This window comes from Arachis stenosperma, chromosome 2 (assembly GCF_014773155.1).
Source record: "Arachis stenosperma cultivar V10309 chromosome 2, arast.V10309.gnm1.PFL2, whole genome shotgun sequence".
NCBI classification, from domain to species: domain Eukaryota; kingdom Viridiplantae; phylum Streptophyta; class Magnoliopsida; order Fabales; family Fabaceae; genus Arachis; species Arachis stenosperma.
Genome location: NC_080378.1, coordinates 51406661 through 51478749, shown reverse-complemented (window position 1 = coordinate 51478749; position 72089 = coordinate 51406661). Strand labels below are relative to the sequence as shown.

At 32.0% G+C, this 72089-nt stretch overlaps 2 protein-coding genes across 20 annotated transcripts; one reads left to right on the top strand and one right to left on the bottom strand.

Moving 5' to 3' along the window:
• The first annotated feature begins 23564 nt into the window (after positions 1 to 23564).
• Positions 23565 to 34445, top strand: LOC130962276 (zinc finger BED domain-containing protein RICESLEEPER 2-like). Of its 19 annotated transcripts, XM_057888455.1 has the most exons (21): positions 23565 to 23983; positions 24197 to 24223; positions 24385 to 24480; positions 24569 to 24715; positions 24793 to 24873; positions 24949 to 25094; positions 25196 to 25264; positions 25352 to 25446; positions 25618 to 25691; positions 25960 to 26051; positions 26136 to 26356; positions 26467 to 26525; positions 26750 to 26912; positions 27039 to 27225; positions 27620 to 27676; positions 27761 to 27806; positions 28101 to 28180; positions 28900 to 29138; positions 29288 to 29334; positions 31323 to 33265; positions 33385 to 33792. In XM_057888455.1, the coding sequence occupies exon 20, from the start codon at positions 32063 to 32065 to the stop codon at positions 32969 to 32971; it is 909 nt and encodes a 302-aa protein (XP_057744438.1). In that variant the 5' UTR covers positions 23565 to 23983; positions 24197 to 24223; positions 24385 to 24480; positions 24569 to 24715; positions 24793 to 24873; positions 24949 to 25094; positions 25196 to 25264; positions 25352 to 25446; positions 25618 to 25691; positions 25960 to 26051; positions 26136 to 26356; positions 26467 to 26525; positions 26750 to 26912; positions 27039 to 27225; positions 27620 to 27676; positions 27761 to 27806; positions 28101 to 28180; positions 28900 to 29138; positions 29288 to 29334; positions 31323 to 32062; the 3' UTR covers positions 32972 to 33265; positions 33385 to 33792. The 19 variants fall into 19 exon arrangements, 18 of the variants coding, with proteins under 18 accessions (XP_057744438.1, XP_057744445.1, XP_057744450.1 ...); XM_057888462.1 differs by having other exon boundaries at positions 24797 to 24873; positions 26136 to 26525; XM_057888467.1 differs by having other exon boundaries at positions 25201 to 25264; positions 26136 to 26525.
• Positions 34446 to 42690: 8245 nt separating this feature from the next.
• On the bottom strand, positions 42691 to 43389 carry LOC130962875 (GLABROUS1 enhancer-binding protein-like). Its single transcript, XM_057889034.1, has one exon. The coding sequence runs from the start codon at positions 43387 to 43389 to the stop codon at positions 42691 to 42693; it is 699 nt and encodes a 232-aa protein (XP_057745017.1).
• Between the last annotated feature and the right edge of the window lie 28700 nt (positions 43390 to 72089).

Genomic DNA, 72089 nt, shown 5'->3' with positions numbered 1-72089 from the left:
GATTGGGACTTTGCCATGGTTGTAGAGGAGTTGGACATGTGTCCTAGAAACGTCCTAAGAAGGTCAACCGGAATACTACCAAGAGCCAACAACAAGGTCATGTGTTCACTACAACAACGGGGGATACCGTTAGATCCGACAGTTTGGGAATTGGTAAGCGAAAGATTAGTAACAACGTACTAAAAGTACGATTAAGTTGGTATGTGGTTTTGGCTATCATAGATAGAAATTTAGTGAATGCCAGTCAAGCTAAGTTGTGGTTGAGCACTTGAGGAAGTAAGTGATAGAGCTCATACTAGACGAGAGATCAGAATAAAGTAACGGAAACTTGTGGAAGCAGTAACACAGGATAGCTACGAATGAGAGCTGTAAAAGTTTACTATAGTATCTTATGTTTGAATACTAGAAGGGTTAAGCGGGTTACTGCAAGTAATGATCCCCAAATAATTGTAAATGATTGCGGCTGCGAGCTTTGATGGTTCTAAAGCGGATGAGGAAATTATCATTAATGCACAATTGGATTTAGGTGATGAGAGAGTGCAAGTTGTGGTGTTGAGAGATGAGTACTGTGATGTTTGGTCATAGTGACCTTGGTTTTAGTTTGAGATTTATAATGATTGATTTTGAAAGATGAATGTGAAAACCATTAAATCGAAATGCCGATGCGGTATTGGGATTGGTTTGAGGGAACCCGTGACGGGTGGTAAACTCCAATTTTTGGAGAGGTGCTGTTGAAAATTTTCCCAAGAATTTGAAGGAGTATTTGGTTATGTTTATGAAAATGATTTTTGATCTGAGTAACTTCAACAAAAGAGATGTGTCTCGAAAGCTTTTATAGATTTGTAAAGGAAAGCAGATTCTTAAGAGTTTGTCAGCTTGTTAGCACAAACTCGTTGAATTCTAAAAACAAAGAAAGCTTTGATTGATTATAGTGATGTGGGATGATGGCTATGATTAACGAATATGGCAATATTATTGATGACATGGTTTGAGATTTAATAAGGTGTGAGTTGATAAGACGGTAAAAGTAAGGAACGAGGCTGTTGGTCGGCGTTGAACAAATGACCGAGACCCTTGGAGATAGAGAAATCAGAGCGCGGCAACGGAAGCGCGTAGAGTAAAGGGATCTTGGAACTGTTATGTGTTTGATAGAAAGGCATACTATGCTCGCGTACTCGTAGGGATGGATGGAATTTTCGAGGGCGAAAATTTCTGTTAGGGGGGTAGAATGTAATACCCGGTCTAACCGAAATTAATTAATAATGAGTTAAGTAGGAGCGAATATGGTTGGAAGATTTGGCAATTGGAATTTGATGATTTCAATATGATATTGGATTCAGTGAATTTTTCCGAGTCGGAAGACATAGTTTTCTGCGTAAAAGCGCGCAGTGGAATTTTGACCGGCAGTACCGGCTGAGACCTGTCTGGTGCTGCAGCTGAGAAAGTTGATTATGAGTAAATAAGATTAAGAAATGAGGAATTATGATTGGGGGAGGTAGAAATATTTGAAGTGTGATTTAAAGCGCTAATGTTAAAGGTTTTGGTTCAAAATTGGGCCAACGGACAAAAATAAGTGAACTGGGCCTAAGTGAGTCCAAGACCCAACATATATAAACATTAGTTATGAGCATTTCAGCTCATTTTTACCCTAAAAGAGGGTTGGGGCGCTGAAATTGAGAGGAGGGAAGAGAAGAGAGGAAACCTAACTCTCTTTGATCTTCAAACCACCATAACTTGAGCTACGGAGCTCCGATTGACGAGCCGTTTGCGGCCACGCGTCGCTCTTCTCATCCTCTACATTTCTATCTAAGTTTTGTGGTGAGTATTCCATTCATCTCTGCCCAGTTTTCGAATTTCCCCACTGTTACACGTTTTTGGGAAGTTAGTGTTGAAATCTTGTGATTTTGGATGTTTAGGGATACTCCAACATGGATTCTAAGTGGGTTATATCCCTACTTCATATGGGCTGAGGTAAGAAGTGCTTAAACCCTTGTGATTTGTCATTTTTATGAGCCCTAGGTTGATGTATGTATGTAATATTGGTTATGTTAGTGCATTTGATGGTTTTGGTGCACAATTGGGAGATTGGTGTTGCTTGTGGAGCTTTGGTGAGGCTTGGAGCTAAGGGTTGGTGGAGACTTCCATAGAAGAGGCTCAATTGATTTGGCTACAAGAGGTACGGTTTAAGTTTCATTTAAATACCGTGTGGTGTGATGAGAATTCCTAGGCTAGATGCCCCTAGGATTAAGTTTGGATTGTGTAAATGGTTGATGCTAATATGCATAGTTGGTATGTAATGTGAATTGATGATTGGGTTGAGAATTGTGTGGCCTTGTGTGCTTGGTGTATTGAAAATTTGATGTATTGGGTAACGAGTATTAAATTGTGGTTTATGCATTTAAATTGTGAAATTGGGCCGGAGGCCGTATATTTTGGGCCGGAGGCCGTATATTTTGGGCCGGAGGCCGGAAAGAGGTAAGAAAGGTAAGTTGATGTGTGCATTGTATGATGACACAAGTGATTGGATGAATTTCATATAATGAATATATGGATGATTGGGTTGGTTATTGAATAATGAGGTTTGAGGAGTTGAAGTGTGGAAATTGGTAAATTTTGGGTGAAATAGTATAGATGAGGTATGTTGATTTTGGTTGAGATATATTATGTGGTCATATATGTGAGTATGATTATTGATGCCTTGATGGTATGATAATGCGTGAGAGATATGTATGTTGTGATATATGCTTGAGAAATGATTAAGGTTGATTTGGGGTGAACCCACGTGATAGTGAGTATGATATTGGTTATGTATAATGATGGTTGATTGGAAATAGTATTGTTGAGAATTGGCATGTGAAAGAGTATATGATATGTCAATATGTTTGAGTTTGAGCCACTTGGGTGAAGTGGGTTAAAATGATGGGATAGTGATTTTGTATATTGTGGTAAAGTGTCAATGTGTGAGTTGAGGAGGCTTGATGTTGAAATTGATGTATTTTGATTGATTTCAAAGAAAAGGGATGAAAATGGCATGTTTTGATTGATTTTGAAAAGAGTTGAAAATGGTTTGTTTTGAAAATGGCACTTTGTGGTTTATATGAAAAACATGGTTTTTGGGCATACTTTGACGGGACATAACTTGGACTACGGATCTTTGTTTTGTGCCAAATCTGTTTAGAAATGAAATTGGATCCGGGATGTCCATGCCGTTCGAAGAACGGGTGAAAACGATTTAAAATGAGGAAGTTATGTCCGTCGGAAGATTGGGGGTTGAAGCTGTGAATTCTGCAGTTTTTAACTTAGTAAAATTTTAGCAGAATAACCCCTTGCGCGTGGGCGCACTTGGCGCGTACGCGCCGATCTTTCAGAAAACGCCATCCACGCGTGCGCGTGATGTGCGCGGGCGCGCCGATAGTGCTGCACCCAATGCCCAGCCATTTTCCAGAGAGTTGTGCCAGAACTGTGCCAGCTTTGTGCCTGGGGCACGAGAGTATCCACGCGTACGCGTGGTTGATGCGTGCGCGTCGATTTGGCAAATTTTAATCCACGCGTTAGCGTGCATGACGCTTGCGCGTCGATGAGTTTTTAAGGACATCCACGCGTGCGCGTGGAGTACGCGTACGCGTGGCATTGTTTTCATGCCAAAGTTGATATTTGTGTTTTAAAAGCCAAATCTCATACTTCTAAGCCTCCGATCTCACCACTTATATCTTAAATCTTTATGATATGCCTAGCTATTAGAAAAGGGCTAGTGAATGAGGTAACTTGCGAGTGAAGCAAGGGGAAAATGAATAATCAATGAGGACCATTGAGGATTATGTGAGATGTGGAGGATGGTGGTGGAAGTGCTTGTTATGCCATTGGCCGAAGGGCCGTAATTGTTTATGAATTGGCTAGTTCTGGATTGAACCGTGAGCCGGAATAGCTGTGTATGCTATGATTATTGGCTGGTTCTGGATTGAACCGTGAGCCGGAATAGCTGTGTATGCTATGAATATTGGCTGGTTATGGATTTAACCGTGAGCCGGATGGCTGATATGGATGTTGATCCATGGATGAGAATTCATGCATGTTTATGCTGAATTATTGGTAACTGTGATTTGCACTTCCACTATCTGAGTTACGAGTTTCCCTGTGTAGTAGCAGTGGCTAGTCCACTTGCTCCGGGTGTGAGACGAAAAATGATGTTTATGATAAATGAGTTAATTATGGAGTTTTGAATGAATGTAACTCAGATACCTGGGTAGTAGCAAGGGTTGTGGTTCGTCCCGCTTGCTCCGGGTCAATGCTTGTGTTTTCTCTCTGGTTGTAAGGGTGACAGGGCACCGATACCCTCTAATGGCGACAGGGCGCAGATACCCTCTAATGGCGACAGGGCGCAGATACCCTCTAATGGCGACAGGGCGCAGATACCCTCTAATGGTGACAGGGCACATATTCCCTCTAATGATATTAATACGCAACCGAGAGACTGTACCCGGGTTAGCTACCGGACACGTCGGGTTGGCTTGATAACCGACAGATGATATCATCAGCCATAGGGCAGGCATTCATCATTTGCATATGTTTGAATTGTTTGGGTTTGCCTATTTGTTTTGGATTTCTATATCATATATGCTATGTTACCTGATTACATGCTACTTGTTCTACTTGTACCTTATTTGTGTATTACTTGTCTGTATTGCTTGTGTTTGTACAACTGAGAAATCCCTCATGATGGTGTTGGTGGATGATGGGGGCTGTTCTTGATGAGATGAATTGATAATGCGATTGCATAATGATGATGATTTTCGAATGAGATCATTTGAGCTCCCTGGGTAGACGCAGTGATGTGATTCCACTAGCTCCAGGCGAGGGTATGATGTATTGATATAGAGTTGCTGAGGCAGAACAACTGATGATGGTTTTGCTTATGATTCTGAGTCTGATTCGTGAAAGAATCAGCGAATTAGGAAACATGTGTAACATGAACTAGATTTAGTATCCCCTTACGACAGATGCCTATTTATGGATTAGTGAGAATCTAGGCTGGATACTTGGTGAAAAGGAGTTTAGGATGCTTAGTGAGTTTTTATTGCAGTGCATTGTATTTATTTGGCACTTTTACCGTACTGGGAACCCATGGGCCCGGGGTTCTCATTCCGTATATATCTCTTGTTTTTCAGATACAGGTTCAGGTGCTCAGAAGTGAGCTGCGGTTCGTCTGAGAGACGGCGAAGATATTTATTTTCTCTACTTTGTGTTTTGCTTAGAATCTCTCCACCTTTGTTTTGAAAGGATTATATTATGTGTTGAACTCTTTTGGAACTTGCCTATAGAGGCTCTTATGTTTCCTTTGGGAGAGATTAGGATGTACTGTTGTCAACTACTTTCATTCTGTACCCTAGCCGGCCTAAACTTCGCGGGTCGCGACTAGTGGCTATTACTTATGTTATATATCTATCCGTTATCTATCTCTTAATCTCCTTTATGCCTTGTCCGTTTATCGCTTTCGGCTTCACAATTTAACTTTTCGTTGTCGAAACGTGAGTGATACGTCTTCGCGATTTTATTTCTACTCTTTTCAGGCTTCTCGATTAATACTCCTTTCGAAATTAACTACATTTATATATTAAAAATCCACCTGAGAGTCGTACCACCGTAATATCATTGACTTATGACTCGAGCATAAGGATTTGAATATTATGGTGTTACATTATGGTATCAGAGCAGTTCGTCCTCGTGAGCCTGAGGGATGGAACTGCTTATGCTTCAATGCATACTCTGAGTCTGTGCCTGTGCTAGTTAGGGTATCTAACTGATACATCTAGCATGAAGTTCATGAGTGTACCTTTGGTACTTTGAAGCACTATACTTCCGATATTGAGACTGATCAACTTGATATCGATTGTTTGGTGTGTATAGGAACCAGATGGCGCCTCGTGGACCCAGTCGGGGATGTGAGAGAGATCGTACTAGCACGCAGGAACCGGAAGTCAACCCGAATAACCCGGTAAACTTTATGGCGGCATTGGAGAATATGGCTGCTGCTATGCAAGCCACTGCGGAGGCTCTTGGGCAACAGATAAACAATAATGGCAATGGTGGAAGAGGAACTCAAGGCCCGATGACACTGGCAACTTTCTTAAAAGTTAATCCACCTAAGTTCAAGGGAACCACTAATCCGACTGAAGCTGACACTTGGTTTCAGGCCATGGAGCGAGCACTGCAAGCGCAGTTGGTGCCTGAAGAGCAGTGTGTTGAATTTGCTACCTATCTGCTCACGGAGGAAGCATCGCATTGGTGGCAAGGGGCTCGACGTCTCCTGCAGCAGGGGAATGATCCTATCACCTGGGGTGCCTTCCAAGTGGAATTTTATAAGAAGTACTTCCCGAATTCTGCTAGGACGGCCAAGGAACTTGAATTACTGCAACTGAAGCAGGGTACAATGTCCGTATCTGAGTATACGGATAAATTTGAGGAGTTATTCAGGTTTTCTCGCATGTGTCAAGGAACCCGGGTAGACTTCGAGGAATGGAAGTGTATTAAGTATGAGGGAGGACTTCGAAGTGAAATCTTGAGCTCCGTTGGACCGATGGAGATTAGGGTCTTCTCCGAACTTGTGAATAAGAGCCGTATTGCTGAAGAATGTGTGAGGAAGGCTGTTGAGGCGAAGAATGACCATCGGGAGTTCCACCGCAAGGAGCACAATCAAGAGTGCCCAACAAGGGGTCAAGAGTTTAAGAGAAGAGGATACCCACAACGTTTTCCCCAAAGGCGAAATGACCTTGCGACGAATAAAAATTCCCAAGGAAAAGGAAGGGAAAAACAAATAGTGGCTGCTTCGGATGTTTTGAGCTGTCAGAGATGTGGAGGTCATCATCCAAATAGACCGTGTCGTTATGGTTCGGGTTTGTGTTACAATTGCGGAAAGCTAGGACATTTGGTCAGAGATTGCCCACACAGGAAGGATCGGGAGACTGCCAGGTCCGATTCTCGTACCTGAGGTAATAAGAAAACTGATAACTTAATTCTTTACCACTTTAGATAATGCTGAAGGCTGGTATTCACTCATAATACATGGTCGAATGAACAATTATGATCTGTTCTAGATAACCCTAAGTTATCTTAATAGAAGGTTTGGTGAGCATAAATGATTAGGTAGGCCTTTAACGGAAAGCAACCTCAGAATGGAATGACTGGTGGGCGATGTTAAAGCCATCATTCGAGAACTCCGTGTCGAGGTAGATTGGGACTTTGCCATGGTTGTAGAGGAGTTGGACATGTGTCCTAGAAACGTCTTAAGAAGGTCAACCGGAATACTACCAAGAGCCAACAACAAGGTCGTGTGTTCACTACAACAACGGGGGATACCGTTAGATCCGACAGTTTGGGAATTGGTAAGCGAAAGATTAGTAACAACGTACTAAAAGTACGATTAAGTTGGTATGTGGTTTTGGCTATCATAGATAGAAATTTAGTGAATGCCAGTCAAGCTAAGTTGTGGTTGAGCACTTGAGGAAGTAAGTGATAGAGCTCATACTAGACGAGAGATCAGAATAAAGTAACGGAAACTTGTGGAAGCAGTAACACATGATAGCTACGAATGAGAGCTGTAAAAGTTTACTATAGTATCTTATGTTTGAATACTAGAAGGGTTAAGCGGGTTACTGCAAGTAATGATCCCCAAATAATTGTAAATGATTGCGGCTGCGAGCTTTGATGGTTCTAAAGCGGATGAGGAAATTATCATTAATGCACAATTGGATTTAGGTGATGAGAGAGTGCAAGTTGTGGTGTTGAGAGATGAGTACTGTGATGTTTGGTCATAGTGACCTTGGTTTTAGTTTGAGATTTATAATGATTGATTTTGAAAGATGAATGTGAAAACCATTAAATCGAAATGCCGATGCGGTATTGGGATTGGTTTGAGGGAACCCGTGACGGGTGGTAAACTCCAATTTTTGGAGAGGTGCTGTTGAAAATTTTCCCAAGAATTTGAAGGAGTATTTGGTTATGTTTATGAAAATGATTTTTGATCTGAGTAACTTCAACAAAAGAGATGTGTCTCGAAAGCTTTTATAGATTTGTAAAGGAAAGCAGATTCTTAAGAGTTTGTCAGCTTGTTAGCACAAACTCGTTGAATTCTAAAAACGAAGAAAGCTTTGATTGATTATAGTGATGTGGGATGATGGCTATGATTAACGAATATGGCAATATTATTGATGACATGGTTTGAGATTTAATAAGGTGTGAGTTGATAAGACGGTAAAAGTAAGGAACGAGGCTGTTGGTCGGCGTTGAACAAATGACCGAGACCCTTGGAGATAGAGAAATCAGAGCGCGGCAACGGAAGCGCGTAGAGTAAAGGGATCTTGGAACTGTTATGTGTTTGATAGAAAGGCATACTATGCTCGCGTACTCGTAGGGATGGATGGAATTTTCGAGGGCGAAAATTTCTGTTAGGGGGGTAGAATGTAATACCCGGTCTAACCGAAATTAATTAAATAATGAGTTAAGTAGGAGCGAATATGGTTGGAAGATTTGGCAATTGGAATTTGATGATTTCAATATGATATTTGGATTCAGTGAATTTTCCGAGTCGGAAGACATAGTTTTCTGCGTAAAAGCGCGCAGTGGAATTTTGACCGGCAGTACCGGCTGAGACCTGTCTGGTGCTGCAGCTGAGAAAGTTGATTATGAGTAAATAAGATTAAGAAATGAGGAATTATGATTGGGGGAGGTAGAAATATTTGAAGTGTGATTTAAAGCGCTAATGTTAAAGGTTTTGGTTCAAAATTGGGCCAACGGACAAAATTAAGTGAACTGGGCCTAAGTGGGTCCAAGACCCAACATATATAAACATTAGTTATGAGCATTTCAGCTCATTTTTACCCTAAAAGAGGGTTGGGGCGCTGAAATTGAGAGGAGGGAAGAGAAGAGAGGAAACCTAACTCTCTTTGATCTTCAAACCACCATAACTTGAGCTACGGAGCTCCGATTGACGAGCCGTTTGCGGCCACGCGTCGCTCTTCTCATCCTCTACATTTCTATCTAAGTTTTGTGGTGAGTATTCCATTCATCTCTGCCCAGTTTTCGAATTTCCCCACTGTTACACGTTTTTGGGAAGTTAGTGTTGAAATCTTGTGATTTTGGATGTTTAGGGATACTCCAACATGGATTCTAAGTGGGTTATATCCCTACTTCATATGGGCTGAGGTAAGAAGTGCTTAAACCCTTGTGATTTGTCATTTTTATGAGCCCTAGGTTGATGTATGTATGTAATATTGGTTATGTTAGTGCATTTGATGGTTTTGGTGCACAATTGGGAGATTGGTGTTGCTTGTGGAGCTTTGGTGAGGCTTGGAGCTAAGGGTTGGTGGAGACTTCCATAGAAGAGGCTCAATTGATTTGGCTACAAGAGGTACGGTTTAAGTTTCATTTAAATACCGTGTGGTGTGATGAGAATTCCTAGGCTAGATGCCCCTAGGATTAAGTTTGGATTGTGTAAATGGTTGATGCTAATATGCATAGTTGGTATGTAATGTGAATTGATGATTGGGTTGAGAATTGTGTGGCCTTGTGTGCTTGGTGTATTGAAAATTTGATGTATTGGGTAACGAGTATTAAATTGTGGTTTATGCATTTAAATTGTGAAATTGGGCCGGAGGCCGTATATTTTGGGCCGGAGGCCGTATATTTTGGGCCGGAGGCCGGAAAGAGGTAAGAAAGGTAAGTTGATGTGTGCATTGTATGATGACACAAGTGATTGGATGAATTTCATATAATGAATATATGGATGATTGGGTTGGTTATTGAATAATGAGGTTTGAGGAGTTGAAGTGTGGAAATTGGTAAATTTTGGGTGAAATAGTATAGATGAGGTATGTTTGATTTTGGTTGAGATATATTATGTGGTCATATATGTGAGTATGATTATTGATGCCTTGATGGTATGATAATGCGTGAGAGATATGTATGTTGTGATATATGCTTGAGAAATGATTAAGGTTGATTTGGGGGTGAACCCACGTGATAGTGAGTATGATATTGGTTATGTATAATGATGGTTGATTGGAAATAGTATTGTTGAGAATTGGCATGTGAAAGAGTATATGATATGTCAATATGTTTGAGTTTGAGCCACTTGGGTGAAGTGGGTTAAAATGATGGGATAGTGATTTTGTATATTGTGGTAAAGTGTCAATGTGTGAGTTGAGGAGGCTTGATGTTGAAATTGATGTATTTTGATTGATTTCAAAGAAAAGGGATGAAAATGGCATGTTTTGATTGATTTTGAAAAGAGTTGAAAATGGTTTGTTTTGAAAATGGCACTTTGTGGTTTATATGAAAAACATGGTTTTTGGGCATACTTTGACGGGACATAACTTGGACTACGGATCTTTGTTTTGTGCCAAATCTGTTTAGAAATGAAATTGGATCCGGGATGTCCATGCCGTTCGAAGAACGGGTGAAAACGATTTAAAATGAGGAAGTTATGTCCGTCGGAAGATTGGGGGTTGAAGCTGTGAATTCTGCAGTTTTTAACTTAGTAAAATTTTAGCAGAATAACCCCTTGCGCGTGGGCGCACTTGGCGCGTACGCGCCGATCTTTCAGAAAACGCCATCCACGCGTGCGCGTGATGTGCGCGGGCGCGCCGATAGTGCTGCACCCAATGCCCAGCCATTTTCCAGAGAGTTGTGCCAGAACTGTGCCAGCTTTGTGCCTGGGGCACGAGAGTATCCACGCGTACGCGTGGTTGATGCGTGCGCGTCGATTTGGCAAATTTTAATCCACGCGTTAGCGTGCATGACGCTTGCGCGTCGATGAGTTTTTAAGGACATCCACGCGTGCGCGTGGAGTACGCGTACGCGTGGCATTGTTTTCATGCCAAAGTTGATATTTGTGTTTTAAAAGCCAAATCTCATACTTCTAAGCCTCCGATCTCACCACTTATATCTTAAATCTTTATGATATGCCTAGCTATTAGAAAAGGGCTAGTGAATGAGGTAACTTGCGAGTGAAGCAAGGGGAAAATGAATAATCAATGAGGACCATTGAGGATTATGTGAGATGTGGAGGATGGTGGTGGAAGTGCTTGTTATGCCATTGGCCGAAGGGCCGTAATTGTTTATGAATTGGCTAGTTCTGTATTGAACCGTGAGCCGGAATAGCTGTGTATGCTATGATTATTGGCTGGTTCTGGATTGAACCGTGAGCCGGAATAGCTGTGTATGCTATGAATATTGGCTGGTTATGGATTTAACCGTGAGCCGGATGGCTGATATGGATGTTGATCCATGGATGAGAATTCATGCATGTTTATGCTGAATTATTGGTAACTGTGATTTGCACTTCCACTATCTGAGTTACGAGTTTCCCTGGGTAGTAGCAGTGGCTAGTCCACTTGCTCCGGGTGTGAGACGAAAAATGATGTTTATGATAAATGAGTTAATTATGGAGTTTTGAATGAATGTAACTCAGATACCTGGGTAGTAGCAAGGGTTGTGGTTCGTCCCGCTTGCTCCGGGTCAATGCTTGTGTTTTCTCTCTGGTTGTAAGGGTGACAGGGCACCGATACCCTCTAATGGCGACAGGGCGCAGATACCCTCTAATGGCGACAGGGCGCAGATACCCTCTAATGGCGACAGGGCGCAGATACCCTCTAATGGTGACAGGGCACATATTCCCTCTAATGATATTAATACGCAACCGAGAGACTGTGCCCGGGTTAGCTACCGGACACGTCGGGTTGGCTTGATAACCGACAGATGATATCATCAGCCATAGGGCAGGCATTCATCATTTGCATATGTTTGAATTGTTTGGGTTTGCCTATTTGTTTTGGATTTCTATATCATATATGCTATGTTACCTGATTACATGCTACTTGTTCTACTTGTACCTTATTTGTGTATTACTTGTCTGTATTGCTTGTGTTTGTACAACTGAGAGATCCCTCATGATGGTGTTGGTGGATGATGGGGGCTGTTCTTGATGAGATGAATTGATAATGCGATTGCATAATGATGATGATTTTCGAATGAGATCATTTGAGCTCCCTGGGTAGACGCAGTGATGTGATTCCACTAGCTCCAGGCGAGGGTATGATGTATTGATATAGAGTTGCTGAGGCAGAACAACTGATGATGGTTTTGCTTATGATTCTGAGTCTGATTCGTGAAAGAATCAGCGAATTGGGAAACATGTGTAACATGAACTAGATTTAGTATCCCCTTACGACAGATGCCTATTTATGGATTAGTGAGAATCTAGGCTGGATACTTGGTGAAAAGGAGTTTAGGATGCTTAGTGAGTTTTTATTGCAGTGCATTGTATTTATTTGGCACTTTTACCGTACTGGGAACCCATGGGCCCGGGGTTCTCATTCCGTATATATCTCTTGTTTTTCAGATACAGGTTCAGGTGCTCAGAAGTGAGCTGCGGTTCGTCTGAGAGACGGCGAAGATATTTATTTTCTCTACTTTGTGTTTTGCTTAGAATCTCTCCACCTTTGTTTTGAAAGGATTATATTATGTGTTGAACTCTTTTGGAACTTGCCTATAGAGGCTCTTATGTTTCCTTTGGGAGAGATTAGGATGTACTGTTGTCAACTACTTTCATTCTGTACCCTAGCCGGCCTAAACTTCGCGGGTCGCGACTAGTGGCTATTACTTATGTTATATATATCTATCCGTTATCTATCTCTTAATCTCCTTTATGCCTTGTCCGTTTATCGCTTTCGGCTTCACAGTTTAACTTTTCGTTGTCGAAACGTGAGTGATACGTCTTCGCGATTTTATTTCTACTCTTTTCAGGCTTCTCGATTAATACTCCTTTCGAAATTAACTACATTTATATATTAAAAATCCACCTGAGAGTCGTACCACCGTAATATCATTGACTTATGACTCGAGCATAAGGATTTGAATATTAGGGTGTTACACCAGACATTTGTTACGGTGCCACGCTGAAATGGGAATAAAGTTCGAAGGACAAATAAGTCATTGACGTCATTTTGCAAATAAAGTTCGAAGGATAAATAAGTCCTTGAGAATTTAGTTTATTATGCTTCTATATGTATCATATATTACTATCAAATTGAAATATACCTATATTATGTATCATATATTACTATCTAATTTAATAATCAAATGTGGTACATGTCACTTTTATTAAAATTGAGAGAAAATATTTTTTTTCAAAATTAATAAACTCATTTCCTAAATTATCTCATCTACCTCTCTCTATTTTTCTATTTCTCTCTATTATTTTTACTCTATATATAATTATATTTTATATTAGTAATTTGACAAATCAAAATATATCATCCGATATTTTTTTTTACAATTAAAATATTTTAAATGTAAAATTATACACATTAAATTATTTTAAATTTTAGATAACGAATGCTAAAATTAATTATTAATAAAAAATTAGACTTTTTCATATAAAAATAATAACTAAAAATCTTATTATTTAATTTTTTATCTACAGATATCTTGGTCTTCTTAGTCAGAGACTTTTGTCAACTTACGGCTTTTTTGTAAAGGTAGTTTGATTTTATAAATCCTTTGTGCCATGCATAATTTATACCGTTAGAACAAAGTGAACTATAATTTAAAAAAAAATTATTCTCGTAATGATATTATGGATAAAAATATTAGTTCTAATATAATATACAAATGCACTAAAACTGAACTAATGCAATTTAAGAAAAAAAGTAAAAACAGAACAAGCCCAATTTCTACAATTTTAATACAAATAATTTAAATTGCAGAATACAACAAGTTAACTAGATTTCAAAATACAAGCATAATTTTATAAACTAAATTTTCATAATAGAAGCATAATAGATGTATAATGAACTAAATTCTCAAGGACCTATTTGTCCTTCGAACTTTATTTCCCTTCCAGTGTGGCACCGTAACGGACACCTGGACACCGTTTCAGCCACGTCAGCCAGTTTCGTTTGGTGTATGAGAGACAAATAGACGGAAGGACTAAATTGTCCTCCGTTTGTTAAAGTCAGGAACTTTTTTATATTTAAATTTTGTTAGGGATGTATTTGTCAAAAATTAAAAAAGTTAGGAACCTATCTGTCTTTTTCCCTATATATTTTGTAAGGTAATTTACCTAAATTCGTTCTCAAATATTTTAAAGTCGATATTTTAATTTAAAAAAATTAATACATAAAAATATTTTTAAAATTTTTTTTGATAAATAAATTAGTTTTCAGTTTATATTTTAGTGAAATAATTACCTAAATCAATCTTAAAATATTTTTAAAATAAACATTTTAATATATAAATTAATTTCTAATTTTTTTATCATATATAATAATATTTTGTCTATTTTTTAGCATAACTCATTAAATTCTTCAAGTATTTAAAAAAATATGAATAAATAAAAATATTAAAAAAAGTATTATATTGTTATTATATAAAAAATTAAGATAAAAATTTATTAATATTATTTATAGATAGTTAATTATAAATGTGACTAAATTTATTTAATTTTTTAATTTTATTATTTTAAATTTGTATAATTTAAAATTTTATATTTAAAACACTATTTATTTTTATACATAATTTTAATAGATAAAAATTATATTTCTGTAATTATATATTAAATATTTTTAATTATTTTTAATTTTATTATTATTTTAAAATTACTTTATTTTAATTATATATTATCTTATCATATTATATACTATCAAAACAATTCTAAAAAATTTTAACAATAAGAGAAAAGTATATATAATATAAAATAAAATAAGAAAAATAGAATAGTGAGATCAAATTTAACAACATAATGGAGACAGGTATACATAATTCTTATGTACTACTTAGAGCTTTTTTAAATTTTAGTGGGAACACTTGTCTCAAAAATTATACAAGTGTATGAGTTTTAATATTCCTAAATTCTAAGTGTGTGATTCGAATCTTAACAAGTTACTAGCATTACCATCAGGCTATCTTGCTCTTTAATACTTTATATGCTAATTATTATATATATTAATACCTTATAACATTTTCATTACCAATTTAATTTCATTTTATCAGTCATTCTTAAATGTTAAATCAATTATATTTTTAATTATATACAATAAAAAATATTTTAGTTATAAATTCACTTATTTATATTAATTTATTTTAAATTTAATTATAAACTCACTTTTTTATAATTATATGATATTTATTAATATTATTTTTTAAATGTTATTTTTTTAATAAATACTTATAGTATATAATAGTATAATAGGTATAAACTAATTAATAAATTATTTAAATTTAAAAATAATAGTTATTTTAATATAAAAACAAAATAAAAATACTTATGATAGAGTAAAAATAATAAAATAGTTATTGTTCTTGTTCTATATTATTTTAGAATGGCTGGATTATTCTTAATATGTTAATAAAAATATGTATTTTAAATTTTAATTTTAAGTTTTGACTATTTTAGATTTTTTATTTATGTGAGACCGAGTCAATCGGTTCAACCAGTGACCCACCGGTTTAATCAATAATCTAGTGACCTAATAGCTTGGTCGGTTCAATCACCAATTTGGTTCTGACAACTATACTATACACTATAGGTTTCCCTTATCATTCTTTATACATGTATAACTATTATTGTCTCACCTTACTATTATGTTGTCTTATTTTATTCTCTTTGTTTTCTTCTCCTTTTCACCCCAACTCCAATTAATTACCACTATGTATCATTATCGCATCTCGTTTTGTTTATCATTTTAACCCATAACTATCCATTGTGTTAAATTTTGAATTAAAGATTTGCTAAAAGAATTTTTTTCTTATTTGATTTGAATATCTAGATATATAACTATTATAGAGATATTTATTTTTCATATTTGCTTATTAAGTCATATTTTATTATTTTAAAAAGAAATTTAAGATATTAATTATTTAAAAATTTTGTTCAAATGATCAAAATTTGTCGATATTTATAAAAAATAATATCAAATATATTATATCTTCTTAAAAGAGTAATATTATATAGACAATTAACTTATAAAAAAGTTGATATTGTTGAGTAACTTTTCTACTCTCAATACTGCTTGTAATAATTCTTAATTTATTTTGCATCTAATATATTAACTTCTATTTCTCTAAATAATAAAATTTTTATTCAATTTTAAAAAAAGAATAGCAACTACTATATTGTTAGTTTTTTCTAATATTTTAAGAAATTATATTTTTAAATTATAAATTTGAGATAAAAATAAAAAATAATAAATTGTTAATAAGTAAAAAAAATTATAAGTTATTTAATTTTTTAATATACAGAATAATTAAATTTAAACTAATTAGGTATAATACTAAAATTATTACATTGTTATTAAATTTAACAATCAAGATAAAAATGTATAAATATTTAAAATTTTATTTATTTTCTCAATCTTATTTAATTTGAAGTTGATATAAAAATTTATGTTTAAATCATACTTTTCTGGCATAAATTTAATGGCTAAAGAAACTTTTATTTTTTTAGTTTTATATTCTACATGTTAAATTATCTTTAGTTTTATTATTCTTTCTGAATTTTTAATTTTTTTTTTCATAATTTTTTCCTTACCATTCTCTATACATATATCTATCGTTATTGGCTTGTTCTCTCTTCATTCTTCTTTTTCTTCTTCTTCTCCTTCTACCTTCTCTTCCTCGATCATAATTAATATAACTCTTATATGATTCATCTACACTCCTATAAATATAATTAAGAAACAAATTTAAATAAATAAATTAAATATTTTATTTACCAATCTATAACAATATATCTCTATAATGTAACAACACACACACACATACTGAATTTTGATTTTGAGAAAAGGATAAATAAGTTCCTGACTTTTTGTCCCTCTAACCATTTAAAAATACTTTTAAATTCCTGACCTCTTTAAAAGTTGGACATATGCATCTTTCTATTCATATGGATCTGTCAGACCCAACGAAAAAACTTAACGTAGACGCTACTATGTAGATATGGTTGTTACGGTGTCCTACGTGGAGGGAGAGTTTTTAAAACGAGATAAATTAGTCCCCCTTCTTCAAAATGATGTTGTTTGATTAGTAGCCTTTGGCACAAACTTTCTTCCCTCAACTTATGTAAAACACGGTAAATTAATTATGAGCTAAGGGAATTAGCAAATTAAAAATTATAATTTAGAGAAGTAAAAATATTAAAAATATGACTTAAAATACTAATTTTAAATGTTTTGGCCCAAAATTGAGCCAACGGACTAAACCAATTTGATCGGACCTATATTGGGTCCAAGGCCCAAATATAAAAGCCAAATCAGCCTCCTTCTTCCCTTACATTCAGCCAAACATACTGAGAAGAGAGTTGAAGGCACAAACCCTAACCTCCATTTTCACCCAAACTTTAATCTTCCATATCTTTCAATCCGTAACTCCGATGACAAGCCATCTGCAGCCACGTGTTTCTCTAGGAATTCTATTCAAACCCTTCTAAACAAAGTGGTAAGGGATTCTGAATTTTGTGCCCAATTCTCACCTCCCTTTAATTCTGCAATTTTGATTTTGAATATTGAGACATTTTATAATTTTGATGATTTAGGAGTGCTCTAATACCCATCAGTATCCAACAGGTTTTACATCTTCTGGTGTACGGACTATAGGTCCAAAGACTTCATGTTTTGCAAGTGAGTCTAATTCAGTCTTCTTGGCTTCTTCCCATTTTGGCCAATCATTTCTTTGTCGACATTCTTCGACTGATCTTGGCTCAAGATCCTTACTTTCATGCATGATATTTAATAGCACATTATATGCAAATATTTCATTGACAATTGTCTTATTTCGGTCCCAGTTCTCTCCTGTAAAGACATAATTTATCGAGATCTCGTCATTTTCACAATTTTCAGGTACCTGAACGTCTTCTGGCATTATATCATAATTTTGGACAACTGCAGGTGTCTTTACTATGTCTTTTTCAACAGGAATAGTATTTACCTCTTTTCTTTTTCGAGAATTTTTGTCTTTGAAACCGACAAGCCTGCCACGCTTCTGACGTGTATTTTCTTCGGTGGTAATTTGTCCAACTGGGACATCAATTCGAATTGGGGTATTTTCCGCTGGTATATACAACTTAGTTATCCTCTTTGTATCGGAAAATGCATCGGAAAATTCATTTTCTATTCTTTGCAAATGTATAATCTTTTAACTTCTAGTTCACATTGCCCTGATCGAGGATCTAAATGCATCAAAGATGATGCATTTCAATTAAGTTCCTTTTCAGGAAGCCTATTTTCTGCTCCTAATATTGGAAATTTTGATTTATCAAAATGACAATTCGTAAACCGGGCTTTAAATACATCTCCAGTTTGTATCTCAAGATACCTCACGATAGAGGGAGAATCATATCCAACATATATCCCCAATTTTCTTTGGGGTCCCATTTTGGTGCGATTAGGTGGTGCAATGGGAACATATATCGCACACCCGAATATTCTTAAATGGAAATATTTGGCTGCTGGCCAAAAGCTAATTGCATAGGAGAGAACTGATGGTAACTCGTTGGCCTCAAATGAATAAGTGTTGCGTCATGTAAAATAGCATGCCCCCAAACCGAGGTTGGGAGATTTGTTCTCATAAGTAAGAGTCTAGCAATCAATTGGAGGCGCTTAATAAGTGATTCTGCTAACCCATTTCACGTGTGAACATAAGCTACTGGATGTTCAACACTTATTCCATAGCCATACAATAAGCATCAAAAGCTTGGGAAGTAAATTCACCAGCATTATCAAGACGAATTGCTTTGATTGGATTTTCTGGAAATTGTGCTTTTAATCAAATAATTTGAGCCAGTAATCTCATAAACGCCAGGTTACGAGAAGATAATAAGCACACATGTGACCATCTCGAAGATGCGTCTATTAGGACCATAAAATATCTAAAAGATCCACATGGTGGATGAATAGGTCCACATATATCACCTTGAATCCTTTGTAAGAATTCAGGGGATTCAAATCCAATCTTTACTGGTGATGGCCTTAAAATTAACTTCCCTTGAGAACATGCAGCACAACAAAATTTACTAGATTTAAGAATCTTCTGGTTTTTTAGTGAAGGTCCATGGGAGTTTTCAATAATTTTTCGCATCATGGTTGTTCCCGGATGACCCAATTGGTTGTGCCAAGTTATGAATTCATTTGGGCTAGTAAACTTCTGGTTCATAGTGGCATGTGATTCAATTGCACTAATCTTGGTATAATACAACACAGATGAAAGTGAGGGTAATTTTTCTAATATAACTTTCTTATTTGAATCATGAGTTGTGATACATAAATACCCATGATTTTTCTCATTCATTGTTTCAATATGATATCCATTTTGGCGAATATCTTTGAAACTCAACAAGTTTCTCAGGGACTTGGTAGATAATAGTGCATTATTTATTATAAATTTTGTTCCTCCAGGAAACAAAATTATAGCTCTTCCAGAGCCTTCCATCACATTGCCTGAGCCAATAATACTATTAATACATTTTTCTTTGGGCACAAGATGGGTAAAATATATATATATATATATATATATATCACTTTTGAGAATAGTGTGCAAACTTGCACTATCCGCAAGGCAAATATCTTCACTATAAGTCTTTGCCATTTTCTTCAAAGACAAATAATAATAAAATGAGTAGTATGCACAGTTAAATTGAATACTTGATCAAAATTATTTTAAAAAAAAAAACACTGTACATAAAAATAATGTCATATACTAAAATTTTATTTTAAAACATGACACATTTAATGATTTCAAAAGTCGTAAACATTAATATTTTCTTATTTATATACATCATATTTGAAACTCAAATACATAAAAAATAAAACTTAATAATAAGTTCTTTACATTATTTATTTAACATGGATACTTAACAATCTCGGATATTAAATTATTCCATCATTAATCAAATGGCCAATATTTCCTTCAAGATCCTCAAAGAAATCAGATACATCATAATGAGAGGTGAAATTTTCAGCATCATTTGAAACAAAATTTGTTTTCTTTCCTTTGTCATCCGTTTTCAAAGATGCCTACTAAAGATCGACTAGGTGCCTTGGGGTACGACAGGTACGTGACCAATGGCCTTTTCCACCACAACGGAAATACTTATCCTCTGTTGATTTATTCGGCCCAATATTTCTTTCTTTATCCCACTTCTGGTGAGATCTTCTCTTTTGAATAATTCTTTTTCCTTCCATAATTTTTTTTGTTATTAAAAACTTGCCACTTACCTCTTCTGGGGTAATGATTTGCCGCATTTACTTCAAGAAATGGGGCAGTGCCAATTGGGCGCGCTTCGTGATTCTTTAAAAGCAACTCATTTTTGCGTTCCGCAACAAGAAGGTAAGAAATTAACTCAGAATATTTTTTAAATCCTTTTTCTCAATATTGCTACTGTAGGAGCACATTCGAGGCATGAAAGGTTGAGAAAGTTTTCTCCAACATATCATGATCAGTTATCTTTTTCCCACATAATTTCATTTGTGAGGTGATTCGAAACATTGCAGAATTATATTTATTTATGGATTTAAAATCCTGTAGACGCAAGTGCATCCATTCGTATCGGGTTTGAGGAAGTATCACCATTTTTAATGATTGTACCTTTCTTCAAGGTCTTTCCAAATATCTGCAGGATCTTTTAATGTGAGATATTCATTTTTCAATCCTTCGTCAAGATGACGATGAAGAAAAATAATGGCTTTGGCTTTATCCTTCTGGGATGCAATATTTTCAGCCTTAATGGTATCTCCAAGATCCATTGAATCGAGATGAATTTTACCATCTAGTATCCATGATAAATAATTGTTTCCAGATATATCAAGATTATTGAATTCAAGATGAGAGAGTTTTGACATAATGAAAATTTGTTACCTGAGTCTTCCTAAAAATTTGATCAGAGTCTCGTGCTGATAACATGTTGTAAAATAAATAAAGATATACTAAATATAAAATAAAGATGTATAAATAGAAGACTCTAATATTAATATAATTAGCTCAATAACAATAATTCATATACATATTTACTAATATTATATGTTGTAATGTATATATATATAAAGAGAGAGAATTATTTAGTAAAATTGGAACGTAAAGAGAGAGAGAGAGAATTGATTTGTTTATTATTGTTGTTGTGTCTTTTGCTTCATATCATATTCCTATTTATAGGCACATAAAAGTTATGCTTTCAAATATAATTAAATATGGTCTTCCTTTGATAAAAACAAATTCTATATCGAAAAAGTTGGCCGCCCAAAATTGTGAAGGAAGTCATAATTCATTAAATGGGCATCCACCCATGCTTATCATAACAGCCACAACTAGTTATTACTATTAATACTTTTATATTATAATTACTACTGTCAGTTAAAAAGACTAACTTATTCTTATGATGACTTTTTTAAAAATGTAAATAATTTATTTATCCATAGTTTAAATAAAAGTAACACTATTATAGCTTATAATAATCAAATTTTATAATCTATTATGTAATAGTCAAAATGAAATATCTTTAGATAAAGATAATTATAAAATTTTCGTAGAAGTATCAAAAAAATAAAAAGGACATAGTCCCCAAACAACAGTTTTATTATTACTTAGCAGTTTCATCAATACTTAGTAGGTGTTGTCTTTGGTGGCTCCATTAATTTGGTGACTATGGCGGCTAAAGTCCAGCAACAAATCCAAACTTGGCATGTGGAATGTTTGAAATTACGAGAAAAGAATTTGACTAGATGTAATGACCCTATTTACAATGTTATCTACGTAGTAACAAAGAAAAATATTACCGTGCTTAATATCTAAACTGTAAATTAATAAAGACAAGATAGAGTGCACTTGTCGTCTTTTTATAGGAGGTGCATTTCATAGCAACCACTAGTCACTATAGGCGCGAAGACTTAGACTACTTAGTATCATGTATGTACGGATGAGTATTATTACATTTTTATAAAGAAAATGAAAATAATATTTATTTAATTAAATAGTATTAGTCATAATAAATTTGAGTAATATTAAATCTTTACTTAATAAATTATAATTTGTGTAAAATTAAAATAAAGAATAAATTACCATCTATACCATCAAAGATACAGACGCTAACAAATGTACCTATATAAGAATAAAACGACAATAGTAACCACGGAAGATGGCTTCCGTGTGCTAAGAGTACCCTAACGGACCAATTACGTAATCAACGTCTGGGTACGCTTGGCATACGGAGACCATCTTCCGTAGTTACAATTATCGTTTTATTTTTATATAGATACATTTGTCAACATCTGTATCTTTTATGGGTACAAATAATAATTTATTCTAAAATAAAAATACACTGAAAATACATGACAATTTTATTAATTGATGAATGACAATAACTAACTTCTTCAAATAATAATGGATAAATATTCACATAAAAACTACAATTATAAGTATAAAAAAATACACTTGTAAAAAAAGATGACATTTACTATTCTTATTTTAAATGTGTTTAAACAACACAATTGGTCTTTGTTATTAAATATTTACATGACAATATAATTGCGTAATGAGTGAGTGAAAATAATCTATTAACCAAACCAATATATACAAATAAAAAGGACCAAACCAATCTATTTTTTTCTGGTTTATGCAATCAATCTCTTCACTAAATTCAAAGCCTATGGAATATAATTTGTTATGTTAGTCTAAAACGGCATTTTTGGCCTTTTTATAAAATAAAAACCCACTAAGACTCAATAATTTATTAACCACATTCATTCAACATCCTAAACCAATAATAAATTTTCTAGTTGGAAAAATTACTAAAAATACTCATGAAGTTTATGAATGATGACAAAAATATCTATAAATTAAGAAAATTAACGATGTACTCATAAAAAATGGGTTTTGTACGACAAAAATATATATTCAAATCCTAATTTTTTGTTGATTTTTAATAAAAATTTCAAACTATCCCCACCTTCAACCTCAACTCCACCGCTACAAATCCCTCATTTTTTACTCAGCTCCATCGGTCTTTCTCTGGCCTTCTCCATCGCACTCAAATCCCTCCTTCTCATAGCCTTCCCCATCGCACTCACAGCCTTCATTTTCTACTCCCGGTCCATCATTTCCCTACTCTTCTTCGGCTACTTCGGAGACCTCTAGCTCATCGTAGAGTATCTCCCACCCTCTCACGCAAACTTCCCTCGCTGGCACCCTCTTCTGCATCGGCGTTGTCGGTGTTGCCGCTACCTCCGCCGACTCCAACCTCTTCAACCTCCTCTTTGATCTCGGTGACAAAATGAAAGCAATCGGAAGTCTTCTCGATGGCAGCATCAGCATCGGACTGAACATGAGCTCTCATTATAAAAAAAGGAGTTTAAAATGGCATTGATATTACGGCAGTTATCCAAATATTATAGCATTTTTTATTGCTGCCATAATTACTTTTGTATTTGGTGGCGGTTCAGCGATTAGGGCGGTTTTGAAGCGCCATTCTCCTACATATATAAAATGAACATTTTCAATAACCCTACCTTATTGAAATAGATATTCGATGACGGCTCGCTCCCTTCTATCTCTGATCTCCCTCGTCTCCTCCTCCTCCTCCGATCCTCTCTCCGTAGCTACCATCATTTTTACCCTCCACCGTCGCTTCCGCTTCGATCTGAAGACTTGTCGGCCTTTGTCGGAGCTCTGATTTCTACGTTTCTTTAATTAGTAGATTCTCTCTCTCTGACGTTTAGCTTCTTCTCCTCGGAGCTCCGAAAAAACCACCACAGTCACCACCAGCACTGAGCGCCACCATGGAAGGCGGCGGAGCAACGCTATCGGATGTTTATCAAAGCGCGAAGAAGCTCCTCCTGAATACGTGCGACTACGTGGAACGCCTCGAGCGCCTCGACTACTCCGCCTCCTCTGATCTCTCCCTCTCCCTCTCCATCGCCGCCAAATCTCAACGCGATCTCTGGAAAAGGTACGTTCCGAATCATCCTCCTCCTTTGCCGTTTTTTAACCTATTCTGAATAAGTTCTAATCAAAATTTCTGTTTCTGCAACACATTGGTTATTAGGCCATGATGCTTCTGAAATAAACGAAGTATCTGCAATCGATGAAATAAATGCATGCCTTGAATTTTCTGCCTTGCCTCTTCCAGACAATTCATTTTTCTTCATCTATCTTATTTCAGGGTTAGGAAGACTTCTTTGATGAACCAGTATCCATTTGGTACTTGAATTTTCAGTATTGTTCATAATCATTATTATTATTAATTTTTTGAATTTTCAGTATTGTTCATAATCATTACTAAACGTGCAAAAAGGAAATGCATATATAGCATAGTATAGTATTACCGTGGAACCTTAATTTTGAATTTAGGTACGTTTATAGAAAATTCAGCCAGCATTATAAAGCCACAATTGGTGCTGATTTCGTCACAAAGGAGCTACAAGTAGATGACTCGTCACTTTACAAGTCAGTAATTTTAAGTTATCTGATAACTTTACTTTTAACTAACACATTCTTATTTTGGTCAAAACATTAAATGAGACTCTTTTGGCAGATTTGGGATACAACAGGATAAGAAAGGTTCAGTAGTTTAGGTGCTGCATTTTATAGAGGTGCAGATTGTTGTCTTTTGGTGTATGATGTGAATGCACACAAGATATTTGACACACTAAACAATTGGCATGATGAGTTAATTAAGCAGGTGTGTACTATTTAGCACCTTTCTAAATGAGCAATACATGAAGATTATATCTTATATGTTTTGGTGTTTGGCCTCAGGCAGATTTGAATGATCATGAAGCATTTCCCTTTGTGTTACTTGGGAACAAGGTTGATGTAGATGGAGGGAACAGTAGAAAGGTATTAAAAAGAGTTTGGGCCTTTGAGATTAATATGCATAGTTTTGAAGTTGAAATCTCATTCAACTTGTTGCAGGTGACTGAGAAGAAAGCTAGGGAATGGTGTGCTTCTAGAGGGAACCTACCATACTTTGAAACCTCTGCAAAAGAAGGATACAATGTTGAAGAGGCATTTTTAAACGTAGCAAAAATTGCATCAGAAAACGAGCACACACAAGCCATGTGAGAATCATTTAATACATAACTTCATTTAAGAAAAGCTAGAGTGATTCTGCTATTTTGCTTCTGTTGGGGGCTAACCGCCAATGTTTTTTATTCACTAGAGAAGGTGAATTCAGCAATCAATGACATGGCATCCTATGCTGAAGCAAATGCATCATAGTCCCGAAAAAGTAGGTTAACAATCGAATTCTTTTCAGATGTAAATTGTAAAGTACATTCTTTAAATTCTTGATAATTTGTTCTATTTGTTCCTGAAGTTGGCAGAAAATTTATGGGAGAAAGCCCTAGTGAGTGAAGCATTAATTTTCATCTTAATTTGTTATTCTTTGGTTCATTTATGGCAACACTAACTGTGAGTATTCTTGTCTATCCATATCAAATTTGCTTTAATTCTTCCAAAAAAAGAAATGTTGCTTGTAATTTCAATTTTTCATTGATTCTTAATATGAAAGCTCATGCTTTATATCTTACTATGTGGTGGATTGTTTTGTTGAAAGCTTTAAATTTTGGTGACGTGGGACAGGGGCAACCGTGGTCGAGATTGCTTTAGGAATCTACTGCGCTGGAGACCCCTTTCTTCATTCTATCCCATTTCAGGTGTGACCCTTATAATCTCCTGTTCCTTCATGTTGAACTTTAGAAGGAGAAGGAGTATTAATATATTTGGAAGTTTAGTTAGCAGCAGCAGTAATTTAGATTTAATGGAAACTTTAGACACCCTTTCTACTGATAAAAAGTTTAGAGTTTGATTTGACTCCTAAAAGAAAATTTCATTAGACAAATGAAAAGAGAAATAAACTCTATGTGAATTTCTCCGTGTATAACTAATATATTTTTCTACGTGAATTCATTTTTATTTTACTAGCACACAACCTGCTCGATGAAATGCTTCAACTAAATTCTGCCCTTATCAATGCTTTTATGACAGAACTGGAACCTGATTCTCCGGTTATCCAGGTGATAACTATGATCTTCTTAAGAGGTTATTTTGGTTATTTAAAAGTTTACTTTATGTTATCAACTAATGTTTTTCCATTGCAGTGTGATTATGATCGTCTTCAATTGTCAACTAGTTCATTAATGGAGTATAAATTTTGATTCCACTTACATATTATGGAGTTTAGCCTTTACTCATGAAAGTATTTTATCAGTTTAGCTTTAACTGATGACCAATGTTAATTTTGAAAAGTAGGATACAATATTATTTGATTTGGAAGAACCAGTATTTCTCATTTGATCTCAAATTTGTGGAGCATTGAAATGTACGTTTTAGATAGTATTTCTTGAGAGTTTAGAGAGTGAGGAGTAACCTTTATTTTTTCTTCAATCCTTCTGATTTGGTGATTTAATTGGTATGTGATACATGCTGCAGTTGACTTGCCGCCATGGTTATCTGTGCTGTCTATAGCATTGAACTCAAATGTGGACCTTGTAAGTATATTCACTTCATACTTCTTTGTTGGTAGGAATGATGATTGTTAATTGAATTCATTTCATGTTATTTTATTTTGGTACCTGTCTTGTATGTTCTTTGCAGTTTATTATTATTAACCCTGTCTATTGAGAATATTTTGGTATTTAATGATGAAAGTTTTATGATGTTTTGCACAATTCTCGTGCACAGATTTAGTTAACAGGAGTTTTTCTTGTGTCAGGATCAAATCAAGGTTGCAACAGTTTGTTAACAGGATTTCTACTTCTGCTAATATCTCTGCTATTCATCGATGCCTTCCTCCTCCAAACACAGCAAAAGCGGTGCCGTTTCGTGTTGTTAACTCAACTCAACACAATGGAGAACACGATACCTCACAGTCACAGGTAATTGAAATTCTCTATTACTCAATTTTCTCTGTTTTTTTATTGCTACTGATAATTGAATGCAGGAAGAAGCAGCAGTGAAGGTTTCAAGGTGCGTGTGTCTAATGTGCATGTGTTCGAGTGCAGCTCTGTCTCTAATTGCAGCTGCACCAAATTCAACTGCTGCGGCGGGAATGGAGAAAGCAGTGTGCAGAAACTGCGGCGGAAGTGGTGCCATCATCTGTGACGTGCGGTGGTACCGGAAAATGGAAAGCCCTCCATACGAAGCGCGCCAAAGATGTTTATGAATTCACCGAGTGTCCTAATTGTTACGGTAACCCTGCTACTACCCTTATATATTGTTGGAGGAAATTAAATACAATTGTCATATTTTGATGAATGATGATTAATTTTCTATATATGTATATTTTTACTATTTGTGACATGGCACTTGCTGGCACTTGCGGACACTTGTTAACTATCGTTTTGTATATTATTGTATGATGAATAGAGACTAATATATATTATTACTCTCTTGTTTTATTTAATGTACACTTTTCTGCCCCTTAATAATTTGAGAGTTAAAAGACAGAAAAGCAAGACTATGTGAGTGGTTTTAGCAACTATGGTTATAGGAGAGGTTCAACATCATCATCCTCATCCTCATTGATTAAAAGAAGAATAATATTGAAAGAAACTCTGATGTCATTTTTTGGTTTCTTTCTCAGATATCCAAGTGATGCAGATAAGCATCTCTTAGCGAGGCTGGCCTTTCCAGAAATCAGGTTTCCTTCCCTTCTCCCTTCCTCTTTATTAACTTTCATTTATTGCTTTTAGAGGATGCTTACAGAGTAATTGATTTATTCTAGGAAGGATGTGCAACTCAAGGTCAAAGACGAATACAACAGTTACATAGTATACTTCTTATGCTCTATCTATTCTTATACTGTGTGTTAATCGCATTTCAATTATGAAAAATCGGACTTAATCAATAGGTAACCACAAAAGGTTTCAAATTTTGATGAACTGATAAATATGCATGTCCTTGCACAGCTTATGCATGTTGAAAAAGAAAGGTAAAATATTGCCTTCAAATAAACATAGTTCATAGTTTATATACTCAACAAAAAATTGAGAAGCTTCTGAACCTTTACACATAAAAACACAAAGTAAAGAAAATTTTTTGAAACTATATATATCATTTTTCAGGCCTGGCTGCTATTCCTGTACACTGGCTTGGCATTACGAGAAAACATTTTGAGGGTTAATGGAAGTGATATTCGTCCATGGTACAGACATTAATTATTTGCTAGTTTTGTAACTGGAATTTTATTTTATTTGTTTGTAATGATCCTCATCAAATAAGAAAAGAGGTTCTTTGTTATGTGCTTTTGTTGTTCTTTAATTGCACTATATATTCATTTTCCCCCTTTATTCTTGAAGGGAAGGAAGAGAGTTAGGAAGGGGGGTAGTGCTAGAAAAGATCCTTTAGTGTAGTTTGAAAATTTATTGTTGTTAGTTCACATTTTCACAATTTTCATCATAAAATCTTGGTTACTACATTTATTATTATTATTATTATTATTATTATTATTATTAGCTTAGGTTACGGCTTTTACCTGTGAACATGGTTTTGATGTCTCTAGTCTCAAGTAATGATAATAATGATATAATAATAAATAGAGCGTTTAGTAAGAGTTAAATCAGAGGTTAAAAAATGAAATAGCATGTCTGTAGGAATTTGGTATGTGGTAACCATGTTAGAGTTAGTGTGTGGAGGTAGGGGTGTTCAAAAAATAACCAAAATGTGGTTAACCGGTTAAAAAACCATAACCACATTTTGGTTAACCAGTTTAATAAAACAATTTTAAAAACCATATCCATATATTTTAAAATTGGTTAACCAAAACCAAATTTAAAAAAACCGGTTTTTAACCGGTTAACCAAAACCAAAACCAAATTAAAATTAAAACCTAAATCGAACCTAATTTCAAATTCACACTTCCAGAGTTCGACAAAACCCAATTCACTCTTCTCTAGTTCACCGCCGTCAACAGTTCTTCTCCTCCGCCTCTCGCCGGAGCTCGCCGGTGGTTCGTCGGACCTCTTCCTCTACTTGGATTCGCGACTCTGTCTCTCTGCCTCGACCTCCCATTCGCGACTCTGTCTTCACTTTGATTCGCCTGAATATCTCTCTTTTTCAGTTCTCTTCTTTCGTCGGTGGCTCACCAGAGCTCATCAGTTGAGGTAAGCCTCCTCCTTGCCCTTGGTTCTGAGTTCTGAGTTGGATTTGTTATCTGGGTTTTTTCTATTTTGTTGATTTGTTCTGTTATGTTTCTTCGTTAGTATACTTCTGAGTTCTGACTTCTTCATTTTAATGGATTGAAAATGTGCAGATTTTAAATCTCTCAGTATTGAACTCTTCATTTCAATGGATCCTGCTGTAAGTTTCTTCTTCACTGTGGTTCACTTTTTGTTTGGTCAAGACTTAATTAATTTGTATGAATTGAATGGAGAATTGTTCATATTTAGTTTTTGAATTCAGGTTATGTAAATGGCTTTGGCAATTCAAGTGCATATGTTCCTATTTTTCTGTGATCAAGCTTTTATTTTGTTTTATTTAATTTTCCAATCATATGAAAAATCATTATTTAGTTGAAGAAAACTAACTTATCTTATACATGTTTCCGGCTTCTTTGTTCTGATTTTTGTTGAAGAAATAATATGGATTTTTGTTCTGATTTTGGTCCTGCATTCTTGTTTTACATTGTTATATGCAATGCTTATAGCTATGAGTTTGCAGCGTGTAAGTTGGACTGAGAATCATTGTTATATGCTAGTTTTGTTGAGAAATATTTTGGTATATGGTTGTAGGATGAGTGACGTAGGAATGGAAACAGAGTGAACTGATAGAAATTTGTTTAGTACCAAATTCTGCTTAGAGATTTCTAACTTGAAGTACAGGTTCCTGCCAGATTCAAATATTGTAGGAAAACTATTCGACAAAATGTGAGGATTTAGCTCTTTTATGAAATTCCAGTGCTTCAGGAGTATAGAGGCAGGATATTAATTGAGTCCTTGATCTAACATTAGATGAATTAATTAAAACAGTAATTGGTGGGTAGGTATATATGGTAGATAGAGAGTGGACAGGCACATAACAAAAGGTCTTTAACTTTAATTGTTAATTTTGTTAGACATTGACCATTTGAGTCAAATTACAGGCACATAACAAATAGTAGCTTTATTCCATATACATATTAATTCTTGGCGCAGATCTTCTATTATTTATATTCTTGGCGTTTCTTAGAAACAAAACATACATGAATTTTAAGTCAACAACATGGTTCCACATGAAGCGTGTGTATGTGCATTCATTGTTCTAGGTATTTGCTATGATGTTTAAAAAATATTATAAAAAATAAAATGGGCAAAAATTCAGCACCAAATTACAGATACCACAAAATTGGCCTTGAATGTATATGCTATGCACTAATCAAGTTGTGTTCGCATATCTCTAAGCTAGACTAGTAGTATGAATATATTATTGGTTATTATTGCTTTCCCTTTAAACTTTTAAGATGCCTTAAATCTATTTCACTATTTTTATTACTTGGATCACTTCTATTATGAAGTATGAACGTTGTTTTCATTATTTAAAAAAAATATTATTTACGTACTAAAATTAGTTATTATATATTTAATAATTTAATTTTATTTTAAATTTAACTAATCCAGTTTCAACTACAATCCAAGAGTTATTAATTTATATTCTGCCTTTTCCATCTAGTTCAGTAAACTACACACTCTAGCTAATTTATATTAGGTCCCATCTTCTATTTGGTGATGAACATTATTTGCTACTGACACGTATAATTTAAATGTGCTAATATGGCACTCTTAGCTGTTATATATAATTGCACTTAGTTACCAATTACATATGCATCCCTGGGCCCTGGCTAGCTTCACATGCTTTCTTAATTTCTTATTATTATTATTGTTAGTATTCACAATTTGTTGCGTTGTATATTGGTTATAAACAATAGTATTCACAATTTCTTATTGATTCAATGATACTGTACTTTCTGTGCGCTCCCTCATGGATATATTAAAAATTACTATGTACCTGGATTCAGTTGTCCTTTGTAGCTTGTTGTTTGAAGTATTTGATTTGATGTTATGAATGCTGTGATAATCAGTAATCCTGTTGTAGCTTTAAATTGTTATAAGTTTTTGAATTGGTATATATGTGTAGTTTCAAATTGATATAACTTATTCAGAAACTTTAATTGATATATATGTGTAGCTTCAATCACCTTTTGCACTTTGAATTGAGCTTGTTTGTACTTGTTTGTGAACAACAACATTTTGAACACTCCTGGAATCAGTTTCAAAGTATTTAATAATTAGATTTTATGGCTACTTATTCAGAATGAGGTAGCCGATTGTGATGTTCCCATATCAGAGTCTGCAGAGCATTCGGCTTCTACATTACCTCCTCTCCCAACCACATCATCTGAGCGCAAAAATCGAACAGTTTGGGACCACTTCAAGAGAACATCTGATGATGAAAATAAGGCTCAATGTCAACACTGTTTGAAAGTGATCAAGTGCGGGAATGAAACAAGTGCAATGAGATCACATTTGAAGATTTGCATAAGCAATCCCGGTTTAGATAGAGGCAAACGACAGAAAACAGGCACATCGCCTAGCCCAGAAGCACAAGTGGGTAGGTTTGATGCAGAATATGCCCGGGAAAAATTGATATCAATGTTTATTCGCGAGGAGCTTCCTTTTCGATTTGTAGAAAGTCAAGGTTTCAAAGAATATTCGGCGGCTCTGCAACTAGGATTCAACACTCTTTCACGTATTACATTGGCACGTGACATCTTGATGTTCTATGAAACAAAGAAGGTTCAACTTCAAAAATACTTTTCCAAATATGGAGGAAGAGTTTGTCTTACAACTGATAACTGGAGTTCGTGTCAGAATATGGCATATATGTGTTTGACGGTTCATTTCATTGATGTGGACTGGAAGTTGCAAAAGAAAATACTAAATTTTTGCCAAGTCACCGGCCACACGGGAGAGATTATTGCTTGAATAGCTGGAAGTTGAACAAGATCTTGAGTTTGACAGTTGATAATGTATCGTCCAACGATGTAGGAGTTATGTATTTAAAAAAAAGGCTGATTTCTTGGAAGAGTTCAGTTTTGAATGGGGAGTATCTCCATATGCGGTGTTGTGCGCATATTTTAAACCTGATTGTGAAGGATGGATCGAAGGAGATCGATGATTCGGTTGCCAAAATTTGGGATGCTGTGAAATATGTTAGATCCTTAAATTCAAGATTAACTAGGTTCAAGGCATGTATTGCACAAGAGAATATTCCACATAAGAGTCTTGTTTGTATAGATGTTGAAACGCGATGGAACTCTACATACTTAATGTTAGTAGCAGCTTTAAAGCATCAGAAGACATTTGAGCTATTAGAGATGCAAGACAAAAAATTTGTTGAAGAATTAAACAAGGGAAGAGGGGTACCTTCAATTCAAGATTGGGATTATGCTAAGTCCGTCTTACCGTTTTTAGAGATGTTTTACGATGCTACACTTCGCATCTCTGGATCCTCTTATGTCACTAGTAACTTATACATGAAAGAAGTGTTTGCTCTTGGAAGGAGGATTCAACAATATCGTGATGATGATGATTTGAGCTTAAGTCTTATGGCAAGTAAGATGAAAGCAAAATACAACAAGTATTGGGGAAATGCAAAAACTATTAACATGTTAATTGCCGTAGTTCTAGATCCTTGCCATAAGTTGGATTATGTTGAGTGGTGTCTAGTTAATTCTTTTGGTGCGGAAGTGGGCGGTGAATTGAAGACAAAGTTGTCTTCTTGTCTTCTTGTCTTCATTCACTTTATAATTTATATCAAGGTGCAGATGAAGGAAACCAAGATGATACCCTCTTCCAACCGAGTCCAAGTGATAAAGCCAAAGACATTTATGATATGGGGTTATATCGCCGATCAACCGGTCGCAAATCCAATCTTAAATCTGAGCTTGATCGTTATTTGAATGAAGATTGTGAGTCAGATGATAAGCCTTTGGATATTCTAGGATGGTGGAATGTTAACTCGAATCGGTTTTCTGTCCTAGCAAATATGGCACGGGACATATTGGCTATACCAGTTTCAACAGTAGCTTCCGAGTCTGCTTTTAGTATGGGAGGAAGAATCATCGATCAATATCGTAGCTCATTGACTCCTAAGATAGTAGAAGCCCTTGTATGTACCGAAGATTGGCTTAAAGGAGACTTTTTCTCTTCTCTTGCACCTGAGAATTTCGAAGAGCTTGAAAAGGTCGAGCAAGGTAAATTGAATATTAAATGTTTCTTAAATATATCATATGATTTATTTAGAAAATGTTTTAGTTTAACTTATAATTATAATTTTTTAAAAGTTATAATTATAGTTTTTTTTTGTGTGCAGATTTGATTTTATCAGAGGACATTACTTGTTCAGTGAGTCCAGGTTCAATTGCGCTTGAGGATGACTAGAAAGTCTTGATTGTTTGTTTTCTTTAGTTATTCTAAATAATTAGGTGGTAAAGAGATTAGATTTGCTTTTCCATATATGATTAGACTTGTTTATGTTTATGTTTATGTTTGGTGATAGATCAAAGAAATTTTGTACTCCTTGGATTGGGATATTGGTGTCAACAATTATAGCAGTTGCAATGTCATTTTTTGCGGTTGGAATTTGCATCGTTTCTTTGGCTTAGGAGAAAATTTTCATTGTTGAAGAGGCCTTTTGAAGTGCCATTGGGAATGAAGGATCTGATCCCAATGTGCCTTATACCTTCTTTGCTCTTGGTGTATGTGATAAGTATTACCACCAAAAATTTAGAAAAGTAATTATTATTTATAATGAAAGGGATTTCATTATTTACAAATGTTACTTGTATTATTTAGAAAGAAAAAAAATTAATTTTTAGATTAAAAAAATCAATTTAAAAGAAAAAAGGTAAAAAATTTGGGTTTTTGTATGTAAAAATATTAATTTTGTGTAAAAATTGGTTTTTGGGTGTAAAAACTAATTTTTTGATTTAAAAACCAATTTTTTAGTTTAAAAACCGGTTTTTTAATATAAAAACCACTTTTTTTATAAATAAAAACCGGTTAATTTTCTAAAATCGGTTTTTGTTTTAATAATTGGTTAAAAACCGATTTTAAATTTTACTAACCGGTTAATAACCGGTTTTATAATATGAAACCAATTTGGTTAATTAACCAATACTGTATTTTTGGTTAACCAAAAAAATGGTTTGGTTTAGATTATCCAAACCATGAACACCCCTATGTGGAGGGAAATGATGTCCTATAAATAGAACTAGATAGGTTTTATTATGTTTTTAAATTATATTTTTGTTGTAGGAATTGGATCAAGAAAGAGATTCTATCGTCAAAAGATTTAGGAAGAAGATCTTCTGAAGTGAATAATAAAAGCAATGTAATTTTTTTATGATAGAAATTTGATGTATTAAGAGCTACATGTTAAATACATTTAGAATAAAAAAATCATGTTATATTTGATATTTTATTTGTATTGAAGTTATTACTTTTGATTTTTAATACTAAAAAATTATATATTATGTTTAATACTTTATTTATGAATTACGTAATATTTTCTTTATGATTTATGATTTTTGTTATTAAATTTTAAACAAAAAAAATTATGTTTAACACGTAAAAACAACGGTTAAAACTACCTTTCTAAATAATAAAAAATATCACTTTTATCCAGTAAAAACGGCAGTTTGTAACTGCCATTTTAAACAACATGAAACGCCATTTTAATACGGTAAAAAGGGCGGTTTGAAACGCCATTTTAACTAACCAAAAATGCCACTCTGCCAAGGTAAAAATGGCGGTTCATAAACACCGTTTTAATCAACTAAAAACGCCGTTTTACCCTGAAAATAACGGCGGTTTGAACTGCCGTTTTAACCCAAAAAAACATCACCGTTTTATCTTGAAATGCCGTTTTAACCAGGTAATTGTGGCGATTTTTCGAAAACTGCCGTAATAACCAAACGGCGCTTCAAATTATGGCGGTTTTTCTTGAGCCCCGTTCAAGGTAATAATGGCGGTTCAAACCGCCGTAATAACCCTAAAAAATCGCCGTAAACCAAATTCTTTTGTAGTGATCCAAGACGTGGCTGAAGGCATGCGGCAGGCAACGAAGCTTGTGACTACGCTTTTCAGGACAGACGAAATGATCCTTTATGGTAGGAGCTTTGGACAGTAATGCAACAGAGGATTGCATCGCCAAGATTAACAATAGAATCAACCAATAATGATGAAGAATCAGAGAAAGAACCATAAAGGAACAGTTTAATCGTTTCAGTTATTTTTTTTCTTTTTTTTTTCTTAATATGGGAGCTTTCTTTCTGTGAAAAGATGTAATGAAAAAATAAAAAAGAGCTCACTATACCGGATTTTTCTGTCAAGAACTGATTGAGGTGCTTTACCACCACGACCACCATTGATTTCAACCCGGTTTGTTGTAGGAGTAGTTTCGGACTCCATGGCAAGAGTTTTAAAGGTTTAGGTTGGGTTATAAAAGGTTAGAAAAGTGAATTGATGTTGAGGGTGAGAGTAGTTTGGGAATTTTATTAAAAAATCAACAAAAAATTAGAGTTTGAATATTTTTGTCATACGGAATACATCTTCCATGGGTACAGTGTTAATTTTCTTAGTTTATGAGTGCTTTTGTCAGCGTTCGTAAACTTCATAGGTATTTTTGGTAGTTTTTACTTACTAGTTCAAACCAAGTTGGGTTGGTCTAGTGGTTAGCTCACTAGTCCGCTTAAACAAGTGTCAAGGGTTCGAATCCCGTCTTGTGCATGCAGCAACCCATTAACCAGCGGCAAACCATTAAATGGAGCTCAGTACCGCGACGGATTAGTCCTTGGCTTGTCGGGTTGGGGAATATTATGAAAAACCAAAAAAAAATTACTAGTTCAACTAGACCGCCTTGTACCAGTTTGTAACTACATTAAATCACAAGTCGCATGTTGATAATAGACATCCTATGTACGGAAGCAATTTGCACCACACAAATGGAATATTTTCATATGGACTTTAAAGGACCAGATTATACTTTTTTCACCAAACACTTTTCTATCTATTTTACTCTGGTATAATGTATTTGTATATGTATAAAAAAATTAATTCACAGACACTTACTTGTATATCGTTTGATATTATTGATCTGTCAAATTAAACGTTATAGATTAAAGGTCACCATAATATTCTAACTAATAATCGAATATAATCTAGACGTAATGAGTTTATTAGTTAGGGTATTACACTACATCGGCCAACTTTAAGAGAAAATGAGGCTTTATAAGCCTTATGAGAAGAATGATGGAAAATGCGTTCTCGTGACTGGAGTGAAGGGACTTTCTTAAATGCTTCATGTGAAGTAGCGCGCATTATGGACCTGTGCAGTTTTTCTCGCGAACTGGAAATCCGTCGGTTGTTGCATGGGTTTAACCACTATTAATCGGTTTTCAACGAGTTAAAAGCAAAAATGGTCTTTGTCGTGTATCAAACTGGCCAAGCTATTAGTTTACCATTTTTTTAGTTGAGTTGGCCAATTTAGTCCGATTCAATTCTGATAACGAGAGAGAGAGAGAGAGAGAGAGAGAGAGAGAGAGAGAGAGGAATTTATATTTATTCAGTAATTCCTAAACCAGAGTTTAAATTTATGGACTAAGCTCTAACTTCAAATGAAAAATTTTATCGACCAAATCTTGATTTCAAAATATAAGATCGCACTTAAATTGCTACACCTTTATTTTGAACATTCAAGTTGCGTTCAAATGCTCAATCCTGTTTTGGAATTGCTCAGTTTTACTTTTTTAACCCATTGAATAAAAGAAGGATATTTCGGGATTGCCAAAACCATCACTACCTTTATTATAGTGGGTAAAAAAAAAAGAACTCTCAGCATTTAGGCTTAACTCGTGAAAATTGAATAGGGACTCTTGCACCCTATGCCACGCGTCAACATGGAAAGTGCTCATAGAAGCACCAGTAGTGAAAAAGATGTTAGCACTAAAGATTCTGGCAGATGAACATTGTTTGGCTAGGCTTCTTTATAATTATAAATAGATAGCTATATACTTATTATGTACGTATCCAACAATACTATTTATCGCGTAGCATGGCAATTAAGGGTGTGTTTGGTTTAGCTTTTTGAGTTATAGAACACACGTTTTAATTTTCTTGAATGTCTTAACTTTTTGTTTGGCTATTTTTTTCCTAAACACAAATATTATTCTATCTTTCAACTCCTGTTTATCTGAAGAAAAAATTGTATCTTTAAAGAACAATAATTATGATTGGAGAAGTGATTGAAGAAATTTATTTTTTTTTGCTAACGTTATTTTTTATTCTTATCTATAAGAAGAGACACGAAGAATAATTATCAACATTCTCATATTTAATCTTTTTCATAGTCATGCTTTACAAGTAAGTATTTTAATTTTTTTATAATCTCATTTTTAGTATTCTCTACTAGGTTTTGCTTTTTATAAACTTTTTATATTTTTTTGCTCATATTATGGATGTTATTTTTTTTTTGAATTTTTTACTTTAATGTTGTTTATTATTTTTTTATTTTTAGTACTCATTATTCATATAAATTTTTTATTATTTTTATTAATACAAATTTCCTTTTTATAGAACTTTTCTTTATTTTTTTATTTGATTTTATATCATTTTTATTGTGGATTCTTAATTAGGATGTATTATATTCATTATTGTTAATTATTTTATCATTTAAATTAATGATTCTTTTAAAAAATAAAATTAAATTTAAAAAAATACAGAGAAAATATCCAAAAAAATAAGACAAAAAATATAACTAAAAGAATGGTGAAAAAAATATCATTTTCAATAATATAAATCTATGTCCCCTTTAATAATTTTTATCCTAAAATAATTTTGAATAATATAAATCTATGTCCCTTTTATTAATTTTTATCTTAAAATAATTTTAAACAATCTAATCCAAACAACATTCATTTTATTATAATCTATTTTCTTATAAAACATTAACACTAATTTACTTTTTATCAAAATCAAATTTAAAAAATTAATTTAATGCAAAACTACCATTTGCTATTTCACTTAATTCCAATCACACACTAATTTGTTACTTTACTTTCATTGTTCTACAAATTTTACCTTATGCAAGTGCTGAATAATTTGCTAAATAAGATAATTTGATACGTAGTCAGGAAGGTAGTTAAGGGGTGGAATGATAATCTCGTCATGTTAAAAAATTTGAATACTAGAAAAATTGTATAATGTCGGTCTTGGACATCAAGAAGATCAAGAGTCCGTCTCAAAAACAGTGGTACTAAAATAGCGACAACTCAAAGGCCCATTGAGTTAAGACAGGACAACAAGAAGCCCAATAATGCTTTTCAAAATCAATGAAAGACATAATTTATTATTAATTTTGAATATTTAGGCATTTATTTTAATTTATTTTGCTGTTAGAGTTTGTTGAAAGATTTGACATACTTTTAATTTGTTTAGTAGTAATTTTTAGGGATTTTAAACTTAAATCAAATCAAATCAAATCTAATAAGATCAAATTTAATTTCAATTAGTTATCATATCTTTAGAATTTTAAAATTTAAATGAAATCTAATCTAATTTAATAAGATCAAATCTGATTTAAATTTTTTATTTTATCTTTAGGAGATTTAAATTAAGTTATCTTATCTTATCTTTTAGTTAGTTTGTTAGGAGCCTATTTAAATACCTTTGGTGAGATAATTTACACAATTTTTGATGAATAAAATTTTCTTAGTGCTTTATACGCATTTTTTTAATACGATTAAATGAGGTGAGTGATTTGCTTTGCTTATTGCATGAAGAAGTTTGAAAGATCCAACATTACGGTGATTTTGTGCGTTAGTCTCTTTCAGTTTTCATCCCTCTGATCTAGGATGTCAGGGACAGGTTCTTTGAAGGTCTAGTAGGAAAACCCTTACGGTGATCTACGTTGCTAAGAACAAGTTTTTTAGAAGTTTAGTAGGAAAACCCTTCTAGTGACCTCGGTTACTAAGTACAGGTTTTTTAGAGGTCTAATGAAAAACCCCTTATCTATCCTTTTATATTTCCGCTGTGTCTTTTCTGTTGCGTCTTTTCTCCATCTTTTTTCTTATCCCTTTATCCTTTGTTATACTTTCTTATCATCTGGTATCAGCTACAAGTCGTAGATAAATTCTTATTTATCTACACATTTCATGGGTCTTGTTTAGTCTCTTTGTTTTTTTCTCTTTAATTTCTGCAAATTTACTTTAGAGTCCACAAAAAAAGCAAAAAAAAAAGATTGAGTATTACGATAGTGATGATAAAGGAATTTCATATGCGAAAAAGAATTCTCGGTTGCAAATCCCTACATTTAAAGGGAGAAATGATCCTGAAGCTTATTTCGGATGGAAAAGGAAGGTAGAGTCGATTTTTGCAAATTACAACCTTTCAGAGAAAAAGAAGGTTTGAATGGTACAAGCCAATTTTTTTTATGATGCCCGCATATAGATGATTGAAGATGAAGAAAATCATGAAGAGTCAGTTTGTGCTATCATCATACCAACATGAGGAATCGAGTTGTGCCATCATCATACCACAATGAATTTTTAAAAAAATTTTGTAAGTTACAACAAGGTTCACAATCAGTGATAGAGTGCCACAAGGAGTTTCTATATTTGATGGATAAGGCTAATATTAAAAGGAGTCCCGAGATTCTTATGGAACGATTTTTGTTTGGATTACGTGAAGAACTTGCAGTTAAAGTACAACGTTACCATTACGCAACCCTGGAGGATTTGGTCAAATTGGCCATTGACATGGAGCATATGCAACAATTTGTAGCAATTTGAGATTTCAAAGGAGTAAAATTTGAGGATCAGACAAAAGTCAACATAAGAAGAGGACTTCTTCCACGTCTATCTTTAAATCTCCTTCAAAGCCAGATTGGAAGAATTTGTTGAGTATGATGTGTCCTTGAAAGATTCAAAAGTGTAGAATTTTTCAACTGGATCCTTGGGATGTGAGCAATTTGAAAAATATGAGAGAAAAGAAACTGAGAAAAAGAGTAAGTGTTTGAGTGAAAAGAATCCATATTTGATTAAAAGCGAGAGTTTTAAGAGAAAAGAAGAGAATAGTGAGCGAGAGGAGTCAATGAGCAAAAAAGAAACTGAGAGCAATAAACACACTTGTGAGAGAGATCTATAAAGTTCTAACTTAAACAAGAGTACATTAGTATCATTGAATTCCATGAAGTCCTTAGTTTCTCACACATCTAACAATGAAATTCCTATTGTTTTTATATTAAATTTTCCACACTTTGTAGATTCAATGGTCAATTATGCAGGCATTAAGATGAATGAAAAGGAAGAAAGACAAATTGCACACTTTAGATAATAAAAAGTCTAATAATGCTTTTCAAATTCAATGAGGCATAATTTATTATTAATTTTCAAATTTTTTAGGCATTTATTTTAATTTATTTTGCTGTTAGAGTTTATTAAAAGATTTGATTTACTTCTGATTTGCTTAATAGTATTTTTAAAAATTTTAAATTTAAATTAAATCTGATCTAATATAATAAGATCAAATCTGATTTAAATTAGTTATCATATCTTTAGGATTTTAAAATTTAAATCAAATATGGTCAAATCCAATAAGATCAAATTTAATTTAAATTAATTATCTTATCTTAAAGAGATTTAAATTAAGTTATCTTATCTTTTAATTAGTTTGTTAGGGACCTGTTTAAACACATTTGGTGAGACAATTTACACAACTTTTAATGAAAAAATTTTCCTTAGTACTGTATGCGCGTTTTTAAAGTGTGATTAAGTAAGGTGAGTGATTTGCTTAGGTTTTCAAAGTCATGTTCTTTGAAGGTCTAACAGAAAAAACCCTTCTGGTGACCTAAGAACAAATTTTTTAGAGGTCTAGTAAAAAAATTCTTACAATAATCTAAGTTGCTAAACAAATTTCTTAGAGATATAGTAAGAAAACCCCTTACATATCCTTTTATATTTTCACTATATCTTTCCTTTTGCATCTTTTCTCCATTTTTTTCTTATCCCTTTATCCTTCGTTATAATTTCTTATCACAAATTCGGACAGTTTTTTTATCTCCCTAATATTACCTTTTACCAAAACACTCTCTGGATCGCTTTTACCAAAACACACTCCGTATCATTCGGAAAGAAAAAAAAACCTACACCACATCAAACAAAAAGAAACAAAAGCACCAATATTCTCCTGCCAAAGCCAATTAAGCAATTTTCTACCCATACAATATGCAATAAAATGAATTGTTTCGCATTTTGTTGAAAGAAATCCTCGACCATCTGTTCCTTGATTAATGAATCATTAAGAGAAATCTTAGAAATCACAAAAACATATATCCAGTACTATCCTACACGATAGAAAAAAAAGTGCACCGTCAAACAACCATGTATTTAACGGTTAAGATATTCAAAAATCATCAAAATTTCCAAACTACTATCGAACAAAATAAAAAAGTGGCATATATAACAAGATCAGGAAACATATAACCCAGAAACCAACTAGTTTAAATATGAACTATACTAAATTCATACAATTGCATATTCCACAAATGCTCGATACACTTCGTCCTGTTTTAGATAATGTATCATCCTTAGCTATCTGAAAAATAACATAGAAAGTAGAAAGGGTGAAACAAATATTCTTCGGATAAAAAATAATCCATCCATTTAATTATTTTCAGCCAATAGGATTATTAAAATTTATTTGCTTTTAACTTCAAGAAAAACATAACTCACAGACAATAGTTTGTCTTAGCATAGTATTCCCTTTTATTGTTTTGTTCTATAATTCTCATAGGTGAGTTATGTTTCTTCTTGAAGTTAATCATCTGCCATAGAAGTACACCAAATACTTGAAACTTAAAAAGTTATAGCGATATACAGACTTGTGCTAAAATCGCTCATAATCTTACTATGACAGAATAAGAACAAGCCAAACTAATAATAACATTAAAACTTAGACAAACTGAAACTAAGCTGCAGAAAAATCAAAATTGAAAGACTGTCAAATTGATTTTTTTGTGAGTTGGATTTTGGTGAACAAGTGAACTAAAACCTCCATTTTGCTTCCCTTTCCTCCAACTCCCAAACATAAAATTCTTGAATCAATGGAGATAAATATATATCATACAATACTAAAATGCCATGAACCTAAACATGTCAAAATAAAATCAAAATGCCAGAATCCAAAAAAACCAAAAAGCAACCAAGATATATACCTAGGAGGACGACGAGCTATTTGCTTGATATATCAACTTAGCCTGTTCGGCGTAGAATTTAGCTATCTCCGCATACAATTTATTTTTAGCATCTTTGAACTTCCTCCACCTAGCCTCGATGTCTTCCCTGTTTGAGACTCCAAGTAACTCTATTCCCTTTCTAATATAATCTTCACCGAAAGGCTTACCAAAAGTCCCATCGTACCTCAACATTGAAGTCAAAGCTAAACTAGTCACAGAAAATTCACTCATCCTTCTACCTTCATTTGAATCCAAGGGTTCAGAATTTTGTTTGGACTTTGCTTCAGATTTTCCATTTGAATCCTTCTTGGGAGTAATCTTCGCAGCCTTCTCATTATTAACTGTATCCTTTTTGCGCACTGCTTCACCGCCACGGCCATCGTGGCCTCAAACATTCTTTCCCAACTGAAGTGCTTCCAACTCATGCTGCTTTAAGGTTGTCCCCTTGCCGTTATTCTCTTTTTCTAGGTTGTTCTCAAACTTCTTCTTCAGCCGGCGGATCTTATCCTTCAATTGCATGCATGATACATTTGCTCGAATCAAATTCGACCCCTTCATAAAATCGTAAAATTCATCAACGTATTTATAGGGTTCCTTCCCTGTTTTCTCGATGAACTCAGACAGGCCTTTCAAGATACCTATCTCATCTTCCTCGCTGAAAACCCTCTGAAAGAGGGATTTGAACTCGTCAAGTGATTTATGCGGATCCTCTTCAACGGAGCCAACGGCGTGATCCTCCTGTGCCTTCTTCCCATGTTTTGGATGGTTCGAGTGGTCGATACTGTTTTCGGCTGCATGCTTTGACCCGGATTTGGTTTGACTGACAGAAGTCGAAGGTTGAGACTTCAACTTTGGAGAGGGTTTAGAAGAAGATGACGAGGGTTTGGAAACCTTTTGCGGTTGAGGCTTCCTGGGAACCAGCACGTGTTTCTCACGTTCATTTTCACCTTCGTATGTGTCTTCGTCCTCGTCAGATGAAGTTGCTGCTTCTTCTTCCTCGCTGCTGTCTTCTTGTTCGGGCTGAGGCCTGGGAACCTGTGATTCGTTGTCAGAGTCTTCAGGAGCGACTTGCTTCTGCTTCGCCATGGAAGCTCCGAAATTCAGGAGGGAAAAAGTGAATTTAGGATTAGGGTTTGTCTTAGTTCACTCTCTGGACAGTAGCTCACTGGAAGTGACTTGGCGAATTTTAAAGGCACTAGCAAAGTATGAATATATATTTGGGAAAAAGACACACAAGTACCTGACTTTTTAAATTTTTGACAAATACATTCCTGACAAAATTTAAATACAAAAAAAATTTCTGGCTTTAACAAATAGAAGACAATTTAGTTTTTCCGTCTATTTGCCTCTCATACACCAAATAGAACTGGCTGACGTGGCTGAAACGATGTCCAGGCATTTGTTACAGTGCCACGCTGAAAGAGGAATAAAATTCAAAAGACAAATAAGTCCTTGACGTTATTTTGCAAATAAAGTTCGAAAGATAAATAAGTCCTTGAGAATTTAGTTTATTATGCTTCTATATGTATCATATATTACTATCAAATTGAAATATACCTATATTATGTATCATATATTACTATCTAATTTAACAATCAAATGTGTCACATGTCACTTTTATTAAAATTGAGAGAAAATATTTTTTTTTTCAAAATTAATAAACTCATTTCCTAAATTCTCTTATCTACCTCTCTCCATTTTTCTATTTTTCTCTACTATTTTTACTCTATATATAATTATATTTTATATTAGTAATTTGACAAATCAAAATATATCATCTGATATTTTTTTACAATTAAAATATTTTAAATGTAAAAGTATACACATTAAATTATTTTAAATTTTAGATAACGAATGCTAAAATTAATTATTAATAAAAAATTAGACTTTTTCATATAAAAATAATAACTAAAAATCTTATTATTTAATTTTTTATCTGCAGATATCTTGGTCTTTTTAGTCAGAGACTTTTGTCAACTTACGACTTTTTTGTAAAGGTAGTTTGATTTTATAAATCCTTTGTGCCATGCATAATTTATACCGTTAGAACAAAGTGAACTATAATTTAAAAAAAATTATTCTCGTAATGTTATTATGGATAAAAATATTAGTTCTAATATAATATACAAATGCACTAAAACTGAACTAATGCAATTTAAGAAAAAAAAGTAAAAATAGAACAAGCCCAATTTCAATAATTTTAATACAAAAAATTTAAATTGCAGAATACAACAAGTTAATTAGATTTCAAAATACAAGCATAATTTTATAAACTAAATTCTCATAATAGAAGCATAATAGAAGTATAATGAACTAAATTCTCAAGGACCTATTTGTCCTTCGAACTTTATTCCCCTTCTAGCGTGGCACTGTAACGGACACCTGGACACCGTTTCAGTCACGTCAGCCAGTTTCGTTTGGTGTATGAGAGGCAAATAGACGGAAGGACTAAATTGTCTTTCGTTTGTTAAAGTCAGGAACTTTTTTGTATTTAAATTTTGTTAGGGATGTATTTGTCAAAAATTTAAAAAGTTAGGAACCTATCTGTCTTTTTCCCTATATATTTTGTAAGGTAATTTACCTAAATTTGTTCTCAAATATTTTAAAGTCGATATTTTAATTTAAAAAAATTAATACATAAAAATATTTTTAAAATTTTTTTTGATAAATAAATTAGTTTTCAGTTTATATTTTAGTGAAATAATTACCTAAATCAATCTTAAAAAATTTTAAAAATAAACATTTTAATATATAAATTAATTTCTAATATTTTTTCTATCATATATAATAATATTTTGTCTATTTTTTAGCATAACTCATTAAATTATTCAAGTATTTAAAAAAATATGAATAAATAAAAATATTAAAAAAAGTATTATATTATTATTATATAAAAAAATTAAGATAAAAATTTATTAATATTATTTATAGATAGTTAATTATAAATGTGACTAAATTTATTTAATTTTTTTAATTTTATTATTTTAAATTTATATAATTTAAAATTTTATATTTAATACACTCTTTATTTTTATACATAATTTTAATAGATAAAATTATATTTCTTTAATTTTATATTAAATATTTTTAATTATTTTTAATTTTATTATTATTTTAAAATTATTTTAATTTAATTATATATTATCTTATCATATTATATACTATCAAAGATAATTCTAAAAAATTTTAACAATAAGAGCAAAGTATATATAATATAAAATAAAATAAAAAAATAGAATAGTGAGATCAAATTTAACAACATAATGGAGACAGGTATACATAACTCTTTTGTACTACTTAGAGCTTTTTTAAATTTTAGTGGGAACACTTGTCTCGAAAATTATACAAGTGTATGCTCTAGCCGTTTGTTCTCATGGGTTGTTTTAATATTTCCAAATTCTAAGTGTGTGATTCGAACCTTAACAAGTTACTAGCATTGCCATCAGGCTATCTTGCTCTTTAACACTTTATATACTAATTATTATATATATTAATACCTTATAACATTTTCATTACCAATTTAATTTCATTTTATCAGTCATTCTTAAATGTTAAATCAATTATATTTTTAATTATATACAATAAAAAATATTTTAGTTATAAATTCACTTATTTATATAAATTTATTTTAATTTTAATTATAAATTCACTTTTTTTATAATTATATGATATTTATTAAATATTTTTTTTATTAAATATTTATAGTATATAATAGTATAATAGGTATAAACTAATTAATAAATTATTTAAATTTAAAAATAATAGTTATTTTAATATAAAAATAAAATAAAAATACTTATGATAGAGTAAAAATAATAAAATAGTTATTGTTCTAATTCTATATTATTTTAGAATGGCTGGATTATTCTTAATATGTTAATAAAAATATGTATTAAATTTTAATTTTATGTTTTGACTATTTTAGATTTTTTATTTATGTGAGACTGAGTCAATCGGTTCAACCAGTGACCCACCGATTGAACCAATAATCTAGTGACCCAATAGCTTGGTCGGTTCAATCACCAATTCAGTTCTGACAACTATACTATACACTATAGGTTTTTCTTATCATTCTTTATACATGTATAACTATTATTGTCTCACCTTACTATTATGTTGTCTTATTTTATTTCTTTATTTTCTTCTCCTTTTCACCCAACTGCAATTAATTACCATCATGTATCATTATCACATCTCGTTTTGTTTATCATTTTAACCCATTACTATCCATTGTGTTAAATTTTAAATTAAAGATTTGCTAAAAGAATTTTTTTTCTTATTTGATTTGAATATCTAGATGTATAACTATTATAGAGATATTTATTTTTCATATTTGCTTATTAAGTCATATTTTATTATTTTAAAAAGAAATTTAAGATATAAATTATTTAAAATTTTTGTTCAAATAATCAAAATTTGTCGATATTTATAAAAAATAATATCAAATATATTATATCTTTTTAAAAAAGTAATATTATATGGACACTACTATTTTAACTACTATCAATATATACAATTGACTTATAAAAAAGTTGATATTGTTGAGTAACTTTTCTACTCTCAATACTGCTTGTAATAATTCTTAATTTGTTTTGCATCTAATATATTAACTTCTATTTCTCTAAGTAATAAAATTTTTATTCGATTTAAAAAAAAGAATAGCAACTACTATATTGTTAGTTTTTTTTCTAATATTTTAAGAAATTATATTTTTAAATTATAAATTTGAGATAAAAATAAAAAATAATAAATTGTTAATAAGTAAAAAAATTATAAGTTATTTAATTTTTTAATGTACAGAATAATTAAATTTAAACTAATTAGGTATAATACTAAAATTATTACATTGTTATTAAGTTTTACAATTAAGATAAAAATGTATAAATATTTATAATTTTATTTATTTTCTCAATCATATTTATTTTGAAGTAGATATAAAAATTTATATTTAAATCATACTTTTCTGACATAAATTTAATGGCTAAAGAAACTTTTATTTTTTTTAGTTTTATATTCAACATGTTAAATTATCTTTAGTTTTATTATTCTTTTAGAATTTTTAATTTTTATTTTCATAATTTTTTCCTTACCATTCTCTATACATATATCTATCATTATTGGCTTGTTCTCTCTTCGTTCTTCTTTTTCTTCTTCTTCTCCTTCTACCTTCTCTTCCTCGATCATAATTAATATAACTCTTATATGATTCATCTGCACTCTTATAAATGTAATTAAGAAACAAATTTAAATAAATAAATTAAATATTTTATTTACCAATCTATAACAATATATCTCTATAATGTAACAACACACACACACACATACTGAAGTTTGATTTTGAGAAAAGGATAAATAAGTCCCTGACTTTTTGTCCCTCTAACCATTTAAAAATACTTTTAAATTCCTGATCTCTTTAAAAGTTGGACATATGCATCTTTCTATTCATATGGATCTGGCAGACCCAATGAAAAAGTTTAACGTGGACGCCACTATACAAATATGGCTGTTACGGTGTCCTACGTGGAGGGAGAGTTTTTAAAACGAGATAAATTAGTCCCCCTTCTTCAAAACGATGTTGTTTGATTAGTAGCCTTTGGCACAAACTTTCTTCCCTCAACTTATGTAAAACACGGTAAATTAATTATGAGCTAAGGGAATTAGCAAATTAAAAATTATAATTTAGAGAAGTAAAAATATTAAAAATATGAATTAAAATACTAATTTTAAAGGTTTTGGTCCAAAATTAAGCCAACGGACTAAACCAATTTAACCAGACCTATATTGGGTCCAAGGCCCAAATATAAAAGCCAAATCAGCCTCCTTCTTCCCTTACATTCAGCCAAACACACTGAGAAGAGAGTTGAAGGCACAAACCCTAACCTCTATTTTTACCCAAACTTTAATCTTCCATATCTTTCAATCTGTAACTCCGATTGACAAGCCATCTGCAGCCACGTGTTCCTCTAGGAATTCTATTCAAACCCTTCCAAACAAAGTGGTAAGGGATTCTAAATTTCATGCCCAATTCTCACCTCCCTTTAATTCTGCAATTTTGATTTTTAATATTGAGACATTTTATAATTTTGATGATTTAGGGGGTGCTCTAGTACGAGTTAGCATTGAGTTTTGTCCATGTAATCAGTGGATAAGATAAGAAACCACTAATCCCTTGTGAATTATTGAATTAGTGAATCCTAGTATTGATTATGAAGAAATTGAATGATATTAGATTGAGTTCATGTGAATTGGAGTTGAATTGGTGGATTTGGGTGCTTGAATTTGAGCCTTGGAAGATGGAAACTCGTTATTATAGATTTAGAGGTTTAGAAAGTTGATAAGAGGAGAGATTTTAAGGTTTTTTGGTCTTGGGGAGAAATCGACCAAGGTATAGTTTTGGTTTCTCATAATTAATATATAATGTTGCGTGAAAACTAAGGCTAGTTGCCATAAGACATGCTTTAATATTTTGAACTGGACAAGGTTTGTGTTGGAATGATTGTGAAATTGTTAAATGTGTATATATGTGTTGTATGATTGAGTTTAATGATGATTGTTGATAATGTGATATGTGATGATGAGTATTTGTTAGATTTGGGCTGGAGGCTGTAACCTGTAAGTCTGGATAAGTATGATGAGTTGAGTTTGGTGTGGTTTATGTTTGGATTGGAGATAATTGAGTTTTGATGATAATTGAGGATGATTATTGAGTTTTGGTAATGTTTGATGTATGATAATGTGAATATTGTTGAGAAATAAGGATAAGAGTGATTTATGTAAGAGGCATGGTACATTAGGTATTGGATGATTGAGAAGTGATTGAATAATGTATGGAAAAAAACCTGACCAAGGGAAAAAGAGTACAATCTCCCCCTCTTGTCGACATCATTTAATGTCTCGAAATTGGCGCATTCCAATCCCATGTACCAGTCTTTCAAAGGAGGATTTTGGGAGTGACTTTGTAAATAAATCTGTCAGATTATAACTTGAGCGGATCTGTTGGATATCAATTGTCCCTTAATTTTGAAGATCATGAGTAAAGAAGAATTTGGGAGAAATATGCTTTGTTCTATCTCCTTTGATGTATCCACCTTTAAGTTGAGCAATGCATACTGTATTATCTTCAAACAGGACGGTTGGAGCTATGATCAATCAGTCCACATGATGACATAATATATTGGATCAAACTCCTGAGCCAAAAACACTCGCGACTTATTTCATGAATTGCTAGTATTTCTGCATGATTAGAGGATATTACAGCAATCGTCTGTTTCATGGACCTCCATGATTTAGCTGTTCCACCATATGTGAACAAGTATCCTGTTTGAGATCTCCCTTTGTGTGGATTAGACAAGTATCCAGCATCTGCATAGCCAACTTATGTCTTGGATCCATAGGGATAAAATAATCTCATATCAACTGTCCCATGAAGATATCGAAAGATTTGTTTGATTCCATTCCAATGTCTTCTGGTTGGAGAGGAACTATATCTTGCTAGTAAATTCACAGCAAATGATATATCGGGTCTTGTATTATTGGCAAGATAGATTAGCGCTCCAATGGCACTAAGATATGGTACTTCAGGACCAAGGATATCTTCATTTTCTTCCTTAGGGCAGAATTGATCCTTCTCCACATCCAAAGATCTTACGATCATTGGGGTACTTAATGGATGTGACTTAGCCATATAAAATCTTTTCAAGATCTTCTCTGTGTATGCTGTTTGATGAATAAATATCCCATTTTTTTATGCTCGATCTGCAGGCCGAGATAAAATTTAGTCTTTTCAAGATCTTTCATCTCAAACTTTTCTTTTTAAGTTTCTATAATTGTTGGAATCTCTTCAAGAGTCCCAATGATATTTAAGTCATCAACGTACACAGCAATTGTAATAAATCCAGATGCATATTTCTTTATGAAAACACATGGACATATATCATCATTCTTGAATCCATTTTTGGCCAGATACTCAGTAAGACGATTATACCACATTCGTTCAGATTGCTTCAGACCATATAAAGATCTTTGTAATTTGACTGAGTATAACCCTTGCAAATATTCATTGGATGGGTTAGATATCTTTAGTCCTTCAGGGACTTTCATATAGATATCCCGATCTAATGAGCCATATAAGTAGGCTGTTACCACATCCATTAAATGCATATGCAGTTTATGATATGCAGATAAACTGACCAAATAACGCAATGTTATTGCATCCACTACAGAGGAGTACGTTTCTTCATAATCTATACCGGGCCTTTGTGAAAACCCTTGTGCCACGAGTCGGGCTTTGTAGCGCACAACTTCATTTTTCTCATTTCGTTTTCTCACAAATACCCATCGGTATCCAACAGGTTTTACATCTTCTGGTGTACGGACTACAGGTCCAAAGACTTCACGTTTTGCAAGTGAGTCTAATTCAGCCTTCATGGCTTCTTCCCATTTTGGCCAATCATTTCTTTGTCGACATTCTTCGACTGATGTTGGCTCAAGATCCTTACTTTCATGCATGATATTTAATGGCACATTATATGCAAATATTTCAATGACAATTGTCTTATTTCGGTCCCATTTCTCTCTTGTAAAGACATAATTTATCGAAATCTCTTCATTTTTACAATTTTCAGGTACCTGAACGTCTTCTGGCATTATATCAGAATTTTGGACAACTGCAGGTGTCTTTACTATGTCTTTTTCAACAGGAATCGTATTTACCTCTTTTCTTTTTCGAGGATTTTTGTCTTTGGAACCGACAGGCCTGCCACGCTTCTGACGTGTATTTGCTTCGGTGGTAATTTGTCCAACTGGGACATCAATTCGAATTGGGACATTTTCCGCTGGTATATACGACTTAGTTATCCTCTTTGTATTGGAAAATGCATCAGGAAATTCATTTGCTATTCTTTGCAAATGTATAATCTTTGAACTTCTAGTTCACATTGCCCTGATCGAGGATCTAAATGCATCAAGGATGATGCATTCCAATTAAGTTCCTTTTCAGGAAGCTTATTTTCTGCCCCTAATGTTGAAAATTTTGATTCATCAAAATGACAATCCACAAACCGGGCTTTAAATACATCTCCAGTTTGTATCTCAAGATACCTCACGATAGAGGGAGAATCATATCCAACATATATCACCAATTTTCTTTGGGGTCCCATTTTGGTGCGATTAGGTGGTGCAATGGAAACATATATCACACACCCGAATATTTTTAAATGGGAAACATTTGGCTGCTGGCTAAAAGCTAATTACATAGGAGAGAACTGATGGTAACTCGTTAGCCTCAAACGAATAAGTGCTGCGGCATGTAAAATAACATGCCTCCAAACCGAGGTTGGGAGATTTGTTCTCATAAGTAAGGGTCTAGCAATTAATTGGAGGCACTTAATAAGTGATTCCGCTAACCCATTTTGTGTGTGAACATAAGCTACTGGATGTTCAACACTTATTCCATTAGCCATACAATAAGCATCAAAAGCTTGGGAAGTAAATTCACCAGCATTATCAAGACGAATTGCTTTGATTGGATTTTCTGGAAATTGTGCTTTTAATCGAATAATTTGAGCCAGTAATCTCACAAACGCCAGTTTGCTAGAAGATAATAAGCACGCATGTGACCATCTCGAAGATGCGTCTATTAGGACAATAAAATATTTAAAAGATCCACATGGTGGATGAATAGGTTCACATATATCACCTTGAATCCTTTCTAAGAATTCAGGGGATTCAAATCCAATCTTTACTGGTGATGGCCTTAAAATTAACTTCCCTTGAGAAAATGCAGCACAACAAAATTCACTAGATTTAAGAATCTTCTAGTTTTTTAGTGAATGTCCATGGGAGTTTTCAATAATTCTCTGCATCATGGTTGTTTCCGGATGACCCAATTGGTTGTGCCAAGTTATGAATTCATTTGGGCTAGTAAACTTTTGGTTCATAGTGGCATGTTATTCAATTGCACTAATCTTAGTATAATACAACCCAGATGAAAGTGAGGGTAATTTTTCTAATATAACTTTCATGTTTGAGTCATGAGTTGTGATACATAAATACTCATGATTTTCCTCATTCATTGTTGCAATATGATATCCATTTCGGCGAATATCTTTGAAACTCAACAAGTTCCTCAGATACTTGGTAGATAATAGTGCATTATTTATTATAAATTTTGTTCCTCTAGGAAACAAAATTATAGCTCTTCCGGAGCCTTCTATCATATTGCCTGAGCCAATAATACTATTAACACATTCTTTTTTTGGCACAAGATGGGTAAAATATATATCACTTTTGAGAATAGTGTGCAAACTTGCTCTATCCGCAAGGCAAATATCTTCACTATAAGTCCTTGCCATTTTCTTCAAAGACAAATAATAATAAAATGAGTAGTATGCACAGTTAAATTGAATACTTGATCGAAATTATTTTTCAAAGAAACACTGTACATAAAAATAATGTCATATACTAAAATTTTATTTTAAACCATGACACATTTAATGATTTCAAAAGTCATAAACATTAATATTTCATTATTTATATACATCATATTTGAAACTCAAATACATAGAAAATAAAACTTAACAATAAGCTCTTTACATTATTGATTTACATGGATACTTAACAATCTCGGATATTAAACTATTCCATCATTAATCAAATGGCCAATATTTTCTTCAAGATCCTCAAAGAAATCAGATACATCATAATGAGAGGTGGAATTTTCAGCATCATTTGAAACAAAATTTGTTTCCTTTCCTTTGTCATCCTTTTTCAAAGATGCCTGCTAAAGATCGACTAGGTGCCTTGGGGTACGACAGGTACGTGACCAATGGCCCTTTCCACCACAACGAAAATACTTATCCTCTGATGATTTATTCAGCCCAATATTTCTTTCTTTATCCCACTTCTGGTGAGATCCTCTCTTTTGAATAATTCTTTTTCCTTCCATAATTTTTCTTGTTATTAAAAACTTGCCACTTACCTCTTCTGGGGTAATGATTTGCCGCATTTACTTCAAGAAATGGGGCGGCGCCAGTTGAACGCGCTTTGTGATTCTTTAAAAGCAAATCATTGTTGCATTCACCAACAAGAAGGCAAGAAATTAACTCAGAATATTTTTAAATCCTTTTTCTCGATACTACTGCTACAGGAGCACATTTAAGGCATGGAAGGTTGAGAAAGTTTTTTCCAACATATCATGATCAGTTGTCTTTTTTCTACATAATTTCATTCGTGAGGTGATTCGAAACATTGCAGAATTATATTTATTTATGGATTTAAAATCCTATAGACGCAAGTGCGTCCATTCATATTGGGTTTGAGGAAGTATCACCATTTTTTAATGATTGTACCTTTCTTCAAGGTCTTTCCAAAGATCTGCAAGATCTTTTAATGTGAGATATTCATTTTTCAATCCTTCGTCAAGATGACAATGAAGAAAAATCATGGCTTTGGCTTTATCCTTCTGGGATGCATTATTTTCAGCCTTAATGGTATCTCCAAGATCCATTGAATTAAGATGAATTTTATCATCTAGTATCCATGATAAATAATTATTTCCAGATATATCAAGATCATTGAATTCAAGATGAGAGAGTTTCGACATAATGAAAATTTGTTACCTGAGTCTTCCTAAAAATTTGATCAGAGTCTCGTGCTGATAACGTGTTGTAAAATAAATAAAGATATACTAAATATAAAATTAAGATGTATAAATAGAAGACTCTAATATTAATATAATTAGCTCAATAACAATAATTCATATACGAATTTACTAATATTATATGTTGTAATATATATATATATATATATATATATATATATATATATATATATATATATATATAAAGAGAGAGAAGTATTTAGTAAAATTGAAACGTAAAGAGAGAGAGAGAGAATTGATTTGTTTATTACTGTTGTTGTGTCCTTTGCTTCATATCATATTCCTATTTATAGGCACATAAAAGTTGTACTTTCAAATGTAATTAAATATGGTCTTCCTTTGATAAAAACAAATTCTATATCGAAAAGGTTGGCCACCCAGAATTGTGAAGGAATTCATAATTCATTAAATGGGCATCCACCCATGCTTATCATAACAGTCACAACTAGTTATTACTATTAATACTTTTATATTATAATTACTACTGTCAGTTAAAAAGACTAACTTATTCTTATGATGACTTTTTTTAAAAATATGAATAATTTATTTATCCATAATTTAAATAAAAGTAACACTATTATAGCTTATAATAATCAAATTCTATAATCTATTATGTAATAGTCAAAATAAAATATCTTTAGATAAAGACAATTATAAAATTTTTGTAGAAGTATCAAAAAAATAAAAGGACATAGTCCCCAAACAACAGTTTTATTATTACTTAGCAGTTTCATCAATACTTAGTAGGTGTTGTCTTTGGTGGCTCCATTAATTTGGTGATTATGGCGGCTAAAGTCCAGCAACTAATCCAAACTTAGCATGTGGAATGTTTGAAATTACGAGAAAAGAATTTGACTAGATGTAATGACCCTATTTACAATGTTATCTACGTAGTAACAAAGAAAAATATTACCGTGCTTAATATCTAAACTGTAAATTAATAAGGACAAGATAGAGTGCACTTGTCATCTTTTTATAGGAGGTGCATTTCATAACCACCGCTAGTCACTATAGACGCGAAGACTTAGACTACTTAGTATCATGTATGTACGGATGATTATTATTACATTTTTATAAAGAAAATGAAAATAATATTTATTTAATTTGAATAGTATTAGTCATAATAAATTTGAGTAATATTAAATCTTTACTTAATAAATTATAATTTATGTGTAAAATTAAAATAAAGAATAAATTACCATTTGTACCCATCAAAGATACAGACGCTAACAAATGTACCTATATAAGAATAAAACGACAATAGTAACCACGGAAGATGGCTTTCGTGTGCTAAGAGTACCCTAACAGACCAATTATGTAATCAACGTCTGGGTACTCTTGGCACCCGGAGGCCATATTCTGTAGTTACAATTATCGCTTTATTTTTATATAGATACATTTGTCAACATCTGTATCTTTTATGGGTACAAATAGTAATTTATTCTAAAATAAAAATAAACTGATAATACATGGCAATTTTATTAATTGATGAATGACAATAACTAACTTCTTCAAATAATAATGGATAAATATTCACATAAAAACTACAATTATAAGTATAAAAAAATACACTTGTAAAAAAAGATGACATTTACCATTCTTATTTTAAATGTGTTTAAACAACACAATTGGGCTTCGTTATTAAATATTTACATGACAATATAATTGCGTAATGAGTGAGTGAAAATAATCTATTAACCAAACCAATATATACAAATAAAAAGGACCAAACCAATCTATTTTTTTTTTCTGGTTCATGCAATCAATCTCTTCACTAAATTCAAAGCCTATGGAATATAATTTGTTATGTTAGTCTAAAACGGCCTTTTCGGCCTTTTTTAAAAAATAAAAACCCACTAAGACTCAATAATTTATTAACCACATTCATTCAGCACCCTAAACCAATAATAAATTTTCTAGTTGGAAAAATTATTAAAAGTACTCACGAAGTTTATGAATGATAACAAAAATATCTATAAATTAAGAAAATTAACGATGTACTAATAAAAAATGGGTTTTGTATGACAAAAGTATATATCTAAACCCTAATTTTTTGTTGATTTTTAATAAAATTTTCAAACTATCCCCACCTTCAACCTCAACTCTACCGCCACAAATCTCTCATTTTCTACTCAGCTCCATCGGTCTTTCTCTGGCCTTCCCCATCGCACTCAAATCCCTCCTTCTCATAGCCTTCCCCATCGCACTCACAGCCTTCATTTTCTACTCCCGGTCCATCGTTCCCCTACTCTTCTTCGGCTACCTCGGAGACCTCTAGCTCATCGTAGAGTATCTCCCACCCTCTCACACAAGCTTCCCTCGCTGGCACCCTCTTCTGCATCAGCGTTGCCGGTGTTGCTGCTACCTCCGCCGACTCCAACCTCTTCAACCTCCTCTTTGGTCTTGGTGACAAAGCGAAAGCAATCGGAGTTCTCCTTGATGGCAGCATCAGCATCGGACCGAACATGAGCTCCATAGCACCGTAAGGTAATAGGTGTCTGGAATCAAAGTATAATAAATATATTGTCAATTATTATGATAGTCGTAGGTCAAAGAAAAATTCTAATATTATGTTCATCATAAGAATATCTTATTGACAAATATACGGTAACTATAACCATTAGGAATTCTTAGAGTGAGCCAGTTCAATGGTTATATCTCTATATATACCATTTATATATATATAATTTAATAAATGAAATCTATTAATCTTCATCCAAAGAAGATTATTATATATATATATATATATATATATATATATATATATATATATATATATATATATATTAATCTACCCGAATCACTAATGTCCCAATTTTAGTGATTCTACAATTAAGAACAATTTAAATTAAAATTACTCAAAAAACATATATCTCATTATTAAGATCCCTATTGTAATTATTCGTTTCTAATTTTAAGAAAGGACACTATCATAAATTATAAAAGTTTATTTTTATAAAAAGAAATAATAATAATAATAATAATAATAATAATAATAATAATAATAATAATAATAATAATAATAATAATTCATGATATTATTTTGTTGGACATACATACACACTTATCTCCAACACCACCAACAAGGGAAAGCGCGACGCAACTGGTATTGATAGGCGGAGCTACACTGCGGCAAAGATTTACGCGCAGAGGTGTGTTTCATGCTTTGCTCCCGTTTGTGTTCGCATGAGGGGGACAGGATGAGAATCTGCTGATTCTTGAGTATATATAGCCCTAAAACGGTTGAATTGCAGCGGTTTTAATTGAATAACCGCTATCCAGAGCAGATTTGCAGTTGAAGCCAAACCACAGCTCGGAACTGACATAATTCTGCCAATTTGTGACAAGCTCGAATACGGATGCTAATTTCTGGCCGCTATCCTCCGCTCTTTTGGTAGTGCTAGGATGGACTTTTAAGTTAAAGTTTATTATTAGCATTCAACAAAACCAAATTGAAATCTTTAACTGAAGTCCTTATGAATTAAAAAAAATATGTTTTATTTCTTTAAATTTCTAATTTTATTATTATTTCTTTAAATCAAGTTAGATGAATTATTTTTTATATTTTTCAAATAAAAAATAAAAAAAGAAAAAAAATTCTTTCTTTGTCACCATTGTATGTGTTTATACATACATATATCTATGCATCTATCAGTATAATACATAGTTTACTTGATCACTAAGCTTCAATTTGGTCTAATCTAACATCAATGTTCGATGCTTGATTGATTAATAGTTTTTCATATTTTTATGTTGTAATTTTGGTAGTTTGGTTTGAAATTTGCTTTTAGATTTTTTGATATATTGTTAGCATTTTTGTCAATTAATGGTACTGGAAAAAATAGAGTACTAAATAAATAACATTAATTGTCTTTTCTTCTATTTTTTTTAATTTAAACGATGCCTCTACACAACTAGAAAGTGGATTAATATAGACAGATTTACAGACGGATTTAGTCTTTATTACAGATAGATTTTTGGTTACCGACGGATTTTGTCCCTCTGTAAAAGCCTCGTCGGAAATTATTTACTGACGGATTTTTTTTTCGTCGGAAAATTACAGACGGATTTTTACAATTACCGATGAATTTTTCCTCTGTAAATTCTGCATCCATTTTTCGAAGGCGACGAACTTTCCGACGGATTTTCCGTCTGTAATTACAGACGGATTTTCCGACGGATTTTCCGTCTATAATTTTCAGACGGATTTTCTGTCTGTAATTACAGACCGATTTTCCGACAGATTTTCCGTCTGTAATTTGAACTTCAGAAAATCATCTTACAGACAGAAAATCTGTCTGTAAATCCGTCTATAAGGTAAAATAGAATTTTTTTATTTTTCTAATTAAAAAATAAACTTGTTTTCATACAAAATAAATATAAATTTAATACAATTTTTTATCTAATTTATATTCAAATATTTATAATATTTCAAAAAATAAACAAATTTATCGTATTATCGAACTAAAAAAAAAGTACTATAAACAAGCAAGTCATAAACAAATTAAAATATTAATGTTTGCATTGTAATTCTGTAACCAAATCAAGAAATATAAAAAGAGACATGTAGGAGTCAAGTTTGCTGAATCTAGACCGAAATTTACATATTCTAATTCTTCAATTCAACATCATCCTTAACACTGCTTCTTTGCTTCATGGAGGCAAGTTTGATGGATCTAGACCGAAATTTATTGAATCTTTGTATTTTTGATTGAAATGCTGAAATATCTATCTCAAACTCCCAATAGCATTCAAAATTTGTTATTCTGCAGGTTACTAATTTGGGCACACAGTTTTTCTACTTTTTGCTGGTAATACTGCAAAATATAATGTAATTTAATTAATATAATGATAATTATGGCTATCATGGAATATATATAAAATAATATGTTCTATACATATACCTGAGCATTAATCTCGGAAGCAGATCCAGCACCAGATGAATCTGAATATGATTTCTTATACCTATTAATAGTTGCTTTGACACTGCAATTTATAATAGTATTATTTTATTAATTGATGTACATTATTGAGTATCAGCATTCTAAAATCTAATAAACAATAGGTATGTATTTACTATTTATCAATATTATTGAGTGGGCTAACCTGAAAATTTGAAAGCCGAGAAAATTCCAAGATCACGATTCAAGACTGTCAATGCTGATTCACATTCAGAAATAAGCCAAATTATAATGAGTTCTCAAAAGTGAAACTCAGTTCTAGTATTTACAGGAAGAATCAGAAAAGCTAAGTAATGTTTGAGGGTGATATATTATTCACCAAGCTAAGAGATGCAACTACAAAATCAAAATATGATGCTGGCTTACCTTGTGAGATTGAAGAATTCCATATAAGCTATCTGGTTCATTAATTCTTGTGACGGCGGAGACAAGTATCTCAATATGACCTAGCAACTGATGTGCAGAAAGCAATTAGCGAGAAACATGTAAAATAGTTGCAAGCATTATTATTGTGTGTGTGCACCCCATTCATCAAAATGTTCAGTACAACTTACCATTTCATTATGAGAGAAATCTGGGCCTCCAACTATCATACCTTTAAAGTGCTCTTCACACCAATGCTCCACATACATGACTGAAGTAAAATATGATCCACAAGTCTAAAAAGGAAACAAACACAACCAAATTCACAGAAAGAAGATAAAACAAGAGAAAAATAAGAAGAGATTAATGGACTCTAAGTGAAAAATAGAAACAGTTAAAGAAAGAGAAATAAAGTACAAAAAATTTTCTACTTACAATTGCCGACTTGGCAACAAGTAGATAATGACAGCCAAAACACCTAGGAAGATAAAACAAAATAATAAATCATGTCAACTTCAACCAGAAAAACTATGCACTGCTTTAAAAAGATCAAAATAACAAAGAGGATGATACTTTCTCCCATGTGGATAAGGATTTAGGTATCTTATTTGGAATTGGATTTAGACCATTTCTATATAGACTTTTGCTTGATGGTTAGAACAAATATCAGACAGAGTGATAAATGATATGAAGGTAGTGAATATAATCTTGACTTGTAAGCATGCAAAAATCAGCAAAAGGAAATTGTAAATAATATATCATTACATATATCATTAAACCATAAAAAGTGATTATTACCCACCAAAAAATAGATGAGTAAGCAATAAAATTAGAGGAAGACCAAAAAGAAAACGGTGCCATCCCCTCATCCTTTTCATGACCGATAGATGTAGAATACAATTTTAAGGGAAACAGAAACAAGGAAGAAACTAAGATAGGTCCTGCAACACTTGCGTCTCAGCTGCATAAATGATAAAAAAAGAATACAAGTTCATAGAAATATATTCTTCTGTCAAAAGTGATGTATAGTTGTTCATTTTGATAGAGAAACAAGTTAAGTGAGGCTGTGGTCCCCTAGTTAAGAATTCAGTATATACTCTTGTTAATCTCGAACTTCCAAAAACAAAATCACAACAAACCACCACTTTCTTTAGCAGAATTTATTCCATATATGCAGAATCTCAACACTGAAAACCCTCATTAGGGAAAATTCAATTCTGATTTCCACTCATATATTTAGACATTCTTGCTCTCAAAAGTTTCATCCATCATTTACGGATCATGTAGTTGAAACAAAGAAAAGAATGAAGCTGAATACAAAAAGAACAAAAACAGGACAAGATTTTAGGATTGGAAAGTTGTGAATTTTAGATCTAGAGTACATATAAACCCCTTGAGCTCCATAACCAAAAATATTCATGCCAATATTGATGTTTTAACCCCTTAACGGACAGAAAATGAGAAAAATAAAAATGATGTTTTAATTGATGATGATTATATAGTTAACTAACAAACATCTACTCTTAATAGATAACTATTTGCTTTGCTTAGAATTATTTTATATATAATGCCTTTAATTTTGACTAGCATCTACTTTTTTTTATATACTTTATAGGATAGCTTTCAACCAATGAAGAATTAGTAACACCGACCATCATATTTTTATTTATACCATATGATCCTTAAAGTAATTAAAGTAGTTACAAATGGAAGTAGCAGGGAGGAAAGACATTACTAGTAGCAGAATCTTACCATAACACTAAAAAAGAACCTATAATTAAAAAAGTAGTTAATTCAGCTTATTTGCAATGAAGCAGTTAAATAACTTATGACGTCAGACTTACCAATCCCAAGATGTGTATTGCAAGCCTGTAAGGGATGTGGCGATTGGTTGTAGAGTCCTGATATCGTTTTGCAACCCAAAATCAATTATGTAAACCGAACAAGTAGAACAATTTTATTATGCATGCATGGTGCCTTAACACTAACAAAGAGCTGAAGAACAAAAGTGCCACTCAATTGCTAAAACCTAACTAACGCGAAACAGCGTTGCAGCAATAACCGTGTAGCTACCTGGTTTGCTTTCTGACCAAGTCCCATGAGGAAGTTGTCAGGCTTTATATCTCTATGTAGAAAACCTTTGGAATGCACATATTCTATTCTAGTCATCTGCATCCCAACAAAATTAAGAAAGAGTCAATACCAAATGCGCTTTTAGCATCAGAACACATAACACACAACAAGATTTATAATAGTGATGCACATGACAAAATTTTCAGCAGAACTGTATAGCAGATAAAGAGTGCTAAAACAATTCATCTGTTTCATCTGAAAAAAAATGAACAAAAATAAAACAGGTAAGTAGTTAATTTTCTGGCACAGTGGTTACCCTTATAACCAAAAAAAAAAATAAAATAAAAGAAGTGAAAGCAAAGCAAGGTCACCATTTGATCAGCCAACATCAATACTGTCTTCAATGAGAACTTCCTTCCACAATACACAAAGGGATCCTCAAGACTAAGCCCAAGCAAATCCATCACAAGAACATTATCCTCCCCATCTACACCAGACCATCTTATGCCAGGAATGCCACCGACATATTAAGAAAATAAAATCTCAAAAGTCAAAAGTCAATTCTTTTGTTTTTCTTCCTCACTCAGAAAATAGCTTAATATTTTCAAAAAAAAAAGAAAAAACATACTTCCAAAAAAATACTACCAATCACAAATGCAAAACATGAGAAAGTTTACACCCAATTTCATAAGCAATCCAAGAGGAAAAGTACCTAAATCCTGTGAATTGGGAAAAGAAAACACAGAAAACAAGTTCCGCTCTTTTCCATCTCTCTCAGGAAATTCATCAAACACATGGCAAGCATAACAATACTGAAGCGAGACAATCTCTCAAGCATGTTCCTCCAACAACAATAACAACACAATTAACAGACCCAAAAAGAAGTCCTGCTGACATTGTTAAAGGAATAGCAGGAATTGCAAGTATCTGAGACAACATCAAAATGTAAACACAAAAAGTCAGGTCAAAACAACATCCACAGCAGAAGAAAAAAACAAAAATATAATGATAGAGACAAGAAAGATAATATAACTTGAAGGGAACAAACTAATGTGCACTGAAATTGAATAAATTGGATCTTTTGCTTCTTTTAACAAATATCTTTCGACTTAGGCATATTTATAGGGCTTCCCATCCATTCCCAATTTTAACCTGAAATTTTTCAAAACAAATAAGAGAATAACTTTGAGAATCACTTTTGAATCATTGATAAACTGCATAAACAACCTACCCATTTTTATATTTTATGACACTATCTTATTTTACAATTTACATTATACAATACATTTTTAAATATGGTAGCATATGGTTTTACTTACACAGGGAATGAAAAAGAACCATTACTACCTTCAGATCGGTTAGAATCACTTAATTCAGAATACAATATTCCAAACTCATCAATTCCTTGTCGGATTGTCTCCCTTTCCATCTCTTTTATCTCTTCCTACAAAGTAATAAAAGAAGATATAAATCAATAAGAAACTAATAGTTTGGTGATAACACTAAAGAAAAATAATCCATGTAAATTGTAAAGAACATCTAGTTAGACACAAAAAACCTCACCTCCCATGTCGCTAGACCCTTCATGTAGCCAGGAAGACATTCAAATTCTGTTTCCAATATCTTTATAAGAGAGCTGGAAGGTTCATGTGACTCTAAATTCTCCTTTTTTGCCTCTAAATTTAGTTTAAAAATAATACATAAAAAAAATCTCTTTGTGGCTTATGGTGGGATTTGAAGTATTAAAGCAAGAAAGAAAACTATTACCATCAGATAATAAATTCCTCCCCTCAAATGCCACTATTCTGTCTACCACAGGTTGCTGCTGCTGCTTAAACTCTTGTTGCCTGTTCAACCATTGCTCAGTAAATGAGAAACTTGCAGCAATCATCTACAGAAATGTGGAAATAATATTCACAACTTTTAACTTACACCTCAAGTTCTTGTGGAAATAAATTAGCAGCACCGGTGCAAGAAAATAAGATAGTGGTACAAATAGAGTTAGTAACAAACAAATAATCAAAGCAAAAGTTTTGTTCTCATGAAATCAACATCAACATGACCACAAGACTAGATCAAGTGACATCCCTTCTAACCAGAAAATGAAGAATATTAGAACCAAAACATATGCATGAAATTCTCACAACCAACAAGAATGCCAATGGAGGCAAGGGGCATATCAGTATCACTAACCTCCAGATGCTAACGTGGCCAGACAAGCATCTAAGAGTCCAAGTTATTTCAAACTCATAGATTCATCAAATATAAAGAGAACTAGATTAAGGGACAGACACCAATAAAATCAAACGGGATGAAAATATCATATCGTCATCTAATCTTTTCAGTTTTCATAGCTTCAATATAGAATTTCTGAAAACAAAGTACAGAAATAAATCAAATGGATAAAAAATGTAAAACACAATCATATGTGAATTGATTTTGGTATCATTCTGGGTGGCAGATCAATATAATTTCACTATTTCATCTACAGAATTTTTTATTTTCATTTTTTTCAGTTCTATGTTAAAAATTGTTCAGCAACCAAAAATTGGAGAAGGATACAAATCATCTTCGTTGAAGCTAGAATCCAGCACAGGAACTAAAATCTACCCTTCTTCTTCTTCCCCATCCTCTTCATCCTCAAAATCTGGAGCTAATTCCCGAAAATAGAAAATTCTCAATCCAACAAAACAAAGAAAGGAAAAAATGCAAAGTAAAAATGGAAAGAGGAGCAAGAAGAGGAAGTAAGAAGCACCTGGAACGTAGCCATAGCTGCTCTTGAGACGATCTTCGAGTTAAAGTAGATCGGAGTGGTTTTTCTTGAAACTAATAGATTTTCCATAAAAAATGATTCCTTGATTATTGTAAAGTAGGGTACAGAACACAACAAGAAGCAATTTCAACAAATTAAATAAATAATTCAATTCCAAACTCTCTGCACAAATTCAGTTCTGCCATGCTGATATCTTTGCATTAACCTCCTCCTTCTTCACCCTTTGCACTGAAACCTCTTCAATTACTTGATGATGATGATGTTGATGTTGATGATGACCACTATTAGAAGCTGCACCACCACTACTAGAATATAAACTCATAAACCTGTACCACCACTACTAGAACCTGCACCATTGCTGTTAGGCTCTGATTCTACCTTCTATGGGTTAATTCTAGTTCAGATTTTGGTAGGTTTTTATGATTTAGGAAAATTTGAAGTGGTTTATGAGTTGGAATAAGAAAAGATTATGTCAACAAAAGAAAAGAAAAGGAAATTCATAGATCAGATCAAGCTATCACAGATTGGAAAACCTAGCTAGGAATATATGTCACATAAAACATGGATACTTGAATACTTGGATACAATAGTTGTTGAAAAGATAACCTATGTGGCAGAGAGAGCACTGCGACGACGGTGATGAAGGGAGCAGACGTGCGACGAGAGTGGCGGAGAGGGCTCTGCAACGATGGTGACGAAGGGAGCAACGCGATGCCAGCGGCGCCGGAGGGGCTCGTGCAATGCGAGCGGCACCTGGTGTGATGCGAGCGGCGCCGAAGGAGCTTGTGCGATGCGAGCGGCAGCGTCAGCGGCGGAGAGAAGAAGTAGCTTGTTCACGCTTGACGGAGAGAGGAGAAGCTCGTTTGATAATGTGTGGTGTGAATGGAACTCGATAAGACCGGGATGTTTAGCTCAATATTTCCGATGGAAAATTTTAAATTACAGACGGATTTTCCGTCTGTAACTATTTTTCACGAAAAAAATGAATTTTTCCGATAGAATTACAGACGGATTCTCTTTTCTGTTTGTAATTTATGCTGATTTATTTATTTTAGTTTCCGACAAAAAAATCCCTCTGAAATTCCGTCTGTATTTCCGTGGGATAAAATCCGTCGGAAATATCCGTCTGTAATAACTAGTTTTCTAGTAGTGCTATCCCGCTCACAAAAACAACTTGGTATAGATGGAACTAAAGGTTAGTTATTTGCTTGCATCTGTTGGGTTGTTTACTTGGTATTTTTATGTACATAAATCATGTGCGAAAAGTAGAAATTGTTTGGCTTATTAATGTAGAATTATTAAATAAATATTTCTATTTATATTATTTCATCGTGTTATACTATCATACTGTCCAGCAATTAAGATTTTTTAATAGAAAAGGCAAAAGTAATTCAAGTATGCCTCTCCATGTTCGGACAAATACAAGATCTAAATTTAACAGGTTTAAAATATTTTTTTTTATGTTGATCCTATATACAATTGCTGGTTTTGATTTGTCATAACTCATAAACAAGTGCAAAGATTATGTATGTAGTCAGGACACAAAAAAAGGCTGAACGAGAGCAGATCTTGTTCAACCAGTTTGAGGAGAAACAGAAGGAACAAATATTAAAATATAAGTTAATTATACTGCTGCTATTCTACATTTTACTTACAAATTTCTTATCTATTATCAATAGAGATAGAACCTAAGCCCCGAATTTTGTTAGAGGGTGAACAAAGTGAACAAGTATGCCCAGTATTAGAAAAAGTATATATCATTTACCCATCTTTTATATATCATTCCTATATTTTCCTTGGAGGGTTTCTATATTTGACATAAATATGGCCATATATACTATATAGTTATATATTGTTATTTATAATATGTCTTTAGTACATGTAATTTATCATCAATATGAAAATCTTACAAGTCCATTGAGTTTATTATTGTTTTTAAAGCTATAACTTCTAATGTTTTCATGTTCTAATTTATAACTTATGCCATGCGTTTGTTTGACATTTTCTATGAAGCATGGATTCACTAATAGTGCCGGCATATCTGTGTTGGATGCGAATTCGACGCTGACACGTAGTGAATACATTAAATGAGCGTATCGATGATCCCGTCTCTTGCAGTACGAAATTTTTGTGAAGCGATCACAAATTTAAAGTGAGTCTAATCCAATTTAAATATTGAGACGAATTTTTTTGTGGAATTGTAAAACTGCAATTGATTTAGTGATTTTATGATCTGATTAATTAATTTTTTTATTTTAAAATTTTTAAAAAAAATAAAAAAAATCAAAATTTAAATTTAAAAATAAAATAAATTAAAACCTAAATCTACTTACCATCTTTTTTTCAGTGGTTTAGCCATTCTCTATGTTATGTTGAAGAAGAGGAAGATACAAGATTGAAGAAGAACTGAAGAACTATACTACTACGTGGTGCGTGCATAGTATTAGTGCGTTTTTCGTTTCTCTCCTATTCTTTAATTTGTTTTAGTATTATTTTAGTATATCAATGAAATTGAAATGTCTCTGATATAAATATAATAATTCAATATCTCTCTCTTTCATTAGTCAATGGTCACCTTAGTGTATTGAATATTATATTATTATATAGTACTATGATTTTTCATAGTTATACATGTAATATTGTGATTGTTTCAATGTGTGGTTTTATAAAATTATTAGTTTATTATACATGGACAATATTAAATATTATATTTTGTTAAATTGATAAATAAAATAATACTAATAATATTTATAAATGCAATTTTTTTAGGAGACTACTCAGATAAAATGCATAAAACGTCTTTTTCTAAAAAATTTTTATGTTATGTTTTAATTGGTTTCTGTATAATTTATTCAGTGTTTTTCATCACATATTATTAAATTTCTCAAAAAATTTTCTTTCCAAAAACAATAAAAAAATATTTAATTTGGACTAAAACAAAAAAGATAATAAATTAACTATTAGATTTTTTTAAAAGATTATTTACATAAAAAAAATATATCACATTCATCAATATATATATATATATATATATATATATATAACAAGCTCTTAAAATTTGTATAAATAAAAAAATAATTGATTTTTATTCGTATAATATATAAAATAATTACTATATTATTATTATATTATAGATTAAAATTTATTAATTTAAATTTTGTTTTTATTTTTAATATAAGCATTAGAAATAAATAAATTTTTTATAACAAGATGTAATATAACAAAATATATATAATATTAATTAATTTTTAAAAATTCTGAAAAGATGGATTTTTCTAATAAAGTGATATTTTTAAAAACTAATTTCAACTAATATGATATAATAAGTTATTAAATATATTTAATACAAAATACATTGAATATAAATTTTTATTGAGTTTAAATTTTAAATAATTTTTACTTGAATTTCAAATATTTTTATTTTAAAGAGTTAGAATATTTTAACATAATTTTTTTCATATCTTTTTAATTGAGTCTTTGATTTTTTAAATTATAAACCTTATTTATAATTAAGAGTAATGTTTTAACACCACCAATTACTCACACATATAAAAATACAAGAACAATTCTATTGTCATAATTATAATATAACTTTATAAGCAATACAATACAATGAAACTATATATAAGTAATATAACTAAATTTTATCTACATCTATATTCACATTTCATAAATAATATAATTAAATTATATTTATGTTTATAATTAAAATATGAATAAAAATTATCAGGATGGTTAATTTTTTTCGTTCATAATTTTTTTATTATTTTTGTTGTGAAAAGTTTAATTATTTTAATAATTAATTATTTTTAAAAAAAATAATTGAATAACACAAAAAAGTCTTATTAAGAGTAATTTATTTATATATGATTAAAAAATAATTGAATAATTATATACGGTAAAATATTAATATTATTAAAAAATAAAAATAAAAATTATTTTAAAATTAAAAATAAAGTTTATTTAAAAATAAAATTAAAAATCATGGTTTTTTTCTTTTTTCCAAAATTTATCTACGAGTAATTCTATAAATATTTTATGATGAATAAAAATATTAAACTCGTACTAAAATTTATTCTAATAAAATTTATTTTTATTCTACTAAACATTAAATAAACTATTGAAAAGAATTTTGTTTTCTCCATTAGAGAAGAATGATAAACTTTCATACTTCTATTATATTAGGGCAATAATTTGGCCTGTTATTTTTTAATGTACGTAATAATAATAATAATAATAATAATAATAATAATAATAATAATAATAATAATAATAATAATAAGTATATCACAGTAAAAAAGGAAGCACGTCACCAAATAATTTATCATCCAAATTATATATGAATCAAATTGATAATATGAAGGCTAACACTACAAAAATCGATAACAAGGTTAGGGACTTACAAAACCTTTCTTAAGATCATAGAAAAAAAAATGTTTATATTTGTGTGATATATAAAATAATTATCATATTATTATTATTACATTATATATATATATATATATATATATGAGCACAAAAAGTCCAACTGTTTTAAAGTAAAATTTTCTTTTAATATTTGATTAAATATTCTTGTATTTAGTACTTTTTTTTTGCACTTCCTCTTAGTTAAAAATATAATCATTATAATTTTTTAGTTATTATTGCTAGGGGTGTTTACAGATGGGATATGGCTGAAATTTCGATCCAATCCGCACTAAAATCATTAGATCAAATTCGATATTCGCAGTTTTTATATTTGGATCAGATATCAAATATATCCATAAAATAAAAAATACTAAAAAAATTATATTTTTATAAAAAAGTCAATAATTTTTTTGTTTACTTTTTTAAACATATTTACTTCTACCTGATTAGAGTGTGGATCCGATTCGATCCAATCCGATCATCTTACAGATTAGATCATATCCTTAAATTACAGATCAAATACGGATAAATACTGTGGATTTATATGGATATGATCTAATCTATGAACACCCCTAACTACTACTATAGGTTCATTGTTGCAAAAGAATGCTTCTTTTATTATAAACCATTATTAGATCTTAATTACCATTAAAACAACTTAATTGTCAACAAAGAGATAATACTTATTAGTCTCTGAAATTATGTTTGTATTTCAATTCATAGTTGTAAAAACTGAATTGGATCGGCTGGTTCGATTGGAAAACTAGTGAACCGGAGGATCCGGTTCGGTTTACTCCTTAGACCATTTAAGGAATAAAACCGGTGTGAACCAGTAAGAACCGGTACAAACCGGTCTAACCGAACTGATCTGCTTGAAAAGTTTTTAAAATTTCTCCACAAGGTCTCGAACCAAGAACCTTGGAGCAAAAATAACCTCTACTTGCCACTTAGCCATTACACTTCTAAGTACTATATTTGACAAATACTAATTATATAGTATATATAAATATCTAATTTAATTTAATTTTTATTTTTTTCTATTTTTAAAATTAATTATATTTTAATTATATACCATTATTAATATAAATATAAATTTCACTAAAAATTTATTAATTTACTTGATCTATTTTATTGCTAGTATTGTGATTAAGGTTATTTGTTTTGATGTTAGTGTTAAAATCTACTGATATTATAGTTAGATGATAGACTTTGTGAATTAATTATTTTTTTATTGTGTCAAAATAAGATACTATTGTAGTATTAAAATTTTATGGTTTTTTTATATTAGTTATTTTTAGAAGTTGAGACTTGATTCTTCATAAAATATTAGTGAAGATATGTATTTCAAATTTTAATTTTAAGTTTTTAACTATTTTATATTTTATATTTACGTGAGACTGGTTTTATCGGTTCAACCAGTGATTTATTGATTGAACCAATAAACCAGTGAACTAATAGCTTGACCGGTTCGATCACTAGTTCGGTTCTAATAACTATGTTTCAATCTAATTTCAAAAATTTTGATTTACTCAATTTAGTCTCCCAACTTAATAGTTATGACTCACATTGGTTCCTAATCTTATTTTTGTCACTGCCTCACAAAATTGTTAACGACATGCTGAGATGGACTAACGACTGCTACATTATACATTCTAGCGACTATTTGATGTGACAATTGGAATTTTTTTTACCTTATTTTTTTCAACTAAATACTTAAAACCCTAATATGAGTTACGGATACCTAAGTTAAAAAGTCAAACTAAGTAAATTAAAACTTTAAAATTAGATTAAAGCTCAAATATAACTTCAAAATAGAACTTTAACTTACATAGTGATTAATTTAAATGAGAATCAAATAAATCAAAATTCAACATGATTTTTATCAATGTTTTCAAATTTGAAATTTCTATACCAAAATTAACTAAGATTTTTCTTTAAATTAAAAATTTAATGAAATAGTGACTTTAATTATCTTAACCAATGTCCTAATTAATTACTTTTATGTCTTAAAAAAACTGTATATGAGAAGAAATAATTAATTTGTCTACTTTAATAAATAGTTATTTTACTAAAATGAAAGAAACTATTTTTTACAATTTTTAAGAACTAATTAATATTATATATTTGGTTACACTACATTTAGTTATAAAAATTTTATTTATTTCTAATGCTTATATTAAAAATAAAAAAATTTAAATTGGTGAATCTTAATCTATAATATAATAATAATATAATAATTATTTTATATATTGTACGAATATGAATTAATTATATATTGTACGAATATATTATTTCTATATATATTGATGAATGTGATATATTTTTTTATGTAAATAATCTTTTAAAAATAATCTAATAGTTAATTTATTACCTTTTTTGTTTTAGTTCAAATTAAATATTTTTTATTGGTTTTGGAAAGAAAATCTTTTGAGAAATTTAATAATATGTGATGAGGAACATCGAATAAATTATATAGAAACCAATTAAAACACAACATAAGAACATCTTTAAAAAAAGACGTTTAGGCGTCTTTATCTAGTGGCCTCCTTTTTTTTTTATCGAAATAATGTCTTCTCCAGATTTAGAGTCAAGTGTTCCTTCTAATTCTGTTATTCCAAATAAATATGTAATATTGAAAATTACGTGCCAAAACTCCTTCTTTGGATGTATGTCAAAATTTTAACTAAGAATGCAAGTGTTGGCAACAAAAACAAAAAATGGCAATGCAATTTTTGTGATAGAATATTTACGAGATCATATTCAAGGGTTAAAGTACATTTATTAAAGATAGTAGGAAGTGAAATTGGTGCATATAAGAAAGTGAATGCAAATTATCTGATAGAATTAAAAAAGATTGATGAACAAACTACAAAAACATATGAACGGCCTTATGTCCCATTGCCTTCTGAAAATAGGCAAGTTACTCCTGTCCCAAGTGCTAGTTATACTACCTTTGACTTAACAAGAAAAAAAAGTTGGTCCTTTGGATAAAAAGCTTTTAATAACGAAGAAAAAGCTCAACTTACTAAGCCTATTGCTTGGATGTTTTACTTTTCTGGCTTGCCATTTCATCTTGCAAGAAATTCTTATTATATGGGTTCTTACACTTTTGCTGTAAGTCATGCAATATCTGACAGTATACCTCTTAAATACAATGATTTGAAAACAATATTGTTACAAAAAGAGAAGGAGAATTGATGAGCGGATATTTTATACGCTTTTTGGTAGTGTTTTCATATAGTTTTTAGTATGTTTTATTCACTTTTTGTTATATTTTTATTAATTTTTATTCAAAAATCACATTTCTGGACTTCACTATGGGTTTGTGTATTTTTCTGTAATTTCATGTATTTTCTGGCTAAAATTGAGGGACCTGAGCAAAAATCTGATTCAGAGGCTGAGAAAGGACTGCAGATGCTGTTGGATTCTGACCCTCCTGCACGCGAAGTGGATTTTTTGGAGTTATAGAAACCCAATTGGCACGCTCTCAATTACGTTGGAAAGTAGACATCTTGGGCTTTTCAGCAATGTATAATAGTTCATACTTTGC

Bases quoted from the DNA above. Each gene is read 5' to 3' on its own strand.
- LOC130962276 (XM_057888462.1), top strand. From the start codon at position 32,063: ATGTATTTAAAAAAAAGGCTGATTTCTTGGAAGAGTTCAGTTTTGAAT.
- LOC130962875 (XM_057889034.1), bottom strand. From the start codon at position 43,389: ATGGCGAAGCAGAAGCAAGTCGCTCCTGAAGACTCTGACAACGAATCA.